A 65,790-nucleotide genomic window follows, 5' to 3' on the forward strand; every position below is an offset into this window, starting at 1 on the left:
GCCAAGGGTAAGCACAACAACGGCGTCGTATGAGACTCCGATTATGCCAAATACCAGAAAAATCATACAGTATCCCAGAGACTTCAACGGGGAGCACATTCTGAAGAAGTTCAGATCCATTCTGACACCGAATATCCTCCACCCGATCGACGAAAGTACTAAACGGTGTGATCTCCGGGTTGTAACCAGGCGTCGCAAGATTTGTGGAGCCAGATTTTGCGCCTTTCCTCAATTCGCCGGAGCAAATGATGGGTCTCTGTGGGGATATATTTCCCGACAAGTTCAGCTTGTGTGATTCAAAAGTGAATGGGCTACTTTTTTGTGGGCTTTAAAGTTAACTAAGATGCTATTCCATGGACCGGAATCATTCATGCCCCTAGGAGAGGGATTAACATTGTAATATTGACCCAATGATAAATCACGTTAGTAAGACCTTTCATCTTCGGGCTCCATGCATTGAGAAATCGCTCTAGCGATGAGAAAACGAACGAATGCAAGTCACGCTATACTCTATGCGAGAAGTTCATCCGAAAAAATGTTGGCAGGCATAATCAAATAATGATAAACACTCACCTATCACACCAACTCTAACACGTTTTTAATTCTTTTTGAATTGTTCCCTAGTTGTCATTAGACGTTTTCTTGTTCTTATATATTCGAATAGGATTTCATATCACTCGTTCCCATCTTCATTTATTATATCAATACACCACATCATCATCGAATATTCAACTTTTATCTTTATCTCATACTAATCGGAGGATCCAGGGATGGAGCCATCCCAAGGCTGGGGTGGGCTCCAGATGATTTTTTTCTGTTATTTAGTTCATTGAATTTCTTGTGGCTGCTATGTTTGATAGACTCATACACCACTTTTCTTTTGAATATTTGTTTTCAATTAGATTAGATAAAGAAAGGGAATAAATTATCGTTAAAAAATGCTTAATATGCTTAGATATAGTTTTGTACACGGGATAAGAGAGAGATTGATAAATAATCTTCTTTATCCCACGTTTGATACATTTTTAGAAAGCCCATAATACCATGGGCCCGTGATAAATAATTTTATACGAGGATAAAATATCTCTTTTATGAAATATGATAATTTTAATTTAATGATAAAAATACCAAAAATGACTTAATTGTCCTCGATATATAAAAATCTTAAACTTTATCGTTCTCTCATTTCACCGTCCCATCAAATAAATATTTTTATTTATTTATATATATATATATTATATAATATGATAATTATATAAATGAGCTCGAGATAATTGTATAAATGATTTTTATAAATCTCAATAAAATTATTAATATCACTTGATTAACATTAAAAATTGATATTTGACTTGACTCACAAAATCAATGGCTCAATTATCATATTATATAATATATAAAATAAAATTAGGTAAAATAAATAAATCATGCAAGTACTGTCGGCGCATGAACAGATAAGAAATATGAACTCAAACCACAATTTTGAAATTATAAAATTTATTATGAGAAGGTTAATTTTGTCATTACAATCTAATATATAAATTTAATCACTCTTAGTAAAATTATACCAAACATTAAATATAATATCCTACATCTTATTTATCATTAACTTATCTTTATATTATATATCACATGTTTATCCTATCATGTGTATCAAATTATGCTTAAAAGTTTAAGAGCCTGCCACCATGATATATTTTCTTTAACTATTGCTTACCAAAATCTTGTTGTCAAATATTTATTAGTATTGACTATCTGAAAGGTGAGTAGTTTTCTTGAATAGAGTTTTGTTTAGTTGGAATATTTGTTTGGTACATCAATTTCTATTTTTAGTGATATTTTGTTGAATTCTCGGACTATTATCGGTATTATATTTGAGTTTTTGTATTTCATTGAGAGTTTATTGTAAATATCTATTCTGATTTAATAATTTTTGAGCTCTACTTTATGAAAAACTAATTTATATCTCGTTCGCAACACTATGAAATATTTTTAGTTATTATCAAATTTTTGAAAGTGTTATTTAATTATAAATTCGTTTTTTATTATAATTTATTTTTTCAATACTTAGTTCATATTTTTTTTTATCGGAACAGCCCAAAAGTTATATTTTCTCCACAAAACACTTTTTTTTTGGGCAAGAAACATTTATTTATTTTTCTTAATAAATGATTTTTTATTCAAAAACTTTTGTATCTAAACTTACTCTATTTTTTTATTAATTAAATGAGCATTTGTTTTTATTTTATTTTATTTTTTGAAAAGGAACTTTGATCAGTGCATGTTGTTAAGGAGAAAAAATAGGACATTCTAAACTCCAATGGAATGGGGTGGCCTGTATATTTTGGAGTGGGTCTCATGTGAGACCGTTTCACGGATCTTAATCTGTGAGACGGGTCAACCTTACCCATATTCACAATAAAAAGTGATACTCTTAACATAAAAAGTAATACTTTTTCATGGATGACCCAAATAAGAGATCCGTCAAACAAATACGACCCGTGAGATCGTCTCACACAAGTTTTTGCTTATATTTTGGTTTTCTTTAAATATTGTTTCATGTTAATTATGATGTATTTTAATTTAATTCAATAATAGAGATATTTGAAACTCATTATTTTTTGTGTAATCACTTTACAAATAAGTATGACACTGATTTAAAATTTAATATATTATTTCATTGTTAGTAATAAAAATATAATAGAAATTTATGAATTAAAATCCATTCATCAAAATGTAATCTGTGAGTAATTGTGAAAATATAAATTTTTTAAGATGTCAAATGTTTAAAACATTAATTAATAAAAATCTCAATTTTGCTTCAAGGTTTTATTAAAAGTTGATGTAAAAAAGCAGAAAAACAAATATCAATGTTGCATGTTTGATGCAGAAGCTAGTCTTCGAAGCACTTTCACCAAACACTCTTAGAAGCCGAATTGATAATCGGAAGGGAAGGAATTGGAGTTTGGAGGATTGATTCAATTCAATTGATCGAAATAAATATTTGATCGAGCAAGAAGAAAAGTGGAAGCGGGAGAAATATGGTGGACAAGGGTCGGATCTTACCGGCGGACCCGAATCTACCACGGTTTCTATGCCAGAACTGCCACCAAAACTTATACTTCGTCGGAGTCGATGCTTACGCCGATAAATTCCTCGCCTCCGGTTTGGCTTTCCCCCCAAAACTACTCATTTCTTAATTTATTAGAATTTTAGGCACAGAATTCTGTTTACGTATCGGTGGTGTCAAATTATCTATAATAAAATATTGGAACCTATTTCTTTTGTAGGAAAAAAAATTAGAACTTTGCTGATATACCGCTGAATTTTGTGAGTTTGATTGAGAATGTGCTACTCTAAGTTATCGGGCATGTTTGCGTATGATACATGTAAAACAGTTTAGAGCATGCTATTGAGGTGATGCGAGCTTTCCCAATTCTTTATTTTTTTATGCTCGAGGACCTTTTGTGGCTGCTTTGCCGTGTCCGCGATATTGGTTAGTTGTTGATTTGGTTGAGTCTGACTTCAATAATTTCAATATGGGATTGATATAGCTTTACTGCCACTCAATATGGTTTGTGAACTGTTGAGGCTGTTGTTTTCAGTGATTTAGTGAGGACTACAAGTATAATTTTTAAATGTTTTAGTTTGATTTATGAAAATATAAATGTTCTGTAATCTGTATTAGAAAAGTGTCTCTCTTTGTTCGCTTCATGCAACACCTTCAATATGTAGGCCGACACATTGTTAAGCTTTGTAGCTTACCTAAAAGAGATGGCATGAAAACATCAATAGTTGATATCTAATTATCACGACTTAATTTTTAGAACAAAATAAGTGCTCAATTTAGTGTTGTCTCGATTAGCTCTGTGATTCTTTTGCATGTGTAATGTTTAGATTCATGTGCAGGGCAAGGTTCTTCAATCCATGGCGCTGGTAGTATTATAGGTTCAACTAGGATGGACAATTCTTACATTGTGTTGCCAAAGCATAGGAATCAAATTCCTGGCGTCCCTCCTCGTCCTCGAGGTGGACCTGTGCTTCCTGATGCTAGCCAGTCTGGGAAAGCATTAGATGAGTCATTTGTTGTATTACCTCCACCGGCTGCTTCCCTGTATAAATGTGAACCTGGAACTGGTGGAAGTGGGACCAATTTTACATTACCACAGGGTGATCCCACTAACACTCCTATGCAACAAAATAATTCAGGTTTCCACTCCACTATAACAATCCTAAATCGTGCATTTGATATTGCCACGACACAATTACAGGTACGCAATCTACTTATATGAATCATAACGATTTATCCCGCATTTTTCTCATCATGCACATATTTTCTGCAGGTTGAGCAACCTTTATGTCTTGAATGCATGAGAATATTGTCTGATAAACTTGATAAGGAAGTTGAAGATGTGAATAGGGACATACTAGCATATGAAGCATGTCTTCAACGTTTGGAAGGGGAAGGAAAAACCGTTCTTAGTGACGCTGAGTTTCTTAAGGAGAAACTGAAGGTCTGTATTCGTGTTTGAATAACTTTTTTGTAACAAAAATAAATACCATAAAATGCATCATTATGTTTGCTTTTTATTCTGGACGTAAATTTAAAACGGTGTTCCCTATTTGTTTTAGGTTATGGGTAAAGTAGATTTGTAATTTATTATCATTTCTCTTTCACTATTTTATGTTTCCTTTACATTTTTCTATCGAGTTTTGGGTGGAGGGATGCAAATGTCGATTTGAACTCCACTCTTAATTCCGAGAAGATGTCCGGATGATTGGTTTGGTTGAGCAGAACTAATGCCAAATTCCTTTAACGAGGACTTGAATTTTCTAATAAAATGCACGTGTCTTATTTTTAAACATTTTATTTATTAGTTGATTAGCACCCTGGAACGTTATAAGGAATTCAATGAGTGATTTTATCATGTCTGGATCTTATATAAGATAGAAGAAGAAGAAAGAAAACTTGAAGCAGCAATTGCAGAAACGGAAAAACAATGCAGGGAAGTGACCAGCGAACTAAAAGAACTGGAGTTGAAGTCTGGCCGTTTTAAGGAGCTGGAAGAGCGGTAATGCCGGAATGAACTTCAAATCATAATTGTTTTTGAATTATCCAGATTAAGTATTATGAGCGCAAATGATGTTTTGGATTGAATCTTCTGGTTTTTGGATCGATTTCATCACATCTGAATGAGTATAATATATCCTGTTGGAATTTGTTTTTTTTTTAATTTTATTTTTACAGATACTGGCAAGAGTTCAATAACTTTCAGATTCAGTTGATCACACATCAGGTTTTGTTCGGTTTCTTTTTTTATGAAATTTATGCAAATGTATACATGCATATATCATCTGTAAAAGCAATTCTCTGTGAACATTAAAATTAGTTGTAATTCTCTTATTTTTCAGTTGACAATGAGGTGATGCCTTCCTCTTATTCCATTCTCTTGGATTCTTTTTCATAACTCTAAATTACTCTAAATTACCATCAAGAGGGCAACAAAAAAATATGGGTTGGGGTTTTGAATAGTTTGGACTTCAAACACCACGACACATGTACGTCCTGGAGGACATTGGTGACTAATTTTAAATAATTATTATGATAATGCAGAAGAATAATTAGTGGTCTTGCTTCTATTTTATGGTATTTACTTATCTTGGAATATTTTAACACAAACTGGAATATTAACATAAATTTATGGTCAACAGGAAGAGCGGGACGCTATTCTGGCGAAAATTGAAGTTTCTCAAGCTCATTTAGAGTTGCTAAATCGTACTGACGTGCTAAATGACGCCTTTCCTATTTGGTATGATGGAGAGTTTCGAACCATCAATACCTTCAGGCTGGGAAGACTTCCCAAAGTTCAGGTCTGTAGGTTAGAATTAGATGGTGAAGAACTTATAGCAGTTACACTGTCACCAATCTCTAATAACCTGTCTCTGATTGCATTTTTTACTTCCTATGTAATGCTTAGGTTGAGTGGGATGAGATAAATGCTGCATGGGGACAAGCTTGCCTTCTTCTTCATACAATGGCTCAGTACTTCTGGCCAGAGTTTCAGTATCCTTTACAAAAGAAAATGTATTTATGATGTTGCTGAACTTCCTGTTGGTGGTAATTTTTGTTTTTCATTTTGGAAAGTAACTTTCCAATATAATTCCATCAACAGTTCATCAGATCCAGATTTAAAGCAAAATTGATTCTAAATGGAATAGAATCTACAAAATCAATGTTAGTTCCAAGTCAAAGGCCTTCAGTAGCAAGAATATGTATGACTTGGTTTGCCTGTTGGTGGTGGTTCTGGTTTATACTGACATGAAGCTGGTAACTCCATGATGATCCTTTTGAATTGTTCTTAATTTCTTCGTTCAGATACCGAATTAAGATTCTTCCTATGGGGAGTTATCCTCGCATAAAGGATAGCAGTAACAATACTTATGAACTGTAAGTTTAAAATAATGTTCTGAATTGTGATTGCCCTTTTTATGTTTACTATATTCATTCTACTGTTTGAATTTTTTTTGCCATTGCATGGCCATCTATAACCATGAGAAAAATAACCCAATCATCTTCTTTGGGATCACCTGCTTTGATGTTATCATATGTATTGAGAAACGCCTTATGTTCTTTGCTCATATTTATCTTTACCTGTGCAGCCATCACCATGCTATCCTTCAATTATTCTTATCGTCTCTTCCATTAATATGTTCTATTTTGCATATTAACTCATATCTAATATCTGTCTCTCAGCTTTGGTCCTGTGAATGTATTCTGGAGCACTCGTTATGACAAAGCCATGACATTGTTCTTAGCCTGCCTAAAGGAGTTTGCAGAGTTCGCAAATTCAAAGGATAATGAAAACAATATTCCTTCCGAGAAATGTTTTAAGCTTCCATATAAGTAAGTTGTTTAGATTTCTCCTGCAGTTGACTAACATCCTTTTTCTTTATTTCTTTTGGTAAAGATAATATTCATTATTTGTTATTTAACTCATTTAAACATATATGCAATCTACCATTGAAATAATATTCACAAAACACATAAAATGAGGAGCAATAATTTTCAATTTTGGAGTATTGGCGCTACCATCTTAATTTATCATCTGTCCCTGTCGAGCCACAAGCACCGAACTTGAAGTGACCAAATACTAGTTTTTTTTTTGGTTTTGATGTATGCTAAAATGAATAGGCAAATCACCACCCAAAATTTTGGCTGAGTCTGAATGATCTTAAGCATTTGACATGTTTTTGCAGGATTGAAAATGATAAAGTGGAAAACTATTCCATTACGCAGAGCTTCAACAAACAAGAGAACTGGACCAAAGCTTTGAAATACACCCTTTGCAATCTGAAATGGGCTCTCTACTGGTTTGTTGCCAATACAGATTTCCAGCCTCTGACTGCTTCTACTTCTTCTCAATCTGAAGTATCAGGCGCTGGTTCGCTGTAGGGTAAACATCCTTCTGATTCTAAGGTACAATCTTGAAACTCTTCACGTCCGTGATGCAGGCTATTTGTAAATACTCGTAACACAACAAAATGTAAAGAAAAACTCGGGAGTTTGGTTCTGGTTAAGTGAAAGCACTTTGTAATGTCATTACGAACTCTGGTAATCAATTAAATGCAAAGGGTAATACCAAGTGGAAAATACAATGAAGTAATCTTTAAATTTGGGTAAATCGTTTCGATAGAAAATGATGAATAGGAATAGGCGCTAACAAATTCATTGTGCTCGCTTGGCGCAGATTCATACACAAAGGGATGAATGTTTCTTGCCGCACCTGTGTGCTGCATTGCATTTTCCATGATGTCAAAAATTAACATGCATTTGAAATGGGCATTCACGGATAATAAATACTGTCAACCGTAGAAAATAATATGAATTAAATGGGATATTTTGTACATGTTTTCAAGTGTTCTATATCGACAAATATCATTCCATGTTATACATGAAACGTAGAAAAGAATATATGTGAATATTCTAATATGGGGTCGACACTTTTTATATCAGGCCAAATTGAAATTACTGCTACTGGCATCATTCCCACAATCTTCTCCTTTGTCTTGGTGTAGTGAATTTGAAATCAAAATCATTAATCACAAACCACAAAAGACGAAAATTTAATCTTGTTTGCTGCACCTCAAAAAAGCAATTACTCTTAAAAAGCAATTACTCTTTGTTTGAACTTATTATATTTACACTAAAATATTTAATCAAGTTTGTAATTGATGGATGATCATTCGAAGCTTAACACTCAAAGTCTCCATGAGCATTGGTAATGTTTTTGAAATCAAATCAATCTATTAAGGCTTGAACTGATCTCTCTTTCGTTTAAAGCTAGTAGAATAAAAGAATTAGCGGAATCGTAAAAATAGAAAAATCACTAAAAATAGAAAAATCACTCAACAGAGAAAACATCATTTCCTCTCTCGATCTTTTGACTTAACTTACATGTAATTATGATACCGCAATCGGGATGCCATGGAGAAGAGAGGGAACGGGTGTTTCTTTCACTTTTGTTGTTTCTAGAGATGATCACACTCTTTAGAATGTTCCATTTTCATTATCATTATCGCATATGTGATGGGCGGCAAGCAAGACTCCAGTTGGCTTTCCAAGATCAACAAGGTACGACATCGAATCTTGTTACTTCGAATGGAATCTTTGCCATGGAGGAAGAGAGAGAATGTGGGCTTCTTTTGCTTTTGTTGTCTCTAGACATGATCATACTCTTTAGAATGTTCTATTTTCATTATCATTATCACATATGTGACGGGCGACAGGCGAGCCTCCAGTTAGCTTTCCAAGATCGACGGGGTGCAACATCAAATCCTATTACTTCGAATGGAATCTTAGCCCGCCTCAGCTTTCAATCAAGCAAGGACCACTAGGGGAGGTCAAACCAATGACCTATGGAAGTCGGGGTTAAGCCCCAGAATTCAATTCGAATCTTACTCAAATAAGAAAAGTGAAGGAAATAAGATTCTTATACGGCCACGCTCTAAGCTAAGTTTTTCATTTAAAAAAAAAAAAAGAAAGAGAAATTGCTCTTGTGATTCGAAATGAACCCTTCCCGGTCGAGGAAAGGAATAGCGAAGTGAGGCGGATTATCACCAGACAGATCGAAGAGCTTTTCATTGAAGTTTTATATTATACTTTTGAAGTACCTTATGTATTTCTTACAATACTTTTAATAAGATGTTCCAAGTGTTTTATAAAATCATTCAACCAGATTATTCCGAATTGGGTAAAATGTCATTGCACCAATCAAATTATTATCTTTGCTTTTGAAGAATATATTAATACAATCAGTTGGTAATCGATTGCTTCTAGCAAAAAAAAAAAAAAAAATTAGACGGCTAATTCATCTTCTTTTTAGGTCATCCAATATCATTAGCATCCCAAATAAAACTGCAAGGAAAATACTTAGTAACATGATAAAATCCAGAGTTTAAAGATTTAATCATGTTGATCATTATACATGATTCTAGTTTTCAATAAAGGAAACTAACGCTTTGTTACACAACAGATGGAACCTGTATCAGATGAATCCTAACACAGATAGATAGCTATCTTTCATTGAACGTGAAATAAATCTAGAAATAAACTCAAAACAAGCTTCATGGAGATGCATGTTTCTCTTCATCCGACAGTTGGCACTGCCCTGGAACTATATGAGAATCAACAAAGAACTCTTCCACTGAAATGAAGACATTAGACCAAGAGTGAGGGAAAACAGTGCCATAATTTCAGGTAAATGTTGAAGAAAAAACAATAACATAAAAAATTCTAGTATAATTCAGTTTTGGTGCCAGATAAACAGTTTGGTCCGATATATAACTTGGTTCGGGCTAGTACTGGTCCCCCATGTTACATTTCTTTACCTACAAGTCTAAGGAAGCTAAGAATATCTAGCGAACCAAGATAACATGTTACCTCCTATATCATCTTGCTCTGCCGAATCGAGTAGAATATCTGAATCAGAAGCCAAAAAAGGTGAGCCGGGATAGTTTCCAAGAGCTCCTAGATCTGCCGCAAAAGAACAATAGACACCACGAGTTAACACAATTCAAGAAAATATGCAGTTCTCTACATATAAAGATTCAAATATCCCCAGTTGGCCTAGTTCCCTTTCATTAACACGACACGAAAGTGTAAGTCTTGCTCTCCCAGATGGCCCTAGTTCCCCTTTATTAACACCACATAATAGTGACTAGTCTTGCTCCAGATCTTACAAGATATCAATTTTTATGAAAAGGTATAAACATTAGATTTGAATTACCTTCCAAGTTCGATAAATCTGCTGTCAGGTCTGAGAGGCTAAAATTCCACGGGATATGGTCCAAGGATCCGAGAAAATCTCTAGAATTCTCAGCTCTATTTTCTGGTGGAAGATGCAGTTCGACTGAACTAGCCACATCTGACGTAAATGCAGTGTCAAGGGCCGAAGTATCAACTTCCATGCCAGATATCTCTGATGCAGTAAAGGGAAAATGGCTAGTGGATGACACTGAAGTTGGGCTCACAGGCATATCCGACATGGATGGAATACTGTTGCTTGGTGGCATAATGGGTGATACATCAGCCCCATATGTGTCCATCGCTGTGCTGCAGAGAAGTTAAACAGCATATAACAGGCTTTTAAATGAGGTAGCAGTTAAATGAATCTAAAGATAACCATTTTTTCATAGTTATTTTCATCGAATTGGTTTCAATGTTCTTGTTCAAAGGGAATTCTCACTCGTTTCCAGGATTCATGGGCACAGGAAGATGATCTCCTGGAGCGGGAATTCCGTTGACAATGTGACAGCTAGTTATAGGATAGCCCATTGGATCAATATGAGGTTTTCCTGTAGCAGCAAGTGAAGGCTGCTGCATGACAGGGTATCCCACAGGTAAGTTATTGGCTGCACTGTAAAACGTGACATTAAGTATCGATGATGATATAACATGGGAAAAAATGCACCTCTATACACAAATTAGAGAACGTTATTTCAATATTTCTATTACTTGTTTCTATATCCCCCTTGCCTCAATTCAAGGAAAAAAGGGAATGAAGGTACATTCTCAAGAAGTTTACCAGGAACCGGATGGATTCCGTTTTGCATGGGCGCCAATGGAACCTTAGGGGACACTGGATACTTCATCATATGATGCTGGTGCGCAAGCAAGTTGTTGAATGAGATAATTTGCTTCTTCAGTTTCAGCCTTATGTAGTATGCCCGAAAAAAGTTGGGATTTTCTTCTTCCAGTTTCTGCCACACTGTGAATCGGAAACAACATGAAAAATTAAAATTTAAGCATTCGTGTAGCATCAGTATCTGATCTACAGGACCATTAACCAATTGTTATCCTAAAGATGTTGCTTAGACTCAGAATTCACACTTGCTTCGATCACTTGAAAAATACATACCTAAATTTGTGAATCTAGGATCTATCCTGGCACGGTTCAGTAGGGTCTTTACCACCACGTCTTTATTCATATACAATTGTAGGCATCGTTCAATCAAATTCTGAACCTACAACAGGTTCAAAGATTGTGAGCTGTAGACAATTGCAAATTATAAAAACAGTCGATAAACCAAAAGTACAAAGGATGATTCTCTTACAAGTTCGATGTCCTCACGGGAAACTTTCTTGTTATCATTGCTTGATACTGAAACGGAAACTGAGTCTGGTACAGGAGTCTCTGCAACGTTATTTGGCAATTCACTTTTGCAGCAATGGGAAACAAGATTAGTAGGCTTTCTGTCCTGAGAGTTTTGTGGATCCTCCGACAGGTTCTAAACATCAATCAAATCACAAAAAAAAAAACGACAAAATAAGAAGTTTTTGAAATTCGAAATAGTAAACGATAAAATAATCTAGCATGCTTATATTGATAGCTCAAACGTTGTTAACGCAAACCATGGATTCATTTTATGATTAGTTATATGATGCTTGGTGTGTGAGCTGAGCGTGTTTTGAACAAATATCAACCACGCCAAAGAATACCAATTACCATATAGATGATAAAATTCATGAGCATTTGCTAAGAACAACAAAAGGAAAATATCCCACCATAAAAATAGATGAGGGCATCAGCCTTTCCATTCCTCTTCTCCATAATTATTTTACATTTTGATAGATGTTAAAACAATGATGAATTAGTGTTCCTCTATTTTCTATCCTTTTTCTCCTTCAATCTTGAACTTGCAGCCAAATGATAAGCCGTTAAATACAGTTCATTAACCCAACAAACAGATAAATAAAGAAACAGAAAATATTGTATAAGAACATAGGAGCTTTTAACATATAAGAATGCCACCTTTGTGCTCTTCATTTTAGCTAAGGGCAAGCCGATAGTGGTTCTCCATAAAGCTCTTGTATCTTACAGTCGTATGTAGCTCAATAAAGTCTAAAAGTATTAACTAAATCATGAATTGGAAGCACTCCACCTGGGAAAGAGAATTTGATGTTACTAGTTTTTCACCATCCATTGTCAGACGCCAAATGAAAAGGAATATGCTACAACTAATGAATACACATCTCAACAATCGTCTTTTTATCCAGTTTAAAACACGTGACAGACAGATATTTTAGTTGGCTGATACCAGGAATGATCTCACGATACTGTCATAAGCAGCAACAATTGAGCTTAAATGGAGCATTGTGTTACAAGAAGTTGACTTCATGTAACTTATAATAGCACGACTAATAAATCTCGTAACAATGTGTGACTTAGGCTGCAGGATGGATGTCGACCGAGAGAAACAGATATAATCACTCAATGAGGGAATGATCAAATTTCTGGGACATGGAATCTAATTAAAACGTTTTAAACTTAACTCCCAGCATCACGTAATTCACTGATTTAGTAAACCATAACTCTGATACTGCTACTTGTGTGTTTAGGATTCACAAAACTATCCTTCTCACTGCCACCCACTTCAGACTCTTTACATAATGCAAGCTAATCATCTTTAAGTCCTAGTTGGTTGTTCTTGCTCAAATGTGATAGCATTACCCTATTCAATCCTTAATTTCACGGGGCTCCAATGTCTATGTTTCTCAACAAATTCAATGAAGTCGATCATTTCTTCTTTAAAAATTACATGTCCCCTCGTGATGATGTTCTTTTCTACATAATCCCCTTCTTATATAGCTTTGAACACAACCGAATCCAAATGTATCGTTATAACTAATTCACTGCAAGATGACAATGCTCATTAATCCCATGTTACAATGAAATCAATCAAATTACTGTTACAAGAATCATTTTACTTTTTAATCCACGACAAAGCCAATATTACGCGTCAAGATGCACTTCTATCAAAAGGAAAAAGCCCATCGCTCAAACAACACTTTTCTTGTTACATATGAAACCGATTAATATATAAAATAAATAAATAAAACAACGATTTATGATTCATTAATCTTATACTAATCGAACATCAAATCCTCAATCTCCAGCACGGATACTCATCATCATCTTGAAAATCTCCCACCATCTTCTAGTTTTAACTGAAACTTACAGATGTATCTAAATCTATCGGTTATTGTAACTTATTTAAAATATTCTAAAGTTTATGCATCAAGTATCACATGGATAACTTTTTGGTAACAAAAAAAACAGATGAAGAATACCTTTCTCATATAGCTTTGCAAATGCTCAAAAAGTTCGAAATCTTTAAGGTTATGCCGACAAATTATCCACGTCCAGAAATTTCATCAAGATTGGCCGCACAACACTCGAGATTAATAGAAAGAAGGAATCTTGAAGATGGGTTAGAATAAAGAGCTCACGAACTCTTTCTTCTCGAGTTTAGCTTATAGCTAGCATCTTGAAGATCAATAGAACCCGTGCTGATTAATAACGATTAAAAAATGTCAGCACTAAGATAATCCTTGGTAGAAGAAACGGGATTTTTTCAAAAGTTGAGATGTTGGTTGCAGAATGGCAGAGGATTCCAGAATTGTGCTTATGAATCTTGTGAGGAGTCTTTTCCCTGGTTCAGTTGTCTTTCCCTTCGTCAAAAGGGGATTGTGTTTGTATGTGAAAAGAAGAAAATGGAAGTGGACGACCCAACGGCTGATGTTTTGTTTTCATCATCATCATTTTCAAATTGAAAATATATCTTCCATAAATACAAATTTAATGACTTGTAACTTTGAGTTAGATCAACTTAAATAAATTGTTGTTGATTTTGTGAGTTATATTTTATGGACTTATATAGTTGAGTAGGTCTCTTGTGATATAGTCTCACGAATCTTTATCTGTGAGACGAGTCAACCTACCGATGTTCACAATAAAAAATAATACTTTTAACATAAAAAGTAATATTTTTTCATGGATGACCCAAATAAGAAATCCGTATCACAAAATACGACCTGTGAGACTGTCTCACATAAATTTTTGCCTATATAGTTTTACAAAATCATTTCTCATTTGGTATAGAAAATAACAAAAAAAATGATTACATATGAAACTTATTAATGAGCTCTTATAATTCATTTGGCATAAATAAACTATGAAAATCGGTAATTGGAAAAGCTTTTTTAGAAGTAAGGTAAAAACTTGTGTGAGACGGTCTCACGGATCGTATTTGTGAGATGGATCTCTTATTTGGGTTATCCATGAAAAAATATTATTTTGTATACTAAGAGTATTACTTTTTATTGTGAATATGGGTAGGGTTAACCCGTTTTGAAATTTNAATCCGTTTCACATATTAAGAGAGTAATTTGCAGAAGAGTTTTTGCCACACATTGAATCGTTGGATTGTGTTGAAATTTGGCCATGTGATGAACTAATATTGATAATAATATTTACATTTAAATTAAATTAAATTAAATCGAATCAAATTTGTGAATATATATTTTTAAAATATTTTATTTGTTATTATTTTTTGAATTTTAATTTTAAATATTTAATATGATAAGTTATAATTTTTAAATTACATGCGATTCAGGATTTTATTTTTTTATTAAAAATAAATTATAATCTGATAATTTCTTTTATGACTAAGCCGATAAGAAAAATATAAAGTATATTTTGACTTTTGAAGTTTTTTAATATAAAAATTTGATAAATTAAGCTTCTGAGAGTGAAACATGATTCCTGGTTTCTTTAATATGGCATGCGATTGTTAACTAGATACTTTAATATATATTTAATTTTATAGATTTAATATTTTATAACTAATAAAAAATATTATTAGATCTGATATTATATAATTAGGTCGAAACTTTCGGAACAAAAAAATATATATGTATATATAAAAACAATGTCAAAAATTTGTGTGAGAAGATCTCATGAATAGTATTTTGTGAGACATATCTCTTATTTGGTCATCCATAAAAAAATATTACTTTTTGAACTAAAAATATTATTTTTTTTTATGAATATCGATAAAATTGATCGTCTATAAAAATTCGTATAACTGTCTAACAAAACAATATCTCGTGCCAATTGTATGTCAAATAATTAAGAAACCCCCGGTTTAGATTGGAGTTGACGCCGCCATGGTTTCATCGGCAACGGCCACCTGCACAACCTGTTTTACGCTCCTGTGAGGAGCCCAATCAGAATCCTTTCGAGAAATTAACAAGCCGCTAGATAACGTCTCGATGACAGACCCGGAAGAGACTCCTCCGCAGCCTCAACAATCAGACCAAGGTTAGAACGTTTCCGGCATTTTTTTTCCTTCCCGTAGAAGTATGTTTTCGTTAGGAGAGTCGATTTTTATAGCAAATCAGTGCAAAACATATTTCGTTTTGGTTTTCTAGGGTTCAAAGTAGAGTCGCGATTCCCCCGTTCCATTTGAAATTGGGGCAATTTAAAAAATACGCTCACGGAAAATATGGGTTTATCGAGCGTGGAGGACTGCAATACGTTCGTAGTTAGTAAAGCCTGCGGAAATTGAGTAACATATTGTTATTGCTTTGTTGATTATCGCTGAATGGGTAATGCGTGCAAATACTTTTTGTTTGCCTACTTGATTCTTTGTCTGTCTATGCATGAATTTATGTGCTATGATTAGTTTTTGTGTTGGTCTAACTTGTATTCTATAGAGTTCCGTCTGGGTTTTTAAATATTATGTCACTGTTAAGTAATTAGCAATTCAGCTGAATTTTTTTTTCTTTTACTAACGTGGCAATTCTTTTCCCCCTTTCATTTCTTTCGTCATGTTTGCAAGTTTTGTGGTTTCCTTGATTAGGCTTTCTGAATTTGGGCTTGTGCATTCCATATCAGTTGTTGCTCATACTCTTCCATGTACTTTTGTCTTGACTCTTGAGGTTTCTTATATTTATTCTTACGCTTTAGTTATTTCATTATTGGGTTAAATTTGGAACTCTTTCTGCAGTCTGCAATTTCTTTAGGAAGACATCAAAGGGCAAGAACATTAGGAAAAGAAATACTGTAGAAGAGGGAGAGGATGGAGATGAAGATTCTAATATTGAGAAGTCAGTGCTGTTCAATAAGAAGAAGCAAATCGTGGCTGATAACAAGCTACATTTCTCCAGTGGACCCGCAAAGCGATCTTTAACCTCAGAGGACGAGGTTGAAAGTACAAAAGCAACAGTTTTTAAATTTGAGTCCTCGAATGAAATACAGATTAATAATGATAGTAGAGCAACATCCACCTTGGAAACAGAGACCGAATTCTCGAGAGATGCTCGGGCAATCAGAGAGAGGGTTTTAAAGCAAGCTGCAGAGGCTTTGAAAGGGAATAACAAGAGTGATAGCGGTGAAAAGTTATATAAAGGCATACATGGGTACACAGATTATAAGGCTGGGTTCCGGAGGGAGCAAACTGTAGCCAGCGAGAAAGCTGGTGGATCTCATGGACCTCTGAGAGCTTCCGCCCACATAAGAGTTTCTGCTAGGTTTGACTATCAACCAGACATTTGCAAAGATTACAAAGAGACTGGTTATTGTGGGTATGGAGATTCATGTAAGTTTATGCATGATCGGGGTGATTACAAGCCAGGTTGGCAACTTGAGAAGGAATGGGATGAAAAAGAGAAGGCAAGGGCCAAAAAAATGGCCATTGGGCTGAAGGATGATGACGATGACCATGACGAGAGGGGTCCAGAGATAAGTGATGAAGAAGATGAAAATGCACTACCTTTTGCATGTTTCATTTGCAGAGAACCTTTTGTGGATCCTGTCGTGACAAAGTGCAAGCATTATTTCTGCGAGCATTGTGCATTGAAGGTACTGTTACTTCATTTGTGCTATTTTTACTAATTTCCTGAATTTTTTGGGCGGACTTGAAAATTATGCATTGTTGTGGGGCAGCACCCATGCCACCAAGTCTCTGCTTCCGTCAATTGGTGGATATTAAATGTAATATAATGTAAACTCAGTTTTTATCACCTGTGATTTTCATACTTTTTAAAGCCCAAATCAACATGTGACATTTCTCATTAATGCAATGTATTGCTGATCTTGAGCCCTTTAGAAATTTCTATTCTATTCACCTAGACACCTAGTTCATTACTGATCTTGAACCTTTTAGAAATTTGTATTCACCTAGTTCAACTTATAGTGCCATTTCTTCCCTTAACCCTCTGGTGTGCCCAGGTGGATGTGTGACTCGACAATGCTATCTGCTAGCATATTTAATATGATTTTTGCTAATGAAGATTTTTTTTCTTTGGTTCACAGCATCATGCAAGAAATAAGAAGTGCTTCGTTTGCAACCAGCCGACAAATGGCATATTCAACACAGCCTTTGAGATACGCAAAAAAATGGCAGCTGAGAAAAAATGATGGTCTAATCGACTTCATAAAATCGTATTTCATGAGAGAATGCCTGTATTTCTTATTGCTAATGAACATATTTTGATTATGTTCAGAAGAATCTCTTTTCTGTAATACGTGCTCAGTCTCTAACCCATTTAGTTAAGTATCCTGTAAGAATGAATGCAGCAGTAGAAATGGTTGCTGATGTGGAGTCTGTGTTTTTGGAAGTCCATCTGTTGGGATGATATACAGAACCAGTTTAGTCAGAATGTATGTTAGAAACCAGGAGCTTATCATTTTTTTGTTGTTTTCTATTGGTTGTATTAGTCTGTCATTTGTTTTTGTTGCTTTTATGGACGGGAGTTATTTTCATTGTCGGTCTAGTCATTGTGTACTTAGTTTGTTACTGCTTTACTGAAGCTGGGGATTTACTTAGAAGCCACAACAACAATCTACCACCTCTTTCTAAACAACTTGGGTATATCATCGTGACCTATGATGAAAGTTTCTCAGCATTTCTATTGTCGACAAATGTGCCGTTTTGCGCTGCAGTATGTGTGATATTATTTACAAGATAAAAAAATGAATTTTCCAAATCACTGTCAGAGCCTACACATATGCAATCAACTGCAAAGACCCTCAGATGATCATCATTACCCGTTTAGTGACTTCTGGTCTGTCACCTGTATTACACGTAAAACTCCATGCTTGTGGTGATCGTAAGGTTAGGCAGCTACAGTTGGTCCCCCTCTTACTTTCGGAACTACAAGCTGTTGTTGCTGTTTTTGTAATTTTGTTCACTTGCTCAAAATAATTGCTTGAATTGTGGGTCCTGTATTTGTACCTGCAGAATCATTGGCTCTAGGGTCACTTACTTCAAATGAATGAGGAGAATCAAGTAAGGCTTGAAGAACACTCCTTAGGGCTCATTTGGTTTGTCTAAGGCATTATGTGGAGGATGCAGTGGAGAAAACTCATTAAGCTGGATAATTAACATTTTTCATTTGCAGAGTAAAGCAGTTCCTGGATGAGGTAACATCAATTTTGGAGGATGATTCACCAAAATAAATGCTGTGTGCGCTTTAAAGAGATGGGATTTAAAAATCTAGTCAAATGTGGGAATATGTTGTCCAGATTCCAAAACTCTTGCATTCTTATCTATTAGGGTGGAAGCAGAAGCTATTTGTTAAAAGTCTGAGTACTTGTAAACTAAGTCTGGGACAACTGCATGAGAAAGTTTCTGTTAATGAACATGGTGCTTGGATACCGTTTTATCCCCAGTTCCTGCTCGAATTTTCTTATCGCATAATTTGAGTTCCCCCTTAATTAATTTTGGAGAAGGATATGTCAGAATTTGGTGCCTGTATTTTCTAAGGAATGTTTGATTGCCAGGATGCCAATGAGTCTAATTCCCGAATTCGACCTGGTAATATGTGTGATATGACCTAAGCTGCTGCAATTCTTTCATATATCATCTCTTACAAAAGCCTAGTTTGCATCAGATCTGTTTGCCGTGTAACTTTACTGTTTTCGTCCTCCTTTGGAGAAAATTTTGGATATGGATACTGTACAGTATAACCATGCTGTGCAAAATTTATGCAATTTGATGAAAAGTAGTTCTCGTTAATAACTCTTCAACACAGTCCTCCCTTCCACTTTGTGTTAGATAATATCTTTCTGGTTACTGACTAGATGATCCGTGGAGTCCACTTCTGTACACCAACGTCCATTTATCATGTCCTTTTTCAAACATCTACTCTGTTCATCTATGTGGCACCGATAAAATAGCATACACCTATGGGTTATATAGTTTCATCACATCTAAAAAGAGGACGTTACACCGCTGCTCACGAATAGGTGTATAGGAGATCAAACCTCTCAATTTATTTTTCTTTAATCTGAAAAGATAGATCCTAAAATCGTAGAACTGAGACCACTGATGTTGCTGCCTTGTCTTTCATGGATCAAGCTCAACAGCATCTAAGTACCCTTCCCTTGGGGTTGCACTTGGATTGGTGATTTGATTTGGGATAGGAGTATGACTAATATATTGAGTTTATATGAAACTTATCATAATTATTCTTAAAATTGTATTACTTGTCATAAAACTCACTTCAATTTTGTACGTTCGAACAAGTCAAAAAATTTAAAATCAATGAATTTAAAATATATAATATATAATATATCGATCTAAACACAAAAATTTGGTATCTCCAAAGACCAAAAGGGCTAAAATCCAAAAATCAGATATTAAATTATAAATTATGATGTGCTAGTTTTACCTTATTTTTCGATGTAACATGGTACGGGTCCTTGCCGTCTTTATTGGTATTAATTAATATAGATTATTTTAGTTGAAACTATTCCAATATTGGAATATTCAATAAAGTGGGTAACATCAACCCCCCTTCCTTATCCAAATTTCCAACACTTTGCCACGTCCAATAATTGTTCTCTAGCTACAATTCCAATCCATCCTTAGCCAAATTTCTCGCACTTTTTACCATGTCCAATTATTGTTCTCGAGTCCCCAGCCCAGGGGGTGGGTGGGACTAATTCTGACGACCCACAATTGGCTCGTTGTCGTTGAAGGGTGGGTGCCCAAACCTTCTTGTTCCTCGCATCATACTTGTTAGGTGGATGGGCACGATCCAAAATTTTTCTATCTAATTCTCCCGCACAGTAATGGTTGCAATAATTCTCCACGCTCTCTTTGTCCAAAAATGGAATCAAATGTGATATGTTGGATAATATGACAAACCTATTTAAGGTAGAGCAATCACATTTTTTTTTCAGGTTAATAAACGACAAACTATTCAAAATTAACGACGAACCTGTGTAAGGGATGTTGTGTTCGACAGATTCGAGTAAATATGATAATAGCAGTGTAAATCGTATATCAGTAGTAATAAAAAATTGTAAATTTGTGTTTTATCATAATTAAGTGTTGTGTCAAATGTTACAACATTTAAGACAGCATGAGCGGAATATTATATTTTGTAACACAAATCAATTTTAATCAAATAGATGGACAATATTAAATATGCACAAGTATTTACGGTGCCTCAGGACAAAAATTAATCACTAGAAAACCAAACTGTTTACAAAAACCTATCACTAGTGATTTTCACAAAAATCAATTTCCTCAACACGTTGGGAAATTAAACGCTTTCTAAAAACAAATAACCAGAATAAAAACGTATTCAAGAAAGCAAAAGCATGAGCCAAAAACTAGAGCAACAAAAACGATCTTCAGCCAACTTCGCACGGATGTTGTCTGAGATGTTTCAAACATTCAAGGTAACACGCGATATCTGCACTCTTCACAACAGCACGTCCCTTGAAGAAATATTTCTCTGAAATCTATTACGTGCACAAGTGTGTGTATATTTGATCGAGAGAAGAGAACACCACGAAAATCTCCCACTAAAAACTCCCACGAAAATCACCTCCACGAAAAACTATATCTACGAAAAACTCCTCTCACGAAAATCTCTTCCACGAAAAATTCTACACGTGAACTCTCTGAATTTTTCTCTTCTCTCTGTGCTTTTGCATCTACATCTCTTATTTATAAATGTCTCCTCTTCTATGATTTATCTTGACGGAAATCTATAAGATATGGTATACAAGAATTCTATTATAAACAAAATCAATAATACCATATCATGTAAATCATTATCATAAATATTATATCTAGAATATCTTTATCATAAATGTAAAACTAAATATTCCACATAATCTTATCAATAGAAAATTAAATTTAAGGAATATATTATATCACAATAAAATCTTAACATAATTATCTAGAAAGACAAAATCATAATTAAATATTAAATATCATATCAACAAGGAAGAATATATCTTGAGAAATAAATTTAATATGAAAATTATATTTCCGTTCAACCTGAAATTTGCATCGGTTGTCTGATGACACGAGATCATAAATTGAAAGATAATTATTGTAAAACTCGAACCAACGCGAAATGATTAAAGAATGAGGACACCAGAAGTATAAAATTATTGTACTTGGAAGGAATTGAGGTTCCAAACTTATTGTATTACTATATATTCCATTGAATCTTTTAATTGACCTCTTAAAATTTTTAATTACTTGATGAATGATTAATATTTCAAAAGTGCAATTTAACCTTTCACAATTGAAAAAGGCGTTCCCTTTCACCCACAAAAAAAATATTTTAATACATATTTTATTTTTATAAATCTGAAAATTGTATATTCTTTATTCTACATATGTCAGTAAGGACAAACAACTCTTTTTATAAATTGGAAGCTTTTTTATTCATCCACACCTTTATATGTTGAGGTGGTGCTATGGTCTGATTCGCTCCAATTAATACTTTATTTGGATGGCAAAAAAACAGCTTGACACTTTAAATTACATATAATATATATATATTGTTGTGAAAAAGTAAAAATTTACGGTAAAAAAGTAAAAATCTCAAACTCTCAAAATTATCACACTACACACTTTATAATATTTTTCTCTCAACTCAATTGTGATTTTCTTCACAAATGAGAGATCTATTTATAGAAAATTTTTACAAATAATCCAAAAATAAAATACATCATTACCTACATCATCACACACTAATTTTCAATATTCAACACCTAATTTTACCTAATTTTCAACATTCAACATTCACATTTTCAACACAAATATTTAACACATTTTTAAATAATTTTTCAACACTCCCCCTTGTGATGATGATCATAATGATTGTATACATTACGTGTTTTTATACTGCCTCGTTAAAAACCTTACTAGGAAAAACCCATTGGGATAAAAACCATAGTAAGGGAAAAAGAGTGCAGTCACGTAAACTCCCCCTCATGTTGACACGAACAATTCTTCACAAATTTCGTAGATTGCGCATCCCAATATTATATATGTGCTTTCTGAATATTGTCGTAGGAAGTGCCTTTGTGAAGAGATCTGATGAGTTTTCACTTGATTGAATGTGACGAACATCAATACATTTATTCTTCTCAAGCTCCTTGGTGAATGCGAAGAACTTAGGAGGAATATGTTTAGTTCTGTCGCTTTTTATGTATCCTTCTTTCATTTGAGCAACACATGCAGCATTATCTTCATATAGTATCACAGGCTTCTCGTCGAATGATAATCCGCATGAGATTTGGATATGTTGAGTCATTGATTTTAACCACACACATTCACGGCTTGCTTCATGTAGTGCAATAATCTCGGCATGATTTGATGAAGTTGTTACAAGTGTTTGTTTCTGTGAACGCCAAGAAATTGCAGTGCCTCCACGAGTAAATACATATCCAGTTTGAGAACGTGCTTTGTGTGGATCAGATAAGTATCCAGCATCGGCATAACCAATTATACTTGGATTAGCATCTTTTGAATACAAAAGTCCCAAGTCTGTCGTTCCTCGTAGATAACGGAATATATGTTTAATTCCGTTCCAATGTCTCTTTGTTGGATATGTGCTAAATCTTGCCAATAAATTTACGGCAAAAGATATATCAGGCCTTGTACAATTTGTAAGATACATAAGGGCACCGATAGCACTTAGATATGGTACTTCTGGACCAAGAATATCTTCATCATCTTCACATGGACGGAATGGATCCTTTTCTATGTTTAATGATCTAACAACCATTGGAGTACTTAAAGGATTTGATTTGTCCATATTAAAACGTTTAAGGATCTTTTCTGTATAATTTGTCTGGTGAACAAATATTCCACATTCTTTTTGTTCAATTTGTAAACCCAGACAATACTTGGTTTTTCCAAGATCCTTCATTTCAAATTCTTCTTTCAAGTATGACACAACTTCTTGAATTTCCTTATTTGTTCCAATGATGTTTAAATCATCAACATATACAGCAATAATTACGCATCCGGATGTTGTTTTCTTAATGAAAACACAAGGGCATATTGAATTATTTACATATCCCTTTTTCATCAAGTGATCACTTAGCCTATTATACCACATTCTGCCGGATTGCTTCAACCCATATAATGATCTTAGTAATTTCACAGAATAACATTCTCTGGGTTTTGAACTTTGTGCTTCAGGCATCTTAAATCCTTCAGGGATTTTCATATATATATTACTATCAAGTGATCCATATAAGTAGGCTGTAACAACATCCATAAGACGCATTTCTAAATTTTCAGATACTGCCAAGCTAATCAAATACCGAAACGTAATTGCATCCATCACAGGAGAATACGTTTCTTCATAATCAATTCCAGGCCTTTGAGAAAAACCTTGTGCAACAAGTCGAGCTTTATATCTTACTATTTCATTTTTCTCATTTCGCTTTCGAATAAAAACCCATTTGTATCCAACAGGTTTTACACCTTCAGGTGTAAGGACTATAGGTCCAAAAACATTACGTTTATTTAGCGAATCCAATTCAACCTGGATGGCATCTTTCCATTTTATCCAATCCTGCCGATTTTTACATTCACCAAAAGATTTTGGTTCATGATCTTCATTATCATTTATGATGTCGATTGCCACATTATAAGAAAATATATCATCAATTTCTTCTATATCTTTTCGGTTCCATATTTTTCCAGTATTAATATAATTGATAGAGATTTCATGATTCTCGTCAGTTTGTGGTTCTGACAAAACATTTTCATCATCATGTGTTTCTTCAGGAACATCATTCTCTATTTTGTGATCATTATGTGTTTCTTCAGGAACATCATTCTCTATTTTGTGATCATTGTGTTTCTCTATGAATTTTCTTTTTCGAGGATTTTTATCCTTGGAACCAACTGGCCTTCCACGCTTCAGGCGTTTAATGACATCATGACTATCTTCAATTTGTTTCTTCGGAATTTCAATTCGAGCAGGGGCATTTGCAGCATGTATATATGATTTAGTTACCCCTTTTGTGTCTGCAAATGCATCTGGTATTTGATTTGCTATTCTTTGCAAGTGCACAATTTGCTGTACATCTTTTTCACATTGTTTTGTTCTTGGATCCAGATGTAACAATGATGATACATACCATGTAATTTCTTTTTCGGTATGTTTCTGTTCTCCCCCTAACATTGGGAAGATTTCCTCATTAAAATGACAATCAGCAAAACGTGCTGTGAACACGTCGCCTGTCTGTGGTTCAAGATATCGAATGATCGATGGACTATCATAACCAATATAAATTCCAATCTTTCTTTGAGGTCCCATTTTCTTTCGTTGAGGTGGTGCAATAGGCACATACACCATACATCCAAAAATTCTCAGATGAGAAATGTCTGGTTCTTTACCAAATGCAAGCTGCAATGGGGAGTATTTATGATATGCACTTGGTCTGATGCGAATTAATGAAGCAGCATGTAAAATTGCATGTCCCCATATAGAAATAGGGAGCTTTGTTTTCATAATCATTGGTCTAGCAATCATTTGCAGACGTTTAATCAATGATTCAGCCAATCCATTTTGAGTATGTACATGAGCAACAGGATGCTCAACAATGATTCCCATAGACATACAATAATCATTGAAAGTCTGGGAAGTAAATTCACCAGCATTATCAAGTCTAATTTTCTTGATTGTATAATCGGGAAATTGATTCCTCAATTTTATTATTTGAGCAAGTAATCTTGCAAATGCAACATTTCGAGTTGACAATAAACATACATGTGACCATCTGCTGGAGGCATCAATCAATACCATAAAGTATCTGAATGGTCCACATGGTGGATGGATTGGTCCACAAATATCACCCTGAATACGTTCAAGAAACATTGGTGATTCAGTTTGGATTTTGGCTGGTGATGGTCTTATAATAAGTTTTCCAAGAGAACATGCTTTACATTGAAACTTATTATTCTGAAAGATCTTCTGGTCTTTCAATGGATGACCATGTGTATTTTCTATAATTCTTCGCATCATTGTTGAACCAGGATGTCCTAATCGATCATGCCAATTGGTTAATATTGAAGAATTATCAATTACCATGTTTGATTCAATGGGACGTATATGTGTATAATGCAATCCAGTAGGGAGCATTGGTAGTTTTTCAATCACATATTTCTTTCCTGATTTATATGTGGTAAGACACATATATTTCTCATTCCCTTCATTCATTGTTTGAGTATCATACCCATGGGAATATATATCATTAAAACTCAACAAATTTCTTTTCGATTGTGGTGAATATAAAGCATCATTGATCAAAAATTTTGTACCATTAGGTAACAAAAATTGTGCTTTACCACATCCTTTAATCAAGTCTACAGGACCTGATATTGTATTCACCGTTGTTTTTGTTGGTTTTAGTTCCAAGAAATATCTTTTATCTCGGAGGATAGTGTGCGTTGTACCACTATCAGGTATGCAAACTTCAGCTTGGTTCGTAGCATTTTCCATATTTGAACTTCAAAAAAATATGCAATGAAATAAAATTATTGACAATAAAATACAATACAATATAACACACTATAAAACATTATCATACGAATACATAAAAAATAAAATATTTTACATATTTATTCCACCATCAAATTGATCATTATCTGAGAAATCAATCAGAAAATCTCCAGCATCAAAATGAGTTGAACCACTCAAAGGTTCACTGTGTTCAGTAAAGTTGGTCTCCTTTTCTTTCCCCTTTATTGATTCTTTATAAAGTTTACAAAGGTGCTCAGGGGCTCGACAAATACGGGACCAATGTCCTGGAGTACCACATCTGAAACAAGAACTTTCAAATCTTTTTGAGTGATTCTCATTAACACTCATATTCTCTTGATGCCTTTTCGGTGGGTGGTTTGGGACGTTCTTTTGAGATGAGTTATAGAAATAACTATCTCGATTATTTTCAAAACCACGGCCGCGTCCACGACCACGACCACTTCCACGTCCACGTCCACGTCCACGACCACGACCACGACCTCGATTTTGTCCTCGACCAAAATCTTGTCTGTAACTTTGATTTTGGTTTCCAGGTTTAAATTCATTTTTGCTTACAGCATTTACTTCTGGAAATGCTGTTGATCCAGTGGGTCGGGACTGATGATTTCTCATTAATAGCTCGTTGTTCTTTTCCGCCACAAGAAGACAGGCGATGAGTTCAGAATATCTCGCAAATCCACGCACTCTATATTGTTGCTGTAGTGTTATATTTGATGCGTGAAACGTGGAAAATGTTTTTTCAAGCATTTCCGATTCTGTAACCTCATGTCCACAAAATTTTAACTGCGAGATTATTCTATACATCGCTGAATTGTAATCACTGACTTTTTTAAAGTCTTGGAATCTTAACATATTCCATTCATCACGGGCGGTCGGAAGTATAACTTCCCTTATATGTTCAAATCTCTCTTTTAATCCTTTCCACAGAGCCATGGGATCTTTTTCGATGAGATATTCACATTTTAAACCTTCATCAAGGTGTCGTCGTAAAAATATTATAGCTTTTGCTTTTTCTTGTGATGAAGATATACCATTTTCTTTAATGGTCTCGCTTAGACCCAATGACTCAAGATGCATTTCTACATCAAGAGTCCATGGCATATAGTTTTTCCCAGTAATATCAAGAGCGATGAATTCGAGCTTTGCCAAGTTTGCCATGGTGGTACTAAAAATTACGATGCATTTTATTAGTTAATGAATATTGCAATACAAAGTAATGGATAAACAACAAGTACAAGTATTCGTAAAAATAAAGAAAACACACGAGGAGGATATTCTCCGATAAATACAAGACTGGTGAGTATGATAACCAAAATAATTAAAAATAACCTCGTGAAAGCCATCTTCTTTTTTTCTTCGAAAATTTGATGAAGAATAATTTTTAGAGAAGAAGAGAAAGTTGGAGTGATTGAATGTATTTGTGAGATTGTATTTATAGAGCAAAAACTAGCCGTTTTGTTACCGTTTATTACCGTTGGTGTATAAGAAAATAAATGTATGTATTTGTATAATTTTATGGTAATAATATGGTGTATATAATATTAGTCATATTTAAATAATTATGTATATCATATCACATTATTATAATTAGGTGTCATAAGTTATTTTGTTTAAAAAACCTTATAGGCTTTTATACTTGTCGTATCCCTTACCGGGAGTGTGGGATGTCGTCTTAACATCCTCCCAGGATTTATAACAAGTTTTTGAAAAAATTATTTTTATTATTTCTAACAATAACATTATATTATATATTACATATATAAACAATAAATAAATAACAGTAAAATAAATATTATTACTTTTGTTACCTTTTTCTTCTGTTCGGAGCTTGGAAAAATATGGAGGACTTTTAGAGCTTCGTGCTGATAACGTGTTGTGAAAAAGTAAAAATTTACGGTAAAAAAGTAAAAATCTCAAACTCTCAAAATTATCACACTACACACTTTATAATATTTTTCTTTCAACTCAATTGTGATTTTCTTCACAAATGAGAGATCTATTTATAGAAAATTTTTACAAATAATCCAAAAATAAAATACATCATTACCTACATCATCACACACTAATTTTCAATATTCAACACCTAATTTTACCTAATTTTCAACATTCAACATTCACATTTTCAACACAAATATTTAACACATTTTTAAATAATTTTTCAACATATATATATAAGTTGCTTTCTTTTTATTAGAAACATTTATTGTATATGCACGTGATGCAAATGAGTAGGTCCGTTTTCAAGTAACTCAATCTGATTCAATATCGACGTCGTATCCGACATATTACTGATTATTTAGGTCCAATAAGCCTCCTTAACTCATGTGGCTGTCGTTGGCTACTCATTTAAATAAAAGAATGCCCCATAATAAGTATTCCACCCCACCTAGCTGGATTAGTTGCGGCGCAACGCAATCAATTTCGCTAGCACATTATTTTTTTATTATCCAGTCCTTTTATCCAATCCTAACCACACATCAAACCATTTTATCCAAACGGGATGCGATTCATGTCTTTCTCCCGGACAGTAAATGCCAAGGGATTCCGTCAACGTCGTTTTCTATGCGAAAATTCATGATAACCTTGAAAATCAACGGAGTTCCAAATCACTACGTTTTTGCACTCTCTCGTCTTCTTCAAGCTTATCTGTTCAAAAACCAATTAGATATCGACACGTCTTGAGCTCGAGTGAATCTTGTACCTTCTGTGTAATATTTATTATTACAATTTACATGTGTAGCTCTCATACATAAATCCCAGTTCAAGGTAAAATATTATTCACAACCTTGTACTTACGTTTGGCAGATGGCTACTTAGTCGAGCGTGCGAGAACCGTGCGAAAACCATTACATCTAGCTATAGCCAAGCACGGATCATCGGTTTCTTATATCGAATAGTTGAGAATTTGTTGATTAATAACACAATATTGGCCCCGAGGGAATTTGCTTTCCAGGCAAGAGTTTGATAGAGATATGTTGCATCAGAATAGCATCCAAAAATTCATTGACGTGACTTGTTTTGACTACATATATAAACATATCCTACTTCTTAATCCACCTGATATAATTAATAATACAAATGATGATGAAATATATCAGACAATTCATAACAAATTGCAGATAAAATATGATCATTAAATGAAAATGAAGTATTCTACAAAATCCCTCCCCCATGCTCAACATGATGGTAACTGTAATAAATATCATATCCATTTGAGCGGACATATTTTTTAAAACTTGGAATTTATGAAGCTAAGTATGATATCCAAAATGAAAAGGATGCGCAACTGCAGATTATTCTGGGATACACTTGAAGTATTAATCATCAACATATGTGTCAAACACTCGCCAGTTGTAGCATGTACTAATTAATAGGCACAACTACAAGTCAAAGCATGCAATTTGTTTGGTAGGAATATCGGTTACGTTCTGTCCAATCCTAAATTTGCAAAATTTTAATTTAATTTTTATCTGATGAAATATATATATATCAATTTCTTTATATAGTTGGTAAGTCTTGCCATATGCAGAAAATTTACCATATACATATCCCAACTCCAAGAACTCCTATTTTTCTACAATATTTGCCACTTATCGACACCCCACTCCAAAATTCATGGATAAGTATAAACAAAAGCAACCCAAGATTCAAAATCCTGGGCTCAAATCCTCTGAAGGTTCTTCTTCTTCTTACACTTTCAATATATTTCCACTTTTTTTTTCTAAGTAATTCTCTATTTATAATGATACTGATCGACATACGTACGTATATGTATATGCACACACAGAGGTGAGCAGTATTGAGTGGGAATTCATAGACATGACTGAGCAAGAAGAAGACATAATTTCAAGAATGCATCGGCTCGTGGGAGACCGGTAAGAACAGTCGAACTTCACCTATTTTCCCGGCATGTATGAACTAATGGTGGGAGATCAGCTGTTTTGCCTGAATAATTATTTCATAATCTTTCGTTATTTTTGAACTTGCAATGCCACTGTTTCCATCGGAAGCAAACGAAAGAAAAACCAAGAAAATTTGTCCATTTAACACATGAATTTTTACAAGAAACAATAGTATAATCTTGATTCCACTATTTATGGATTATTTATCTGTTAACGTCCAGTGAATTTTGTTGATTGTTTTACCTTTTATTTATTTATTTTTTGCCCCTTTTTCTTTGTAATCTCGAGTCCTACATGTGGAGAATTAAATTTGAACAACTTTGATAAATTTCAGGTGGGGTTTGATTGCCGGAAGAGTTCCTGGTCGGAAACCAGAGGAAATCGAAAGGTTTTGGCTGATGAGAAACAGTGACAGTTTCAAGGACAAAAGGATACAACGAAAGATAGAAAAGATTTCTTGATTTATGTTTATATTTTATTTAAGTCGATGTTATCCACTCTCCCCTATTATAGAAAGAGGTGGTGGTTGCAACTTTTTTGGGCCTTCTTTATTTCTTCCTCCTTTTGTCATTCTTCTTCTAGCTTTGATTCCATTAGTTGAAGAATCAACCTCTAGGTTATTGATTATGAGCATCTTCCCTGCCCAAAGTTCATTCAACTTATCATTTATATATAAAAATTTGTAAGCAAATTGTTCTATCTAAATGGCTATATGATTTCTCGTCCGAAAACTCGTATCAAACACAGACCCAACTACATCGCCAAAAGAAAAAAATTGTTGTCTGGATTATTCTCAGATCGATTCGGTGAACTGGTTAAAAATCGATCCAACCAGTTCATCATTTTTTTTATTTTTTTTAAAAAATTTGTTTAGAATTTAGTTATTTTATTTTTTGTTAAAAAATTATTTCTTATATTTTAAATATTATTTTAGTCATATATATGATTATTTGTATCTTTTTAAAAATATTATTTTAGCATTAATAGAACTAATTTGATTTATTATGTTGTTTGAAAAATATAAATATAATTAGATTTGATTATATGTATTTTGTCTTGATTTTAAACTTTTGATAAATATATATTTTTTATTATTTATATACATATTTAAGAATTTAAAATTTAAAATATATTATTTACTATATTATAATATTATTTTAAATAATATAATAATTTTCAAATTCAACCGTATGTTTGAACTATCCCATCGATTCACGAGTCTGATTCCAAAAATATTGGTTAAAATAACAAGACAGTGAGATGAAAATTTGGGAAGCTTTTGAAAAATCCAATCCTCATGTTTTTGACCATACTCGTGTCACCTCTTACTTGTGTAGCTTCAATCATTAAATTAGATTTCAGATTTTTAGATTGAAAAATTAACAAAAACTTCTTAATTATATTAATAGTCTATTTTACCGAGATTGTATGAGTGTAAACTTATTAATAACAATTATTTAATGTAAATTTTTTTTTTGGTATTTGAAACAAAATTAATGAGTTTGAAAATCTAAAACTGTTTGATAAAATATATAAAAACAAAACCAACACGGAAATGCATGCTATTCCCTTCTTAAACAGTTGGTTAATTCAAATAATTGGTGAATGTTTTGTTCTAAGCTTCCAGTTTTACATAAAACTTTTTACATTGTCTTTTTGCTTGGATCTATTTTAATAGCAAGGTTTTTGTGGATGTGTTTTGGTCATCTTGGCAACCCAGGCATCATGCAGAATTGAAATCTTTCACCTATTTTTTGTTTCCATGTTATGTCATGAACACCGAGATTTACGTAGAAAATTCTTAAAAATTATTAGGGTAAAAACCACGGGCAAGATGAAAATAATTTCACTATAATATTTTATGGTGTACAATCACTCACTGTGTTTCTAAAGATAACACACACTCTCTTAATACATGAGAACAAACACCTCACAAATATTATAGAAATAAGCACTTAAATGCTATAAGATGAGAGAAAAGTCGAAAAAGAGATGATTTCAAAATGAGGGGAGTGAGCTCTATTTATAGAGCCCCTTATCCGTGTAAAGACGCCTACCGTCTGAATCATTTCGTAAATTCTGCCAACCGTGTTTTTCGTTTTCAAATTCTGCTGCCGCTTACTATTCCCACTATGTGCTACCGGCCCATTTGTTGACTAACTAAATGACAATGCAGTAAATGCATTGTCATTTTTTGCCTACATTTCTTTCACTTGGAGATTTGATTGATAATCAAACACATCTTTTCATTCTTGTTTTTCCCTACTGTTTACGTTTTCGCTAGGCCATTTAAGGATCTACACCACTCAAACTTATCAGTGTTCACTGGCTTGATTAGAAAATCGACTATGTTATCTTTTATATGAATCTTCTGCATATCCACACTTCCTTCTTCTACTACTTCCCGTACAAAGTGAAATCGAACTCCAATGTGTTCCGTTCTATAATAAAAGGCTGGATTCTTTGCAATGTGCAAGGCCTCTGACTGTCACAAAACAAATAAACATTATCTTGTTTGTGCCCGATCTCTTCCAATAACATTTTAATCCATATTGCCTCCTTGCAAACTTGAGTAGCTGCCATGTATTCTGCTTCCGTAGTAGATAACTCCACAAATGTTTGCAGTTTTGAGACCCAACTTACTGCTCTCCCTGCAAGTGTAAACACATAACCAGCAGTAGATTTCCTCTTCTCAGGATCACATGCATAATCTGATTCGACATAGCTTTTGAGCTTAAAATCCGATCTTCCATAACATAATGCAGCATTTGAGGTACTTTTATTGTATCTAAGGATCCTCTTAACCGTGCTTCAATGCTCTCGTCCAGGATTCGCCATATACTGACTAACTGCTCCCACTGCTTGAGCAATGTCCGGTCTTGTACAGATCATGACGAACATCAAACTTCCCACTGCTAATGCATATGGTACTCTAGACATTTCTATCCTATCCGCTTCACTGAGCGGACACATCTCGGAGGATAACTTGAAGTTAACAGGAAGAAGGGTCGAGATTGGCTCAATATCTTGTATGTTGAAACGTTGCAAGATTTTCTTCAAATAATTTTTTTGGGAAAGCCAAATATTTCCGTTACTTCTGTCTCGGTGAACTTGCATTCCTAGAATCTTGTTTGCTGGTCTCAAGTCCATCATATCAAATTCCCTAGCCAATTGTGCCTTTAATCCTTGAATTTGATCTTTGTTGGGCACTGATACCAACATGTTGTCCACATACAACAGCAAAATAATAAAATCATCACCAGACCTCTTGAAATATGTACAAGGGTCTGCACTCAATCTGTTGTATCCAAGGCTCATGATATATGAATCAAATCTCTTGTACCAACACCTCGGCGCCTGTTTGAGACAGTACAGAGATTTGTTCAACCTGCAAACCAATTTCTCTTTGTCTTTTTTCGCAAAACCTTCTGGCTGGAGCATACAGATTTCTTCTTCAAGATCTCCATGAAGAAATGCAGTTTTCACATCTACCTGTTCTAGATTTGGGTCAAACACTGCACACAATATAAGCACCACTTCGACTATTGTAAGCCGAACCACATGAGAAAATTTCTCATTGAAGTCAATGTATTCTTTTTGAGCATACCCTTTTACCATTAATCTAGTACGATACCGCTTCATTTGGTTATTGCCATCGCGGTTGATCTTATAGACCCATCTGTTTCCACTAGCTTTCGTCCCTCGTGGTAGTGTAACAAGATCCCAAGTTTTATTCATGTCTAATGCCTCCAACTCTTCTTGCATTGCTATAATCCACAAGGATACATCCGAGATTTGAGTAGCCTTGTGGAAACTCGATCGCTCGCCATCCTCTGATAATAGAATATATACAATATTGCTTTCGGTGATATAATCTGAAAACCAACCTGATGGTCTTCTATCTCGAGTTGACTGTCTCATATTGGAAACCTCAGACTCAACATGTTTTTGTTCTTCGTGCTCTAGTACTACTTCACAAGAAATTTGACCTTCGTCTATCTTATTTTCCATAGAAAATATAGTAGTTTCTGAATTCAGCGTGTCTTTGTCTCTCTTTATTTTATCTTCATCGTACCTTCACATGTCGTACCTCTTGTATGGTGCAAATGGTACCATCAAACATTTTAATTTTGATAGTACCGACCCCAACGATTTCCAAGACATGATCATTTTCCATAAATACAGATCCTCCTGATACTGGTTCATAACGATCAAATCATTCTCTCCGAGATATCATGTGCCACGTCACTCCTGAATCCATAATCTATGTGTCACAAAATTTGTGCCTGCCTTCTGCAACCGTTGAAGATTCGTTGAATAATATTTCACCACTGCCTGAAGTACTGGCCACATTTCCTTGAGAAATTTTTCGATACTCGTACACTTTTTTCTTGAAGTGCCCTTTACCACCAGATTTAAAGCAGTAAATATTTTTCTTTTTATTTCTTGACTTTGATCTATCTCGTCTTTGGCTCTCATTGGAGTCATGGTCCATAAATCTTCCTCTTATCATCGGCAAAGCCTCTGCCTATTTCGAAGTTGCCAACTTATCTTCTTTATTCTTGCGTCGGCTTTCTTCTCCGAGAACTGCAGTTAAGACATCGTCGAATTTTAGAGAGCTCATAAGAATATTGTTTGGTTATGTTGATGATAAGTTGATTATATGAATCTGGTAGACTTTGAAGTAGAAGCTCTACACGTTCATTTTCCTCTATTTTATGCCCCATAGAAGTGAGTTAGGCAAATAGAATATTTAGTGTGTTGATATGATCGGTCATCGATGAGGATTCCGCTATCCGAAGAGTATAAAGCCTTCTCTTTATGAAAATCATGTTGTATAGCGACTTAACCTCGTACATCTTTGTTAGAGTATCCCAGATAACTTTTGTTTTTTTTTTATCTCAGATATACTTGACAATACTTCGTCTGCTATAGCCAAATTTAAATTGACAACATCATTATCATTCATCTCATTCCATTTTTCATCGTCCGTAATTTCCATCGGTCTATCTCTAATAGCTGCAAAGCAATTCTCTTTTCTTAAAATTGATTGTATCTTTATTTTTCACAGCATAAAATTACTTTCATTGAACTTTGTTATCTCGTACTTGACCGCCTGGACAAAATAATCCCACCTTAATAAAAAGTTTCAAAAAAACTTTTTTGATGTGGAAGATCAGTTTAGGCTGCAACCACATACTCAGAATTTTAAGAAATTTTACACCAAGGCTCTTATACCACTTGTTGGTCACACGTACGGCAATTTGAAATAATAAATATGAAAATAAAGAATAAAATGGACACCGAGATTTACGTGAAAAACCCCTAAAAATTATTAGGGTAAAAACCATGGGCAAGATGAAAAGAATTTCACTATAATATTTTACGGTGTACAACAACTCACTGTGTATCCAAAGAGAACACACACTCTCTTAGTACAGGAGAACAAACACCTCACAAATATTATAGAACCAAGCACTTAAATGTTATAAGATAAGAGAAACTCGAAGAATGGATAATTTTAGAATGAGGGGAGTGTCCGTGTGAAGACGCCTACTGTCTGAATCATTTCGTCAATTCTGCCAACCGTGTTTTTCGTCTTCAAATTTTGATGTTGCTGCTTACTATTCCCACTGAATGCTACCAGCCCATTTGTTGACTAACTAAATGATAATACATTAAATGCATTGTCATTCTTTGTCGACATATTTCTCGTCTCAAAATATGTTAAGTAAACCAGTATGCTGGACATTGGAGCATTAGAAAATGCTTACCTTGACAATGTTTATTTTATTTGGTCGTGGTCAAATCTTATATCTTTTTTCGCAATTTTCAATTGGCATGGAAATGAAGAAAAAAAACAACAAACAGTTTGGAATTTGATAGGTGTCGTTTTTGCATATTTTATCGTGTTAATTTTAATTCATTATCGTATAAATTTATGGTATCGATTCTGCATTTTTCTGTTTTAGTAATAATTTATGCATATTGTTTTCTCCTCATATGTTTCGGTTGATTTGTAGGTGGACTTGCTAAAAAGAAGGGAATAATTGGCAGAAGTGCGAGTAGAACGGCGAGAAAAAGAGCGAGCTGCGAGGACCGAGCGCTAGGGCAGGTTATTTTGCCCGTCCTAACGCACATGCATGGAAAAAATTCAAGGAAAATATCCACCCCAACGCGACACAATATGGAAAAATACCTTGGTTGATTTATTTCCTTCTTTGGTTGATTTTTGGACAAAAATAACTGATAGCAACCCTAATACACAAGAGAGGCGTGGATTTGGATTATCATTGATCAGAGGAGGCACACAGAAAGGAGTCGGAAGCAAGGAGACGGAAGAAAACAAGAGAACTTAACTGAAGAACTTAATAAGCGTTTTTGTTCTTTTTTTTTTCTTTAGTTAGGATTAAGGGGATCCTATCCCCAAACATTTATGTTGTGAATTCTTTTTGAAGATTGAATTTGGTTTAAGTATAACTAATTTTGTTATTGATTTTTCTTGCAACTTTTGAGTTTGATCAACTACGGAGGGATTTTATGTATAATATTTGAACCGAGACACACAGATCGAGACGCATTCAGCGAGCTGACGACTAATGCGTGTTTAATCCTAAAGCCTTAAATAGTGATTTAATTATAATTAGGAAGAACTTTGAAGCATGTTTAACAATTTTGGATACCACATGATAGTGATTTCAATATGTTGGTCTTGTCTAGGTTCATACCAGTAGAATTTTTGTTAGATTGTTTTAGTGAAGTACGTGATGTACTGACTGAGATATCTAAGCTTAGTATACATACTTATATGCTGCATATTTATCTGTCGCATGATACATATTTTATTGATTGGACATATTATGCATGACATATCACTTTGGGCCTGATGATATCTTTTGAGATATACCTCGTTTATTGAGGCTGCTCAGCCCTATTATGTGTTGTATACGGTTGGGTATCGAAAGCTATATTGTCCGACGGGACCCGCGAGCTCTTATAACCCTGGACATTGTAGGTCCACGTCTTCATGGTAAGTGTGGGAGTCAAAACATGTCTAGAGCAGATCAGAGACTACACATTCATACGTTTCTAGATTGAGCATGATATTATTGACTTGATGCTTGATATCCGAGCCTATTGCATTTCACATGCATCATATCAATTTGTATACGCGTATATTTTTATATTGGACGATTGTCGCTCACGTCCTTGTTTACATATTGGACATCCTATTCCACGGGACATGTCTTAGGTTGGACGGTTTGGATGGCTAGGGTAGTGGATAGAGCAATTGAGTTTTCGGAGGTAATCCAGTGAAGATTTTATTTCATTTCTCGTATTTTTTTGCATGATTATGATTTCGATTTGGTTGTATAAACTATTAAAACTGAGATTATTGTTATGTTTTTGTTTGGGTTATAAGATGATTAAGTTATTTGGTTTTCGCTGTTTAATTGTTGTTATAAAGTTTAATTATGTATGCTTATTAGTCTGTTTAGTGCTGATTCGAGTAAATGTGCTACATACAAAACGCCTTCACTTCTTTATCCAAAAAGACACAAACCGGTAATTTACCTATAACTTTTTCATATGGTAACGGTGGCTTATCAGGATTCAATTTTTTGTTCATGTCACTGTTCCTGTTGATTACTAAAATCATATCTGTAAAAGATATAGTTTTCTGGTCTTGGCAGTGTGCTCCGATGAGGAGCAAGGTAGACACACTTGCATTTTACGAAGATAATATTCAAAGAATAAGTGAAGGTACGTTATCGTTCTTAGGCTTTTACTTACTTTTTATATATTTTTTAGCATTGTATTCTGTATGTTATTTCTAGGCTTTTAGCTAGAAAAGGCTCTGCATGCTGGTTTCATTAGGACTACAAATTCTTAAAAACATGGTTTAAGTTTTATGTTTCTCACTTATGTTTAGCGGATTCTTTGAGGTGATGTGTTAGCTGAAAGTGTTGGCTTTCTATCTTTAAACTCCATCATGATATGTTTCCAATTTGCTAACATGGTCTGTGGAAAATTATATCATTATGTGATATCATTATTTACTTTACTGATTTAGCAGTTACAAATAATTATTTGGGTGGTAATATACTAATATTTGTTTAGCTCGTCAATGCATCGAATCTATCTTAAGGGGTAATTATCCTTCATTGCTGAATCATGAAATCCAACTCCTTAACAAGGGTCATCATGACATTTATCTTCCTGGAAAATCTTCATTTCAAGTGAGTTCCTTTCTTGAAAATATACTGTTACTTTTTTCTCCTGCATAAAAGACTTAAACATGCAGCCTTTTTAGTGAGGTTTGAAAAGAACTATACAATTTTTTATTGTCCGTTTCCCAGGTTGCCATGCAAAATTCAATCATTCGAGGCCTCTTTACTTTCGTTTCTACATGATATACTGTTATATGACGTCAGGACTTGGAGTATACACGTCTCAATAATAAATGGAGACTGCCACAATACATCGTAGAACCAGACATTTTCACTTTTCTCGCAGAATTTGCTGGTTTTACGGCTGTTTAGTATGCTGAATTTTGGGGAAAAAATTTCCTTGTGGATCTTCGCTTAATACTTGGTTTTTTGAAGGTAAATTCATCATCTCGAAAGTGGTGATGAAAAGCAAAGATTTCAAGTATCTCCAAAGGGTTGTTTGGAGCTTAACCCTTCAGATGCAAGGGAGTCCGCGGCTGCACAAGTTATCGTCAAAATACAGGACCAAGCTGCTGAATAGTTTGGATTTCATGGAGTCAATCTTGTTTAAAGGTGCATATAGAGAGTGTCTACAAAAAAACTTCGTATATGCTGAGAGAAAGAGGAAGATATATTTTTGGTAAAAATGGTCAATGTGAGGTTAACTTGCGACTTTTTTTTTGGTGAAATACAAAAGCGGACCAATGAACATGATCTCGCATTTCATGAATAGGGATGTAAAAGTAGTGTTAGCGCTTGGTTTCATTCCTTTAGTAACTCAACCATGCATTAGCTAAAATGGAAGTCAAACGCGAACTGAACTCGATCAATATAATGTTCCACAGGTTTTAAGAAAGACCTACCATAAGTTGGTACCAAAAAATTGGGGGATTGCCCCAATCTTCTAGCTAGCTTATATAAGTCTATATTTTTTGATACATTTGTTTTGTTGGGATTGGGATTAAAGGACGAGAAATCCAAGCTTGGTAAAACAAGATTGAATTTACTCGTGGACATGAAGGGTTGAAGTGGTTTCATAGAGCCAAATCTATAAATTCCCAATTTAATTATACTTTTTAAAATAGGTTGGATTGCTATTCAAAAGTATTATATACTTGTGAAAATTTCAAATTTTTAATCAAATTATATCACTCAAAAAAAAAATTTCCACAAATGAATTAAATATTATTTCGAAATCATGACAAATGAGCCGGCCGGATAAGGTGGGATTCCTAGTGGCGTGGTTCTTCTTGATTCACCCGAAGCATCGACGGGGAGCGAAAATTGAGATTCGAGAAATGAAAGAAAGCGATGATCTTTACGTCAAGCTCCCTCAAGATGTAATCTTCCAAATCCTCTTCAAGCTCCCCACAAGAACCCTACTAAATCTCAGGTGCGTCTCCAAATCCTTTGTTTCCTTAATCTCTCACCCCTATTTCCTCAGACTCCGCCTATCCTGCGCCACCGCCGCCTCCCACCACCTCCTGTACTATGAATCCTCGGATTACACGAAAATATACTTTTCTTTTCATGATTCCCAGACGTTTTCTCTGTGTCAAAAGCTCGAAACTCCATTCAAGAGTGTTAATGGTTACTTGAGGCTTGTCGGTTCTAGCAGGGGAGTTGTGTGTTTGTTCGATACCAATTATTTTAACTTTGTTGGCACTGTGATTTTATGGAACCCCTTTATTGGGAAGTACAAGATTCTGCCTTGTGTGCAAGGATTTCGTTGTTTTAAGAGTAGTTTCTCGCATATGGCTGTTGGGTTTGGATTTGATCAGACTAATCTTGACTTTAAAGTTGTGAAAATCTTGTACGGTTATGATGATAATGAGCATGAGTTACGATCGGAGGCTTTGGTGTATGGAGTCAAAACTGGATCTTGGAGGAATATTGGACAGGTCGTGCCTTGTTTCATGCCTAAAAATTGGTGTAGCAATGCGTTTGTGCATGGTGTTGTGCATTGGATGGCATATAGGAGGCCGCAATTTGACGGCCATCTGAATTGCATCATGGGTTTTGATGTGGTTGAGGATATTTTCACGTTAATGGAGTTGCCTCAAAATCTTGGACCAAACTGTAAGGAATTGAGGTTGTCTCCCTTGGTTAACGAGAAATCTTTGTCTCTCTTTGTAAGTCATCGTGAGAATATGGGTGAGTCATGGGATGTGTGGTTGATGAATGACTATGGGAATGTGGATTCTTGGACGCTAAAATATGTCATTGTGTTAGAGCAGGTTTTTGTTCCCATTAAGATTGTAAATGATGGTGAAATATTAGCTGCAATAAGTGACGAATTATTGGTTTTGATGAATGTAGAAACACAGGAAGTTATGGATCTTGCAGTTTGCGGATTGCCACTATCGTTCTATGCAGCTGATTATGACCCGAGCTTGGCTTTGATTGATATCGGACAACTACTCACGGAGTAGGATTCTACACATCATAAAATGCCTCAAGAAAGCTCGTTATAGGCTGGAATGATTATTACACAGTAGTTATTACATCTTGTGAACAAATGGATCAGATCTTTTAGATACCAAATTTCAGAATGGGATGGCAATCATATTTCTCAATCTCTGTGCATATATATGACATCTATGTGGTTATATTAGTATCATCTTTATAGTTCTTGTATACTGTAGTCTTACTTTTGAAATCTGTAATTTGCATCCCTTGGAACATATTGTCAGCATATAAATGTACGTTCCTGTTATAGAATAGTTGGACTGAAAGTTTCTCCCAGGAGTATATCTGCCCTTTACTTTAATCACTATTTGCGAACCATCTGACTTTTTAAACCCGTATATCTCGGAACCTTATTTTTGTCTTTGAACCCTGAAGCTGGTTGCCATGCTTAGCCATTTATCAATGATGAATTTTTTGTTTGAGTCTCACTATGGAGAACTGCTTTGATCTTACATCCAGATTCACAAGTAATTGTATAGTTCAGAAGTTTGAGAGGAGACTGGTATTTGGGGTTTGGGTTCTAAATTGGCGTTTAAGGTCTCACATCAACTATGCGAATACATCCCTCCCCTCTTTTCCTGCAGCCGTCAATACAAATCTATCAAGTTGTTGAGTTGGACTATCATTTTGTTCGAGAAAGGCCGAGACCTTAGACCATCCTTATGAAACTTCGGATAGAAAGCCAAAAGCAGCGAGCTTATGAGGTATCGATCACATAGTAGAAAAAGGCGTCCTTTTCTATTATTTGGATAAGGCCTTCTTTGTTGACAAAAATCAACCCGCCAAAGAAAGAAACGGGGCAGCCCCCTGGAATTATGGCTATAACCTGCCCAACCAGATCAAACTCATTCAAAAGATCGAGAAGGTTGGAAACATTTAACTATTTGGATTGGCCACTGAATATAGGAACCAACGTCTCATAATCAAAGTGTGCCTATTGAAAGGCTGGAATGTTATGTTAGGTGTCAGTGTTAAATTCTATTTGTTCCCGAACCACAGCCTGGTTGTAGATTGATATATTTCATTAAATTTAATAGAGCCCATTATCATGTGAATGATAGATTCTTAGTTTTGTTTTTGTTTTTGTTTTCGGAGTTGGGGAGGGGTAAGTTATAAAGGTACAACTGGATCTTGAGTCTGATGTATCGTCTCAAACTTGAATTATTGATATTAGATGAACATGCAAAATTGTAGATATCTTTAAAAAAAAAACCAAGATTGTAGATTTTTTTGTCTTGGTTTTGATAATTTTGTGTCAAGATCAATGTGACGATTTTTTTTGTCATGTACCACCCTAAAATAAAGGGTGTTGCCTACCGGACTTAACCATTTTAATTTGTAAATAATAAATATCTTTTTTAAAAAAATATTAAGCTATTATAGGTAAAATTTCAATTGACGTATGTAAAAAACAGCATACTGATTTTTTAATACATTTTCTATCATCTACACAATTTTGAAAAAAGAAACTATTTTTTATACCTTTCAAAAATAAAAGATATCATGTGCATATATAGGATTTATATTTGTGAAAAAGATCGGCTCTCTCAATATCCGGCTCTAAAAATAATATTTTTTTGTCATAAAAAGTAATATTTTTTTTATTAATCAGGTTGGATAAGAGATTCGCCTAATAAAATTGACATCTGAGACGATCTTATTTTGTGCCCAAAAAATAGCAAAAAGAAATATGTATCTATTTAATTTGTTAAGTACTTTTTATAATAATTGAAACTAAAATAAGAATTTAGATAATCTGAGATGGATGTGCAAAAATTTCTAGTCCTGCAAATTGTGAAAAAAAATAAAAATAAAAGAAAACGTATCCATCCTGAAATTCGTTCGTTTAAAAGGGTTGGGTCTCACTACATCCAATCTGAAACTGAGATTCTTATCCCTGACATGGAAATTCACATGAAATTCAGAACCTCTTTCCTCGAATTTGGATAATAAATAAAATAATAATTAATTGTTTCGTTTTGACAAAGTTTAAAAAACTTCTCAAAAATTTTATTGACAATAAATAAAATGGTATGATCTCATCAATATTTATAAAGACTAGTTATTATGCACACGCGATGCGTGTGTACAATCTTTTTTATTATTATTGATGGACTAAAGTGAAATTTGACAAATTATAGAAGGACTAAATTGAAATTTGAATTGTTGAAATAAATTAAAACAAAAACAAAAAACAAAAAACAAAAGTGTAATATTAATATCATGTAAGGGTAAAATTGGAAAAAAAAAGTTGGTGTTCTCTCTAGGTAGTTATTATCATGTCCTCACACTTAATATAATAGTATAGATAGTATAAATATAAGATGATTCAAATATATTCGTATTTATCATAAAAATTAATATTTTTCAATAAATGACCTAAATAGAATATCTGTATCACAAAATTTACTCATTAAATTATCTCACAAGAATTTTTGTGTAAATAAAAATGGAATCATCAGTCCATTGATTCAAATAATCGGTTCTTGAATTCTAGTATCTCTTGGTATTTTTTCGGGAAAGAGTCTCTTATATTTCAATTTTTAACTAGCACAATTAGAATCCATTTTTTTTAAAGAATAAATATTTTCTACAATTTTTTTATTTAGTTTGTGGAACAATATTAGTTTTATATATATTTTTTTAGAAAATATATTATAATATAATATAATTATTTTACAAAATCGAAATAGTTGCAATTTAGTAAATAAGGACAAAGGCCAAATGACGGATCGATTTGGTCGATTTTTGAACGTTATTTTTCATATAAATTTCTATGCTAATTAGAAATATAATATAAAAAAATCCATTTTTTAGCCAACAAGTTTACTTCGTAGTAATCTGACATATTCATTTGAAATTTTATAAGAATAAAATAAATAATTCGAAACACATATCAATAAATTGTTATATCTCACACAAAACCTTCAAAATTCATATTCGAAAATATAATTAAAAGCAGTAAATAATTACGATTAATATTTCGTAAAAAAATATATTTCTAAAATATTATAATTTTCTTTTTTTAAAAAAAAAAAAGAATTAAAAAAGAAGATGCTACCTATTCGTACTACGCGTAGCTTGGATTTATTAAACCGCCTAAACATATAGTAAGCAGAATATATCATACAGACGCGTAATTTTGGTTTATATCTTTGTAAAGTAGACGCGTAATAACTAAAAAAATTGGACCACTCGGTGCAAAATTTTCAAGCCGCCGTCTCAAATTTTCAAATTCTTTCGATCTGATTTATAAAAAAATGTTACTTTTTATGTCAAAAATATTACTTTTAATTAAGATATGGATCGATCGACGCGTCTAACGAATATAGATATGTGATAAAAAAAACTAGATTGTATTTTAAAATAGTTGTCATGAAAAAATTAAATCTGAAATTTTTATATTTATGAATAACATATTCACCAAATCTGAAATTTTTGTTTTACAATATATTGATGTAGATTTGGCAAGTAAATTAAAGTATAATTCAGCTGAAAATAACATTATATTATTCACAAAGTTGACAAGTAATCTGATCAGTAATATATATTTATATAAACGACGAGATCTTAGTATAACATGAAAAATAANTATTGGACCACTCGGTGCAAAATTTTCAAGCCGCCGTCTCAGATTTTCAAATTCTTTCGATCTGATTTATAAAAAAAATGTTACTTTTCATGTCAAAAATATTACTTTTAATTGGGATATGGATCGATCGACGCGTCTAACGAATATAGATATGTGATAAAAAAAACTAGATTGTATTTTAAAATAGTTGTCATGAAAAAATTAAATTTGGGATTTTTATATTTATGAATAACATATTCACCAAATCTGAAATTTTTATTTTACAATATATTGATGTAGATTTGGCAAGTAAATTAAAGTATAATTCAGCTGAAAATAACATTATATTATGCACAAAGTTGACAAGTAATCTGATCAGTAATATATTTATATAAACGACGAGATCTTAGTATAACATGAAAAATAAAATAATAAAGTTAATGCTTTGAAATCACAAGGTTTTTGACTTAATTGCGTATGATCGTATATAATATTATTATAATAATTTTTTTATATATATAAAAGATTATCATTATACGTCGATAAATAAATGTTGTCCTTTTCGATACACGTTAGCCGCGATTTATTAATCATGCAATAAAGAAATAGGACTTCTTATTTGAATAGTAAATATATGTACTTAAATTAATCAAATTAAATACAAGAAAGTTTATGAAAATTTGAAAGTTATATCGATAGTTAAGATTTTATTAAAAAAGAATTGTGTATTTTCATATATATTATATATACTTGAAAAATTTTACATGCGACATATATGTGAATTTTTGTATAAATATAATTTAATATTTTTCATGATAAGTATGAACTAGGTTGACTCGTNAATAAAGTTAATGATTTGAAATCACAAGATTTTTGACTTAATTGCGTATGATCGTATATAATATTATTATAATATTTTATATATATATATATAAAAGATTATCATAATACGTCGATAAATAAATGTTGTCCTTTTCGATACACGTTAGCCGCGATTTATTAATCATGCAATAAAGAAATAGGACTTCTTATTTGAATAGTAAATATATGTACTTAAATTAATCAAATTAAATACAAGAAAGTTTATGAAAATTTGAAAGTTATATCGATAGTTAAGATTTTATTAAAAAAGAATTGTGTATTTTCATATATATTATATATACTTGAAAAATTTTACATGCGACATATATGTGAATTTTTGTATAAATATAATTTAATATTTTTCATGATAAGTATGAACTAGGTTGACTCGTCTCATAAATAAATAGATGTGACATTATCTCATAAAAGACTTACTAAAAAACAACTAATAGTTCTCTCATGTGTGATTTACCTAAATTTTATTTATATTTCTTGTTTTATATATTTAATCAAATAATTATCTCAATAAATTTAATAAATTGAAAATATATCATCAAATTAACTTAAAACTAATATCCTATTGTTTGCCTCTAAAGTGCAAGCAACATGCGGTTATCCAGTGCTTTCACATGACGTAGTATTGATTACGTCATTATTCATCTTTTTGTATATATTTATTATAATTTTATTTAGTGAGTCACCGAGTATTAATTATATTTAAATAAAGGGAAACAACGCGGAAGCAAGTTCTATGATTCGTGGAAATTGGACAAGATTCTTTAATTCCCTTGACTTTCGAGAAATATTTTTAGAGGAAAAATATATTTGGAAATTCTTTGGTACAAAATGTTGGCTCGTGAAGAGTCGACTATCTATGAAATCTTATGTTGCGAATTTGCCAAACAAAATGTCACATTAAATAATGGAATACTCTGTAATAAAAAGAAATTAAAAGAAAAGAAAAAAAGAACAGTGGATTTTCTTTTTTAATTCGCTACCTTTTATGGTCGAAAAAAGAAATATAAACAAGTTTTTGTTGATTTTTCGAGGTAAAAGATCTAATAATTTTCCGACAATAGAGACGCACAAAATATATATAAACCAATAACTCATTTATTTTAGCGCTGTACTGAAAAAGTAGCGTAATTTTAAATACTTCTTACTCATCACATGTTGGTTGTCTTATCTTTGGGGTGTATCCGTGATTATTTTCGAACATGATCGTTTTTTGGAAAAGAAAAACATAACAAAAATTGTATAGTTGATATAAGAATATGTGTCAATAATTTATAACGCATCTATTCATTAAAATCTCAAATTCGATACGAGATCGTTTGAGACGAAATTGTAACAAAACCACTATCCACATCTAAAAATAGAATTTAATTTGTTTATGATGATGTTTATTTCAAAAGTCTAGCGCTTATGAGGAGGCAACTGATGAGTAATGCAGAATGAGTCTACTGAATTCTATGAACAATAATAATTGTTTATAGAAGCTCGAATGATAAAATTCTTTTAAGTCTTTCATTCTTCTGTTTTCAGGAGTTATTTGTTGAAAGATTATTGGCTAGTGAATTTTTTTTCAAAGTGCTGATTTTAATAATCTTAAGTTAATTACTTTCGTGTAGTTAATCACCAAAACTTAAATGTTATAATATGAACTATATCAATAACTACTGGAATGAAAATTGTTAAATATTTTATAATATTTGAAATAAAAACTATTGTAAGACAATCTCACGAGCTAATTTTTTGAAATAGATATTCAATTCGAATTGATTCATGAAAAATATTATTTTGTAAACTGAAAACATCATTTTTAACTTTAAATATGAATCACGTTAACCATGTCACAAAAATAAATCAGCAAGACATCCTAAAAAAAACCTACTTTGTTTGAAATGACTCGCTTTCATTCATTGGACATATTTGTTAACTTTCCTAACAAAGTAATAATATAACAATCAAATGACTGGAAGAGGCGTTCCATACGCAGCTCACTCTCTCCAATCACATCTTGTTGTCTAAAACAATTTTAATAATTAATTATATCGTTTTTTAAAAAAAAAAACGATAAAAATTTCCCAAGTAGGTACGTACATTGTGGTGGCCATTTGAACCGGTCAGCAATGGAATAGTTATAATCTCTTTTCCCACAATTCCACACGATTATTTACCAAAAATCCAAAGCCACCTTATTTTATTTATGTATTTATTTTATATTCTCTTCTTATAAATTACATAATATATATACATATAGCTCTCCTTGCTAATTAAATCCTCAATCAGATTCAAAACTTCTTCTTCCATCACGCACCCCATTACGTCCAACAAGGAAGGTGAAGCCACACACCCTTTGTTCCGATTTAAAATATTCTCGATCAGAATCAAGATACATCAGATATATAAAGCTGCAGTCTTTTTGGGTTATTTCGAAATGGAAAATCTTGGAACCTGTAATAAAGATAGTCTTATAATTGAGCTAACTCGAGGGAGGAGTTATGTGAATCAGCTGAAAAAAGAGCTTCACCCCACTCCTGCTTCATGTGTTCATTTACTGGAGAGAGTACTTTCTTCTTATGATAATGCATTATCGCTGCTTGATTGCATGGCTTTGCTACGGAATGGAGACCCCAGATGCGAAGGATCCGACCCGGACTCTAAGGGTCATGAAGTCCTAAGCAAAAATTCCAAGAAAAGGTTAGTTGTTTACGTTTTTGGAGATTTGTATTTTTGGGTTTTTCCCATAGATTAGTTCTAGTGTAACTAAATGAAATTAGGGGTGTCAATCGGGTCGGGTGGGTCAGGTTTCGGGTCAACCATCGAAATTTTTTTTATTTTTTTCTCAACCCGAACCCGAAGCAACCCGAAAACCCCCAACCCAAACACGAACCCGTCTAACCCGTCTAACCCGAATTTTATTTAAAAAAATTAATGAAAAAATTCGAAAAAATAAAAAATAATAGTAATATTTTAATTTAAACACATAATAACAAAATTTTCGATTAAAATTTGAAAGTTTAATGGTAGAAAATTAAAAGTATATTTACTAAATTAAATAAACAATTGTTAAAAAAATAAAAAAAAAATACAAATAAATATTAAATGATGAAAATTTATCATATAAATATACAATAAATTTTGTTCAAACATACAATATATAAAAATATAGGTAATATTTTCAAAAAAAAAGTTTTCGGGTCAACCCACGACCCAACCCGAAACCCGTCTAACCTAGTACTAACCCGAACCCACCCCAACCCGAACAACCCCAACCCGAACCTGATTTTTTTCGTGTTGGATCGTGTCGAGTTGACGGATCGTGTCGCATTTTGACACCCTTGCATGAAATGGTTTTGATTCTTTCAAGAAAAAAAATGGTATTTGCAGAAAGACATTAGCTACATGGAGCCAACTGCGTGTGTGCACTGAAATAGGGTTTGAAAGTCAACTTGATGATGGCTATTACTGGAGGAAATATGGGCAGAAAGATATTTTAGGGGCTAAGCATCCAAGGTGAGACTTTCCTTTTTTTTTTGTGAGGGGTGGCCGAGCGGTGAGACATGTATATATATAATATATTTCGAAATCAAAAATTTTATTCAATTGTTCAATCCTCTCCTTAAAGACATTGTACTGCAACTCTTAGGGTTGTTGACTTCTGTAATATAATGCAACTTGCTTCAGTTGCTGTGTGAATTAACTACAAGGGATATGTGCTTGCCTGGTTTTTCTCTATGAAGTAAATGATAATATCCACCAGATGTAAGGATAGGATCATAGTTGAATCGCCACAACTTGTTTGAAGGAATTTCAGAACTTATATTTTAGTGGAATCAAGAATCTGACGGTGACCATTTGATGTGTTGAAATTGCAGGGCTTATTATAGATGCACTCATCGCCGTACGCAAGGATGCTTGGCGACTAAACAAGTGCAACGAACAGATAAAGACACTTCGATTTTCGAAGTGACTTACAGAGGGAAACACACATGTATTCAGGAAACGCGGAAAAGGAAAAAAGAAAATCTTGATATAAAAAAGAGTCGAGAAGAAAAGGAAGCGAATGCAAGACGTTCAGGACAGAAGAATTTGACCTTTAAACCAGAGAATCAAGAAAAGTCCATTAAGGATGAGAGTGTTCCAACTTTTACATCTTCTCCCACACCAATTGGATATGAAAATGTGGAAACTTCATTCTTTTCGAAGCCCGGAAACTTTGTTGGAATGAGTAATCCGCCTCCGTTTTGGTCTCCAGACAAATCCGAGTCTTATCTCCTACTTTCACCATGCCAGATTAATGATATTGAGCTTAGTGACATTTTACAAAGTTCAGAATCAGATTTTGCAGAAATAAACTTCAATCCATCCCCAATCGAGGATTTCCCATCGGGAGAGTTGGATCTCTTGATGGATCAAATCGACTTCAGCTCTTGTTTCATGGATCCATCTGATTATTTTAAATAAAATCTCGTATGCTACTGATTCACCGCAAAGCAAGATGTGGGGAAACATTAGTAAAGTTGTGCTTGCCTAGTTACAGATTCAAGCCACTAGCCAGCATCGAGAGTGATTCAAACTTGTTTATATTGTCGAGTCATCAATAAATCTTGTCTTTTTGGAGTAACTGTTTATGTAATTAGCCCTTTGCTAGATTTAGGAATCTTGATGACTAGAAGAGATATGTTTAGTTGTTTGGGACTTGGTTTCATAGTCTTGAAAGAAGACTTTGTTCATTTCCCTGTTTATTTCAAATTTTTATTGAAATCCCATGTTCCTCCATTTTTATTTTGAACCCAATCAATCAAATTGTTCTTCGTATATTCGGTATAAATTTGGCATAATTTCAAGAACCGAGATTATTTTTCTTCTTGTTTATCAAGCGGGCAAAAACTGAAACAACATTTTGCTCAAGTTTTTTTAATAAAAGCTGCAATCTCTGCTGAGCTCTAGCGCATATTAATCTTCAAATTTGGAGTTGTATCCTCAAATATATTTACATATTCATACATCATTGGAGATGGAGAAGCGAAGAGGGAGGTTTATTTATTGTTTTGTCGATTTGTACATATAAATTTTCTAAAAGAAGGAAGAATAGACAGTGATTTTAGCTTATTCTTGTGTTTTTAAAATTTTAAATTTCGGCTTCACACTCGAAGCTGAAATGATGTTAAAGTTTCTATACTTGATGTTATGATCTTGATACATGTCCACCAAAAAAAGAATTGAAATGATTAATAAAATGTCGGAGGATTTCTGTCTTCAAGGTATTCTATTTATGTTAGTCTTCTCTTCTAGATCAATTTATGGCTCTAGTTGAGAAGTGAGAACCCACGCAAAGGAAGGGAAAACTTAGGAAAGGGCTGCGATCAAACAAGTGTACATTGATAATGTGACTCGTGTTCTTGCTATAAATTAAATTCAAGAGGTTGTTCATATTGTTATCAAACAATGGCTCTATGAAAAGTTGGTCTGAAAGCCTCTTAATTTCACCAATATACCAATGTGCATCGCTAATCTTGGGGGTTTGACCTCTTTCTTCCAACTTATATATGGTATATAATATTAGATATTTCAATTTCTTTACAGTCGACCCTAGTAGAACTCCGAGCCCGTATTTGAACTCGAGCTCGATCAAATAAAATTTTGGGCCCTACTAATCAAATCAATACATGAACTGGTTTTGAAGTAGGAAGTCTTAAATAATATATCGTATCAAAGTTGAATAAATGTGTAGATGAGAAAATCTGAAGTCTTTAGATAACCAAACATATAAATGTAGAGAGTAAAGCTAAGGGAAATTATCCGGCGTGTATTTATATACCAATATCTCCATTTTTCTTTGCACATATGATGCTATCATCCAGAACCACACGCCAATCATACTTGTACTCGAAACCCCTTTTCTCAAGCAGAACAGATCCCCATTTGGTGTCTCTTTTAGGACATTCCAAGTGCCTGAAAACAAATATAATCAAGATCCAAACTTAAAATGTTGTCATGAAAACAAGAACAAAGACTTTGAAATATCGAAAACTCACTCTTTTTTTATACTAAATTCTGGGTATTTCTTTTGACAGTATCGGGCCATATCTGCAGTTGAAACGTATCCATTTGCACACAAGAATCGACCATTCATAGTTTGTTCTGTCATGCAGAAGACAAGGGCATTTGTTATATCCTCAATGTGGGATAATGGGACTTTTGCGACCAAATTTTCTAAGAATTTGAGGGCACTGTATCCAAATTCATCGTTTGTGAGAAATCCCAAGATTGTCTTTACGCTTAAGGGTGTCTGAGGCATCAAAGTCTCTCCCCCGACAAGGCCACAAGCTAGTGTCACCACCCCCATTTCTCCATTGCCAAAGCTTAAAAGTTCTCTCTCAGCCAATGTCTTTGCTTGAACATACTCCTACAAAACATTATTTTTCAACGTATAATATCCTTATCGGATTTCCATAAGATACTCCTTCCGGTTTTTGTGTGTTCCAATTAATTTACGAGTAATAAATAAGTAATTTACCTCGACATAATCATTTGTGTAAGGGATAGAGAAATCAGCGGGGGTCCAACAAGTTTCGTCCATGTACTCCTTATAAGTACTCCTTCCATCTTTCCACGGTGAAGCAGCCATTACAGAGGCTGTGTGAATAAGCCTCCTCACCGTTCCTGATCTAACGCATAAACCCGCAACTATCTTTGCCGAATCGACGGTCGCATCCACCCGGTTCTTGTACTGTGTTAACCTCCAGATCCATCATCAATATATAGCATCGGAAAATTAACCAAAAAAATACTACAATTGGAAAGGATTTTATGATTGGCCTAAAAGATAGAAATATGTATACCTTGTGGCCATCAGAGTGGAGCAAAGGGGTTGCAACATGGAAAACAAACTGACAACCTAGGATTGCTTCCTCAAATTCTTCGGCTCTGTATATGTCAGCTTTAAATAATTTGAGTCCTGTGTCTGCTCCATCGAAACTCTTTAAAACGTCGACCTTCGAATGATCATCTACATATCAATCAATCCAAAAACATAATGTTAGAAGAGCCCGCCTACCTGTGTCATGACCTCAAGAAAATTGTAGCAGAAAAAGGAAAGATTTTCAAAAACTGAGTGTCAACTACAACTACAATAGCCCATTATCTTCAATTCTAGCCGTTCAAATTTCCACACTTAAGACCCCTTCAACTTTCACTCTAGATCAATGGTAAAGAAGATTCAAAATTCATAATTTTTTTGTTTAATTACTTCAAGTTTTCAACCCTTTTTTTTTAATATAAAAAAAATGCATGCATACCCAAATCCCTTAGTGTAGCGTGAACAATATAGCCTTCACTCAGAAGTTTCTTTATCAGCGCGGAAGCAATATAGCCTGCTCCTCCCGTCACGCACACCTTACACTTTCCCTGCTCCATCACTCACCTACCCATAAAATTGTTTCTCATCTTCACATTTTTATATGCGAAAGCCAAACGACGTCTTTTAATTAAGAGGAAATAGAAATAAATACCTACACCCGTTTTTCATATATCAACGTCCTTATCTGTCTCCAGTCATGTCAGCTTTAAATTTTTTAGCTTTCCTTACACCCAATCAAGCAAAACGACCTAAATACACTAACTTTAATTTCTCGTTTATCTATTTTTGGCAGAGTCTCCATCTCTGAAATGTCTCTTTCCAACTAGCAAGCTTGCATCTCCAAACCGATTCTTGTGATTACTGAATTTCAATTTTTTTAATCACTTCAAAATTTACAATCCTTGCTTATGATATTTCCTCCAAAAAACATATTTTATTTGATCAAAAAATTTCAGCGGGAATATAACCATCTTCGATTTCTCATCACCGTAAGAGTGTGTTTCGATTTTTGATCACGACAATAAATTTGGGAGCTGGAATGGATTGAAGTCCTTTGAAGTTTGAAACTTTAAATTATATTGGTTTATGACTTTTACTTGTATTTTAATGTACTAACATGAAGTTCTTGAAGCTTAAACTTCAATTACGAAATTGTTTCTGTTGTTGGGATTTGAACTGCAAACTTTTATGTTTGGATCTTTAATGTAATGTTTTTTTGGTACATAAACTCAAATTATAAAATTATTTCTATTGTTGAGATTTGTACGACAACTTTTATGTTTGGGTGTGCAATGCTTGCTGCCCAAAAGTTGCAAAACAAATCCAGAGGTACGGTGCACCGATTTCCAGGGGCAGGGGCGCTTGTCCGCGCAGAAAACTACTTGTATTGGGCTTTGTACATCGTTTATGACCCTGCTAATAACACAGATAAAAGAGGACATCTCTTTTTAAGGGAGAGAGACACTTCATTATTCTTTCACCCTAGAATACCTCAACAACACGACACGACACGACACGATACACAAATAATGCAATCACACAACTACGTATTCAAGAAAGCTTGTGGCGCGACTTTGAGACGTGAGATCGAACAACAAGGTATAATTGAACCACAAGACGAACAAAATTCATCTGGATACGGATAATCAACTTTACTCTGTAATTTTTATAGTCTGCCTTGATTTATGATAATATTTTTGAATATGTCTATGTGTTTGATTATTTCAGCATAAATTTATTGGTTTTTTCTAGATATTGACGTAACTTGATTTGAATATCATGTTTTTAATTTTATTTTGTTTATTTTATTAATATTATTATTATTTGTTCTTATAATTTATTTGTGTATTCTTGTTTCATACGTTTTTCAATTTACTGATCACAAATTGTGAGTTAAATTTATTCGAGATCGGGCATTCGAAAGAGAAGATATTGAATAGCTAGGATCATAGGAAAACACAACCTAGGATTTTTACAGAGCTCGAGAGGTCTACAATTTCCTTTGAGGTTCTTGGAAGATAACCATAAAACTTGATTAAATTATTTTGGTGTTTAGTTTCTGATAGGGATATCCATATTGACATTAGAATAATAAATTTTACTTGGCACTTGGGAGAGACAGTGAATAACAAATAATGGTTCTTTGCCTATACATTGGAATAGGTGATATGATCAATTAATATGATTTATACGAATGAAAATTGAGTGAAATATTGTATCTAGAACCCGTCTCATATCATGTATCCAAAGTCTCTCTTGAAATTTCTCATGATTTAATTTATTTTAGTTTATTGAAATTTTAAGTCTTCATACTCTAAATAAAATTGAGATTGTTTTAATTACAGTACCTAGTGTGAATATAAATATTCAATCCTCATGGGAACAATACTTCACTCATCATATATTAAAACTTTACACCATGTGTTTGCAAGCGAAAATCACGCAACAAGTTTTTGATGTTGTTGTCGGAGATTGATTTAATTTAATTTACTCTAACACTATTAACGAGTGATCTTGATTATAATTTAGAGCTTTTTTATTTTCTTATTTATCGTAGTTCGGTTTGATTTATTTTGTTATTCTATGTCTACAGTCTATGCAGAGATCTTAAAGTTATGAAAGCGAAAACGTGGTCAGGTTGAAGACTATAAACGAATGCTTTGGGAAACAAACCCAAGAGTTTCAAGCTTATTTTTATTTATTTATTTCAGTTATTTAATTTTTTATTGTCAAATTTTTATAGGACGTCTGATAAAGAGGTTTGGGGGTGCTACCCCTAGTATACCACAGTGCACTGAAAATGAGGAAAGAGATGGAATAAGGCTATATTCAAATCGTCTATTCAATATCAGGGAATATTTTATATCTTGTGTTTATTTTCATCATTTTATACCATTGAGGACAACGTGAATTTTAGTTTAAGGGGTATAAAAATTTAATTTATGGATAAGTTGTGATAAGGAATTAATGAAAACTTTGAGCACATAAGTTTATGCTAAAAAAATTTGAGTTCGTGATTGAAAATAAGTTCTTTAGATTGATTTTCATTTGTCAATGATGATATTTAATTGTTGATATGCACAGTCTTTGGGTAAATCATATGCTAGCCTTGTGATGTAGTGATTCTATTTTCAAGTCATTTTTGGGTTACGATTTTGTCTCTCTTTATTTTTTAATTAGTTGTGGCTCATGGTCGTAGAAATATCTTTCGACTTCTTGCATGAGATTCCTTTGTCTATCACAAATTATGTAAACCAGGATTTCTCAAATGTTTACTGATAATTGTTATATTCAAAATAATAATATTTTTTAGTTAGAAAGCTAACATGATGATTAAAAAAATCCAATTTTTTTTCCCTTAAATTAAGTTGCATTCAAAATTGTACAAAATACCGATGGCCCAAGGTATATGTTTGCGATCTCTAAAAAACATTATGAAATATTTTCATTCACGATTATTTGTAACCTTGAAGAAAAGTGATTAATTGGATATCAAGCAACAAGGCAACACAAACATAACATAATATTTGAATTCATGATTCCACAAACATAAAACGAAAACCATAATTAAATCATTAGCAATCTCACTGAACATCATTCTTCCATTTTTCACCTAACATACCCAATATTTGGAGGCAAGAACCATTCTCACCAAGCACCTTTGCTGCACTATCCTTAAGCTCCCCCATTCGACTACGAATTCTTTCCCCTTCTTCCCCTTCCATCAAACCCTTAACGACACTACAAATTTCATCCCTCTCCACCAATCCATTTCCCCCCATCTTCGGCCTCAGCGCCACTTTTAAACTCTTGTCCAGAAAGAAGGCGTTCATCTTCTGCTCTGCATAAAGCGGCCAAGCGATCAGCGGTACCCCATTAACTACACTTTCAAGAACCGAGTTCCATCCACAGTGCGTCAGAAAACCTGAAACCGAATCGTGGGCCAAGATTTGTGCCTGTGGTGCCCACATAGGGACTAGCAGCCCACGGTTTTTGGTCCTCTCGATAAATTTTTCGGGCAAGTACGCTAATGGGTCATCGGAATTGTGACTATCGAAGTATGCAGCATTGGAAACCCTGTCATTTGGGCATCTGATAACCCATAAAAATCTCTGCTCGCTCTTCTCTAAACCTAACGCAATTTCGGTTATCTGAGCCTGAGATAAAGTGCCACCGCTTCCAAAAGAAACGTACAAAACCGAACCCGTTGGCTGCTCGTCTAACCACTTTAAGCACGGATCATCAGATTTAGAACCAGTAAGAATCAGGGGTCCAATCGGGTAAACAGGGGGCTTCCCACTTTCTTGTTGCTGTAAAACTTCAATGGCACCAGGCTCCAATTCCTTGAAACTGTTAACTAACAAGCCATCAGCCATTCTGTACCTTTTAATATGGTGAAGCATCCATCCGTACGCTTCATCATTCCTGTCCTGCATAGGATCAGGAAGATCTCTCCTTTCAATGGGTATACACCCGGGAATCTGAATCTTGTCCGCTGCATCACTGAATTCGAACGACACCGTTTTTTCGAGCTCCGGCAGGTACAAAGCAAGAGACAAACTACTAGCAGAAGGGGGGAAGAAAAGATATACTGGAATTTTAAGTTGTATACCAATGTCGAATACATCAGTGGCAAACAGATCAGCAACCAACGCAACAAGCTTCTGGGTACCATTTAAGGACTCAACGACGTGGCGAACCGAGGGCAGAGAACGTGCGACGGTGTGGGATATACGGGTTTCGATCTTGGTTCCGGAAGGCAAATCGTCCAAGTTTACAGGCGGGAGGGATATATAGCTTATTCCAGGAGGGATAGCTAGAAGGAACGTTTTCTGGGCTGTGGTGAGAGGTTGGCCTTCGTTAGGGATAAGGAATGTTGCGGAGATATCGTGGAGATGGAGGAGTTTCTTGGCGAATTCGAGCAAGGGAATGAGGTGCCCGATGCCTGGAGTTGGAATAATGGCGATGTGAGGATTACTGGTTATCTCCATTGAAGGAAATTAATATTGGTAGGAGACGGCAGAAGCAGAAAAACAATATCCGAAACAATATCCGTTTGTCGGTCTGTGTGTGTTGGTCTTTCTCTACTGATAGAGTGAGTATTTGTATTTAATGTCGTGTCTTCCACAATAATAATATTATTATTATTACTATTACCTCTTCCTTTTTCTTTTTCTTTTTCTTTTTTAATTGCAATATATCTATCTATACTATGTATGTATAAAGTTTGAGTCATTGAATCAATTTTTTGATACGTATCTCTTAATTAATTCAATATTTTTCATTCTAAAAATATTATTTTTCGCTACTTGTTTCACAAGTAGAGATGAGAACCTTTCCCACAGTTCGAGGTCCCTAGGGGAAAACTCAAAACAGGGATGGAGATCTTCGATTTTTTTCGGGTTTTTGTTCGACGATTTTTCCAGAATTTTAAAAAAAAATCCCCAAATAGTTCGGGCGGATATAGAATTAATATTCTCATCATCGAACTAGCCCAGAAAATAATATTAATAATAAAATAAGAATATTGTTTTTATTATTATTATGGAAATTAATATTATCACTAATAATAATTTTGGTTCAGAAACCTCCTCGGTCTAACCACATTAATATTTTTGAAATAAGAATGAGAGCGAAGATAAGTGTTCGATCACATTCTCGAATCCGAAAAAACGGAGATCGAAACGGATATGACAATAGAGATGGAATTCAGGGACGAGATAAAGATGATAAATTTGTCCCCGTTCCATCCTATTATCATCCTTACTCACGAGTATAGTGTGTGATAGATACTCTAAAATTTGATAGATATTCGTGCAAAGTATATTTAAATAATTATCTTGGCACCCTAGCAGTCAATATTTAATAATAGCATTCATGATTTAATGTTAATGATAATGATAATGATAATGATAATGATAATGATATATATGTATTGTAACCTGATTCCTAAATAATAATAAAATATGAAATGAAAGAGATATCTTCGGACATAGTGGAACATCTTTTAGAAAATCTTTCGAAGATAAGATGAGGATATTGTTGTCATTCATTTAAGCCAATCTCCCAATATTTGTCACAAATTTATTTAGAGTAGGTCTCTGGTGAAACGGTCTCACGAATCTTTATCTGTGAGAAGAGAATTGTCGGCAGAAAAGTCTAATAAAGAGGTTGAAGAATAATTGGTTGAAAAAAAAACGTGGTCGGCTGAATTGCAGGGACAATGTGTTGAATAAAAATACGCGTTTTTAACGCGTATTCACACTGACAGGGGCTCTATAAATAGAGCTTCATTCCTTCATATCAAATCATCCATTCTTCGAGTTTTCTCTCATCTTATAAGCATTTGAGTGCTTAGTTCTATAATATTTGTGAGGTGTTTGTTCTCCGGTATTAAGAGAGTGTGTGTTCTCTTTGGAAACACAGTGAGTGAGTTGTACACCACAAAATATTATAGTGGAAATTCTTTTCATCTTGCCCGTGGTTTTTACCCTAATAATTTTTAGGGGTTTTCCACGTAAATCTCGGTGTCCAGTTTATTCTTTATTTTCGGATTTATTATCTCAAATTCCGCACGTGGGACCAACAAGTGGTATCAGAGCCTGGTTTAAAATTTCTTAAAATTCTTAGTATGCTATGTGGTTGCAGCCTAGACTGATCTTCCACATCAGAAAAGATTTTTTGAGATTTTTTATTTAAGGCGGGATTATTTTGTCCAGTCTACTAAAATTGTTGTAGACATAATGGCGGGAAGGTACGAGATAGCAAAGTTCAACGGAAGCAATTTTATGCTGTGGAAAATAAAGATACAAGCAGTTTTACGAAAGGAGAATTACTTGGCGGCTATTGGAGATAGACCGGTGGTACAGATGATGGAAAGTGGAATGAGATGAATGACAACGCTGTTGCCAATCTACACTTGGCTATAGCAGACGAAGTATTGTCAAGTATCTCTGAGATAAAAACAGCCAAAGTTATCTGGGATACTCTGACAAAGATGTACGAGGTCAAATCGCTACACAACATGATTTTCCTAAAGAGAAGGCTTTATACTCTTCGGATGGCGGAATCCTCATCGATGACCGACCATATCAACACACTAAATACTCTATTTGCCCAACTCACTTCCATGGGGCATAAAATAGGGGAAAATGAACGTGCAGAGCTTCTACTTCAAAGTCTACCAGATTCATATGATCAACTTATCATCAACATTACCAACAATATTCTTATGGACTTTCTAAGATTCGATGATGTCTTAAATGCGGTTCTCGGTGAAGAAAGCCGGCGCAAGAATAAGGAAGATAGGTTGGTAACATCGAAGCAGGCAGAGGCTTTACCGATGATAAGAGGAAGATTAATGGACCGTGACTCCAGTGGGAGCCAAAGACGAGGTAGATCAAAGTCGAGAAGTGAGAAGAAAAATATTTACTGCTTCAAATGTGGCGGTAAAGGGCACTTCAAGAAAGAGTGTACGAGTATTGACAAAAGTTCTCAAGGAAATGTGGCCAATACTTCATGCAGTGGTGAAATATTATTCAGCGAAGCAGCAACTGTTGCAGAAGGCAGACACAAATTTTGTGACACATGGATTATGGATTCAGGAGCGACGTGGCACATGACGTCTCGGAGAGAATGGTTTAATCATTATGAACCAGTCTCAGGAGGATCTGTATTCATGGGAAATGATCATGCCTTGGAAATCGCTGGGGTCAGTACTATCAAAATTAAAATGTTTGATGGCGCCATTCGCACCATACAGGAGGTACGACATGTGAAAGGACTGACGAAAAATCTTTTGTCCTTGGGGCAATTGGATGACATCGGGTGCAAAATGAAAGGGGATCGGTTACGGTGACCGGAAGCGCAACGGAAGTTTAAAAATCAAATTTTTTGTAAAAATTTCGGCCACCGAGTAAATAGTGTGTAGCAAATACAAAAACACAAAATGACATTCATAGTGTGTTAAGAAATGTACCTATCAATCTCAAAGATTGATGTAATGGCTCCAACTAAGGTGTAAACACCTTAGCTCTTCAATGGTAGAAAGTATCTTCAAGCTTCCTTTGAGCACTTCTTGCTCAACTATTAAGCCCACCACCAACTAGGTAGATCCCCTCTTAATTTGCACTAGAAAACTAAGAGGATTTTTCAATGAGAATTGTTTTCTTTCCTCAACACTTGAAGAAGAAAAATGAGAGAAAAATGGAGGAGAGAACCCATGAAATTTTCGGCTATTGCATCTTGGAGTGGAGGGGAGAATAATTTAATTTTCTTGTCTTGGTTGTGAGAAAAGCAAAAAGCAAAAGGTGCATGCCTTGTATTATTTTAATAAAAAGTAATCCACAACCTTCCACCTCCCAAGCATGCTTTGTTATTTGATTTTTAACAATTAAAAATCTATGGACTTAATTTTAATTATCTCAAACATATTTGAGACTAATTAAACATTACTTGAATTTACCCAAGTCCCACTAGTTAAATAATTATTTTAATTGAGCTCTACAAGACTCAATATGATTTGATTAATCCAACACTTGAATTAATTTAATTATTTGGACTCTACTAGGTCCACTAGTGTTTAATTAATTCAACACTTGAATTAATTTAATTTAGTCCATAATAATGTTTATGAAAATCACAATTTTCAAATACATTATTCACTTGGCCAAACTTTNAAGAAAATCAAGTGTTTGAGGACTGACAATGGAGGAGAATATACCAGTGACGAATTTGATGCATATTGTCAACATGAGGGCATCAAAAGACAGTTCACAACAGCTTACACACCTCAACAGAATGGAGTGGCGGAGCGGATGAACATAACCTTGTTGGACAGAATAAGAGCTATGTTGAGGACTGCGGGTCTAGACAAGTCATTTTGGGCAGAAGCAGTCAAAACCGCTTGTTATATTATCAATTAAAGTTTGGCACTTCTACTGCCAGGAGCAAAAGCATATTGGAGCTGATTCATTCGGATGTTTGGCAAGCACCGGTTGTATCCCTGGGAGGAGCGAGATACTTTGTCTCGTTCATTGATGATTTCTCTAGGAGATGTTGGGTGTATCCAATCAAGAAAAAATCAGATGCTTTCCAGATCTTCAAAGATTTCAAAGCGCGGGTTGAACTTGATTCAAAAAAGAAAATCAAGTGTTTGAGGACTGACAATGGAGGAGAATATACCAGTGACGAATTTGATGCATATTGTCAACATGAGGGCATCAAAAGACAGTTCACAACAGCTTACACACCTCAACAGAATGGAGTGGCGGAGCGGATGAACATAACCTTGTTGGACAGAATAAGAGCTATGTTGAGGACTGCGGGTCTAGACAAGTCATTTTGGGCAGAAGCAGTCAAAACCGCTTGTTATATTATCAATTAAAGTTTGGCACTTCTACTGCCAGGAGCAAAAGCATATTGGAGCTGATTCATTCGGATGTTTGGCAAGCACCGGTTGTATCCCTGGGAGGAGCGAGATACTTTGTCTCGTTCATTGATGATTTCTCTAGGAGATGTTGGGTGTATCCAATCAAGAAAAAATCAGATGCTTTCCAGATCTTCAAAGATTTCAAAGCGCGGGTTGAACTTGATTCAAAAAAGAAAATCAAGTGTTTGAGGACTGACAATGGAGGAGAATATACCAGTGACGAATTTGATGCATATTGTCAACATGAGGGCATCAAAAGACAGTTCACAACAGCTTACACACCTCAACAGAATGGAGTGGCGGAGCGGATGAACATAACCTTGTTGGACAGAATAAGAGCTATGTTGAGGACTGCGGGTCTAGACAAGTCATTTTGGGCAGAAGCAGTCAAAACCGCTTGTTATATTATCAATTAAAGTTTGGCACTTCTACTGCCAGGAGCAAAAGCATATTGGAGCTGATTCATTCGGATGTTTGGCAAGCACCGGTTGTATCCCTGGGAGGAGCGAGATACTTTGTCTCGTTCATTGATGATTTCTCTAGGAGATGTTGGGTGTATCCAATCAAGAAAAAATCAGATGCTTTCCAGATCTTCAAAGATTTCAAAGCGCGGGTTGAACTTGATTCAAAAAAGAAAATCAAGTGTTTGAGGACTGACAATGGAGGAGAATATACCAGTGACGAATTTGATGCATATTGTCAACATGAGGGCATCAAAAGACAGTTCACAACAGCTTACACACCTCAACAGAATGGAGTGGCGGAGCGGATGAACATAACCTTGTTGGACAGAATAAGAGCTATGTTGAGGACTGCGGGTCTAGACAAGTCATTTTGGGCAGAAGCAGTCAAAACCGCTTGTTATATTATCAATTAAAGTTTGGCACTTCTACTGCCAGGAGCAAAAGCATATTGGAGCTGATTCATTCGGATGTTTGGCAAGCACCGGTTGTATCCCTGGGAGGAGCGAGATACTTTGTCTCGTTCATTGATGATTTCTCTAGGAGATGTTGGGTGTATCCAATCAAGAAAAAATCAGATGCTTTCCAGATCTTCAAAGATTTCAAAGCGCGGGTTGAACTTGATTCAAAAAAGAAAATCAAGTGTTTGAGGACTGACAATGGAGGAGAATATACCAGTGACGAATTTGATGCATATTGTCAACATGAGGGCATCAAAAGACAGTTCACAACAGCTTACACACCTCAACAGAATGGAGTGGCGGAGCGGATGAACATAACCTTGTTGGACAGAATAAGAGCTATGTTGAGGACTGCGGGTCTAGACAAGTCATTTTGGGCAGAAGCAGTCAAAACCGCTTGTTATATTATCAATTAAAGTTTGGCACTTCTACTGCCAGGAGCAAAAGCATATTGGAGCTGATTCATTCGGATGTTTGGCAAGCACCGGTTGTATCCCTGGGAGGAGCGAGATACTTTGTCTCGTTCATTGATGATTTCTCTAGGAGATGTTGGGTGTATCCAATCAAGAAAAAATCAGATGCTTTCCAGATCTTCAAAGATTTCAAAGCGCGGGTTGAACTTGATTCAGAAAAGAAAATCAAGTGTTTGAGGACTGACAATGGCGGAGAATACACCAGTGACGAATTTGATGCATATTGTCAACATAAGGGCATCAAAAGACAGTTCACAACGGCTTACACACCTCAACAGAATGGAGTGGCGGAGCGGATGAACAGAACCTTGTTGGACAGAACAAGAGCTATGTTGAGGACTGCGGGTCTAGACAAGTCATTTTGGGCAGAAGCAGTCAAAACCGCTTGTTATATTATCAATCGTTCTCCTTCAGTGGCGATTGATCTGAAGACTCCGATGGAGATGTGGACTGGGAAGCCGACAGATTATTCTCATTTGCATACATTTGGAAGTCCTGTGTACGTTCTGCACAATGAGCAAGAAAGATCGAAGTTGGATTCGAAATCCAGAAAATGTATCTTCTTGGGTTATGCTGATGGAGTAAAGGGGTTTCGCTTGTGGGATCCTACTGTTCACAAGCTTGTCATCAACAGGGATGTTATCTTCGAGGAAGATAAAATAAAGGGAGACAAAGGCACACTGAATTCAGAAACTACTATATTTCAGGTGGAAAATAGGACGGATGAAAGTCAAAATTCTTGTGAAGCAGTACCAGAGCACGAAGAACAAGAACAAGTTGAGTCTGAGGGTTCCAATGTGAGGCAGTCAACTCGAGACAGAAGACCACCAGGTTGGCTTTCAGATTATGTCACTGAAAGTAACATTGCATATTGTCTATTATCAGAAGATGGTGAGCCATCGAGTTTCCACGAGGCTACTCAAAGCTCGGATATATCCTTGTGGATGATAGCAATGCAAGAAGAGTTGGATGCATTAGACATGAATAAAACTTGGGATCTTGTTACTCTACCACGAGGAAGGAAAGCCATTGGAAACAGATGGGTCTATAAGAGCAAGCGTGATGGCAATAACCAAGTGGAGCGGTATCGTGCTAGATTGGTGGTAAAAGGGTATGCTCAGAAAGAAGGCATTGACTTCAATGAGATATTTTCTCCTGTGGTTCGGCTTACAACAGTCAGAGTAGTGTTGACATTGTGTGCGGTGTTTGACCTACATTTAGAACAGCTAGATGTGAAAACAGCGTTTCTTCATGGAGATCTTGAAGAAGAAATCTATATGTTTCAGCTAGAAGGTTTTGAGAAAAAAGGCAAAGAGAACTTGGTTTGCAGGTTGAACAAATCTCTGTACGGTCTCAAACAGGCGCCGAGGTGTTGGTACAAGAGATTTGATTCCTATATCATGAGCCTTGGATACAACAGACTGAGTGCAGACCCTTGTACGTATTTCAAGAGGTCTGGTGATGATTATATCATTTTGTTGTTGTATGTGAACGACATGTTAGTAGCAGACCCCAACAAAGATCAGGTCCAAGGATTGAAGGCACAGTTGGCTAGAGAATTTGATATGAAGGACTTGAGACAAGCAAACAAGATTCTAGGGATGCAAGTTCACCGAGATAGAAGTAGCAGAAAGATTTGGCTTTCCCAGAAAAATTATTTGGAGAAAGTCTTGCAACGCTTCAACATGCAAGATAGTAAGCCAATTTCGACCCCTCTTCCTGTTAACTTCAAGTTATCCTCCGAGATGTGTCCTAGCAGTGAAGCAGAGAGGATTGAGATGTTTCGAGTATCATATGCATCAGCAGTGGGAAGTTTGATGTTCGCTATGATCTGTACAAGACCGGACATTGCTCAAGCAGTGGGTGCAGTTAGTCGGTATATGGCGAATCCTGGACGAGAGCATTGGAGCACGGTTAAGATGATTCTTAGATACATTAAGGGTACCTCGAATGCTGCATTATGTTATGGAGGATCGGATTTTACACTCAGGGGCTATGTCGATTCATATTATACAGGTGATCCTGATAAGAGGAAATCTACTACTGGTTATGTGTTTACACTTGCAGGGGGAGCAGTAAGCTGGGTTTCAAAACTGCAGACAGTTGTGGCATTATCTACAACAGAGGCAGAATATATGGCAGCTACTCAGGCTTGCAAGGAGGCAATATGGATTAAAAGGTTATTGGAGGAGATCGGGCACAAACAAGAAAATGTTTCTTTGTTTTGTGACAGTCAGAGTACCTTGCACATCGCAAGGAATCCAGCCTTTCATTCCAGGACTAAACACATTGGAGTACAATTTCACTTTGTGCGGGAAGTAGTAGAAGAAGAAAGCGTGGATATGCAGAAGATCCATACGAAGGATAACATAGCTGATTTTCTGACCAAGCCAGTGAACACTGATAAGTTTGAGTGGTGTAGATCCTCAAGTGGTCTAGCGGAAACGTAAGCAGCAGGGAATGGCAAGATTGAAAGGATGTGTGGAGATGTGTTTGATTCTCAATCAAATCTCCAAGTGGGAGAAATGTCGGCAGAAAAGTCAAATAAAGAGGCTGAAGAATAATTGGTAGAAAAAAAAAACGTGGTCGGCTGAATTGCAGGGACAATGTGTTGAATTTTATCGCGTATTCACACTGACAGGGGCTGTATAAATAGAGCTTCATTCCTTCATTTCAAATCATCCCTTCTTTGAGTTTTCTCTCATCTTATAAGCATTTGAGTGCTTAGTTCTATAATATTTGTGAGGTGTTTGTTCTCCTATATTAAAAGAGTATGTGTTCTCTTTGGAAACACAGTGAGTGAGTTGTACATCACAAAATATTATAGTGGAAATTATTTTCATCTTGCCCGTGGTTTTTACCCTAATAATTTTTAGGGGTTTTCCACATAAATCTCGGTGTCCAGTTTATTCTTTATTTTCGGATT

General features: G+C 34.5%; 9 protein-coding genes across 23 annotated transcripts in view; 5 read left to right on the forward strand and 4 right to left on the reverse strand.

Moving 5' to 3' along the window:
• Window positions 1-305, reverse strand: part of LOC140988756 (probable protein S-acyltransferase 12) — a 4,993-nt gene extending 4,688 nt beyond the window's left edge. For both annotated transcript variants that reach the window (XM_073457814.1, XM_073457816.1), the window contains exon 1: window positions 1-305. This exon is cut by the window's left edge and continues 69 nt beyond it. In XM_073457814.1, the coding sequence (XP_073313915.1) occupies window positions 1-120 (120 nt within the window). In that variant the 5' untranslated portion in view covers window positions 121-305.
• A 2,555-nt stretch (window positions 306-2,860) lies between these two features.
• On the forward strand, window positions 2,861-7,600 carry LOC140987570 (beclin-1-like protein). The gene is made up of 10 exons (XM_073456131.1): window positions 2,861-3,162; window positions 3,907-4,268; window positions 4,341-4,511; window positions 4,945-5,069; window positions 5,246-5,294; window positions 5,710-5,868; window positions 5,976-6,061; window positions 6,374-6,445; window positions 6,752-6,901; window positions 7,255-7,600. Exons 1-10 carry the CDS (start codon window positions 3,039-3,041, stop codon window positions 7,448-7,450), a joined length of 1,494 nt encoding a protein of 497 aa, XP_073312232.1. The 5' UTR covers window positions 2,861-3,038; the 3' UTR covers window positions 7,451-7,600.
• Window positions 7,601-9,424: 1,824 nt separating this feature from the next.
• LOC140987571 (uncharacterized) lies at window positions 9,425-14,086 on the reverse strand. Of its 4 annotated transcripts, none has more exons than XM_073456134.1 (9): window positions 13,628-14,085; window positions 12,309-12,438; window positions 11,611-11,784; window positions 11,415-11,520; window positions 11,082-11,264; window positions 10,743-10,908; window positions 10,284-10,609; window positions 9,938-10,030; window positions 9,425-9,701 (listed from the first exon to the last, which is right to left on the reverse strand). In XM_073456134.1, the coding sequence occupies exons 2-9, from the start codon at window positions 12,321-12,323 to the stop codon at window positions 9,622-9,624; spliced, it is 1,143 nt and encodes a 380-aa protein (XP_073312235.1). In that variant the 5' UTR covers window positions 12,324-12,438; window positions 13,628-14,085; the 3' UTR covers window positions 9,425-9,621. The 4 variants fall into 4 exon arrangements, with proteins under 4 accessions (XP_073312235.1, XP_073312233.1, XP_073312236.1 ...); XM_073456132.1 differs by lacking the exon at window positions 13,628-14,085 and adding an exon at window positions 12,062-12,186 and having other exon boundaries at window positions 12,309-12,440; XM_073456135.1 differs by lacking the exon at window positions 12,309-12,438 and having other exon boundaries at window positions 13,628-14,086.
• A 1,367-nt stretch (window positions 14,087-15,453) lies between these two features.
• Window positions 15,454-19,010, forward strand: LOC140988080 (zinc finger CCCH domain-containing protein 1-like). 11 transcript variants are annotated; one of them, XR_012177290.1, is made up of 7 exons: window positions 15,454-15,659; window positions 16,348-17,201; window positions 17,655-17,761; window positions 18,153-18,456; window positions 18,583-18,630; window positions 18,743-18,764; window positions 18,898-19,010. XR_012177290.1 is itself a non-coding variant. In XM_073456981.1 (4 exons), exons 1-3 carry the CDS (start codon window positions 15,611-15,613, stop codon window positions 17,757-17,759), a joined length of 1,008 nt encoding a protein of 335 aa, XP_073313082.1. In that variant the 5' UTR covers window positions 15,454-15,610; the 3' UTR covers window positions 17,760-17,761; window positions 18,583-19,010. The 11 variants fall into 11 exon arrangements, 2 of the variants coding, with proteins under 2 accessions (XP_073313082.1, XP_073313081.1); XR_012177287.1 differs by lacking the exon at window positions 18,153-18,456 and having other exon boundaries at window positions 17,655-18,002; XR_012177289.1 differs by having other exon boundaries at window positions 18,743-19,010.
• A 10,660-nt stretch (window positions 19,011-29,670) lies between these two features.
• On the forward strand, window positions 29,671-30,771 carry LOC140988551 (MYB-like transcription factor ETC3). The gene is made up of 3 exons (XM_073457553.1): window positions 29,671-29,834; window positions 29,946-30,033; window positions 30,395-30,771. Exons 1-3 carry the CDS (start codon window positions 29,774-29,776, stop codon window positions 30,519-30,521), a joined length of 276 nt encoding a protein of 91 aa, XP_073313654.1. The 5' UTR covers window positions 29,671-29,773; the 3' UTR covers window positions 30,522-30,771.
• An 8,653-nt stretch (window positions 30,772-39,424) lies between these two features.
• LOC140988687 (F-box/kelch-repeat protein At3g06240-like) lies at window positions 39,425-40,846 on the forward strand. Its single transcript, XM_073457731.1, has one exon. The coding sequence runs from the start codon at window positions 39,476-39,478 to the stop codon at window positions 40,700-40,702; it is 1,227 nt and encodes a 408-aa protein (XP_073313832.1). The 5' UTR covers window positions 39,425-39,475; the 3' UTR covers window positions 40,703-40,846.
• A 6,613-nt stretch (window positions 40,847-47,459) lies between these two features.
• On the forward strand, window positions 47,460-50,027 carry LOC140987492 (WRKY DNA-binding transcription factor 70-like). Its single transcript, XM_073456020.1, has 3 exons — window positions 47,460-47,874; window positions 48,565-48,690; window positions 49,053-50,027. The coding sequence occupies exons 1-3, from the start codon at window positions 47,612-47,614 to the stop codon at window positions 49,639-49,641; spliced, it is 978 nt and encodes a 325-aa protein (XP_073312121.1). The 5' UTR covers window positions 47,460-47,611; the 3' UTR covers window positions 49,642-50,027.
• An 807-nt stretch (window positions 50,028-50,834) lies between these two features.
• On the reverse strand, window positions 50,835-52,704 carry LOC140988564 (NADPH HC-toxin reductase 1-like). The gene is made up of 5 exons (XM_073457567.1): window positions 52,479-52,704; window positions 52,023-52,189; window positions 51,698-51,910; window positions 51,216-51,586; window positions 50,835-51,132 (listed from the first exon to the last, which is right to left on the reverse strand). Exons 1-5 carry the CDS (start codon window positions 52,594-52,596, stop codon window positions 50,991-50,993), a joined length of 1,011 nt encoding a protein of 336 aa, XP_073313668.1. The 5' UTR covers window positions 52,597-52,704; the 3' UTR covers window positions 50,835-50,990.
• A 2,756-nt stretch (window positions 52,705-55,460) lies between these two features.
• Window positions 55,461-57,126, reverse strand: LOC140989000 (hydroquinone glucosyltransferase-like). Its single transcript, XM_073458151.1, has one exon. It carries the CDS (start codon window positions 57,028-57,030, stop codon window positions 55,624-55,626), a length of 1,407 nt encoding a protein of 468 aa, XP_073314252.1. The 5' UTR covers window positions 57,031-57,126; the 3' UTR covers window positions 55,461-55,623.
• Between the last annotated feature and the right edge of the window lie 8,664 nt (window positions 57,127-65,790).

This window comes from Primulina huaijiensis, chromosome 11 (assembly GCF_012295235.1).
Source record: "Primulina huaijiensis isolate GDHJ02 chromosome 11, ASM1229523v2, whole genome shotgun sequence".
NCBI lineage: Eukaryota > Viridiplantae > Streptophyta > Magnoliopsida > Lamiales > Gesneriaceae > Primulina > Primulina huaijiensis.

Coding starts and splice junctions, on each gene's coding strand:
- LOC140987492 (XM_073456020.1), top strand. CDS start 47,612: ATGGAAAATCTTGGAACCTGTAATAAAGATAGTCTTATAATTGAGCTA. Junction 47,875..48,564: donor AGCAAAAATTCCAAGAAAAG/GTTAGTTGTTTA, acceptor TGGTATTTGCAG/AAAGACATTAGCTACATGGA. Junction 48,691..49,052: donor TTAGGGGCTAAGCATCCAAG/GTGAGACTTTCC, acceptor TTGAAATTGCAG/GGCTTATTATAGATGCACTC.
- LOC140987570 (XM_073456131.1), top strand. CDS start 3,039: ATGGTGGACAAGGGTCGGATCTTACCGGCGGACCCGAATCTACCACGG. Junction 6,062..6,373: donor TACTTCTGGCCAGAGTTTCA/GTATCCTTTACA, acceptor TTCTTCGTTCAG/ATACCGAATTAAGATTCTTC. Junction 6,446..6,751: donor AGTAACAATACTTATGAACT/GTAAGTTTAAAA, acceptor TCTGTCTCTCAG/CTTTGGTCCTGTGAATGTAT.
- LOC140988551 (XM_073457553.1), top strand. CDS start 29,774: ATGGATAAGTATAAACAAAAGCAACCCAAGATTCAAAATCCTGGGCTC. Junction 29,835..29,945: donor TGGGCTCAAATCCTCTGAAG/GTTCTTCTTCTT, acceptor ATGCACACACAG/AGGTGAGCAGTATTGAGTGG. Junction 30,034..30,394: donor CATCGGCTCGTGGGAGACCG/GTAAGAACAGTC, acceptor GATAAATTTCAG/GTGGGGTTTGATTGCCGGAA.
- LOC140988687 (XM_073457731.1), top strand. CDS start 39,476: ATGAGCCGGCCGGATAAGGTGGGATTCCTAGTGGCGTGGTTCTTCTTG.
- LOC140987571 (XM_073456132.1), bottom strand. CDS start 12,094: ATGGAAAGGCTGATGCCCTCATCTATTTTTATG. Junction 11,521..11,610: donor CCCGTGAGGACATCGAACTT/GTAAGAGAATCA, acceptor AACCTGTTGTAG/GTTCAGAATTTGATTGAACG. Junction 10,031..10,283: donor AGATTTATCGAACTTGGAAG/GTAATTCAAATC, acceptor CTTTTGCGGCAG/ATCTAGGAGCTCTTGGAAAC.
- LOC140988564 (XM_073457567.1), bottom strand. CDS start 52,596: ATGGAGCAGGGAAAGTGTAAGGTGTGCGTGACGGGAGGAGCAGGCTAT. Junction 52,190..52,478: donor CGCTACACTAAGGGATTTGG/GTATGCATGCAT, acceptor ATTGATATGTAG/ATGATCATTCGAAGGTCGAC. Junction 51,133..51,215: donor GAATTTAGTATAAAAAAAGA/GTGAGTTTTCGA, acceptor ATTTGTTTTCAG/GCACTTGGAATGTCCTAAAA.
- LOC140989000 (XM_073458151.1), bottom strand. CDS start 57,030: ATGGAGATAACCAGTAATCCTCACATCGCCATTATTCCAACTCCAGGC.
- LOC140988080 (XM_073456981.1), top strand. CDS start 15,611: ATGACAGACCCGGAAGAGACTCCTCCGCAGCCTCAACAATCAGACCAA. Junction 15,660..16,347: donor GCCTCAACAATCAGACCAAG/GTTAGAACGTTT, acceptor CTCTTTCTGCAG/TCTGCAATTTCTTTAGGAAG. Junction 17,202..17,654: donor GCGAGCATTGTGCATTGAAG/GTACTGTTACTT, acceptor TTTGGTTCACAG/CATCATGCAAGAAATAAGAA.